The 72,089-nt window shown below is 37.5% G+C and overlaps 1 protein-coding gene and 1 pseudogene across 1 annotated transcript; both read left to right on the forward strand.

Moving 5' to 3' along the window:
• Positions 1 to 24,575: 24,575 nt before the first annotated feature.
• Positions 24,576 to 31,284, forward strand: LOC145122788 (uncharacterized; annotated as a pseudogene).
• A 3,954-nt stretch (positions 31,285 to 35,238) lies between these two features.
• On the forward strand, positions 35,239 to 35,634 carry LOC145122796 (uncharacterized). The gene has a single exon (XM_079058372.1). The coding sequence runs from the start codon at positions 35,239 to 35,241 to the stop codon at positions 35,632 to 35,634; it is 396 nt and encodes a 131-aa protein (XP_078914498.1).
• Positions 35,635 to 72,089: the final 36,455 nt, after the last annotated feature.

Below are 72,089 nucleotides of genomic sequence, written 5' to 3' on the forward strand. Positions count from 1 at the left end.
AAATTTGACTTGAATCACGTTGATTAGATGCTCGTCTCATCCCTCGTGTAAGCTCTCTCTCCTACTAGAAAATAAGTAAAACCGTAAATACACTCCAAAAAGGTCGAATCACCCTACACTTAGCCTTTGCCAATCATCTTTCAAAAAACTATTTGAGCAACCTAAGCATTGAACTGAATGACATCATAGTAACTATGCTTAAATTATCTATAAAGATATAAAATACTTAATAGAAAACTCATCCAAAAAACCAAATTCCATACACAATTTTAAAACATGATAACACAAATAGAAGCATAAAATGAATTTTTTAAAAGCAAACACAATCAAACAAGGGATAAAAGAAAAATAAACCAATCACTTATCATCCGATATCTCATGAACTCCGGATGGTCCTTCTCCTATGTCATCATCTAGTTTTGGGGGGAATGGATATTGTCTTGTGAACCACTCTCGATTCATTAATGCTTCAAGAGAATTACCATCCCTTTACCTCTTTGTAAGCTCTTTCATGTTAACCTCCTCTCTCTCACAATTCTCATTCTCAAATTTCTTTATCTCATTCGTCTTTGGTTTAACCGACCTTCAAATAATACAAATAGGGTCTTCAACATAAATTTGTACCACCTTATCTTTTCTTCCTAAACCTTCATACCAACCAAAAATCCTAGATCCATTTTCTTGGTTCCAAACTCACCAATGTTTGTATCACCCCACCTTTTAGTATACCATAAGAACGGGTTAAATTCATGATCAAGTGTCTATCACACATTGGGATTTCAGGCTTTGCTTCCATTTTTCTTTGTCCAAAGATAAAGTGTCAATTGGTATGGAAGATTCAAATATGAGATTGGTTTTAGTAGTGGCACATCAAAAACAAATCATTGGTGCAGACTCTCAACCCATCTCGTCAATGAGCAAGAGAAGATGTGATCAAACAATGGAGTAAGCAATGTATATGTGATCAAATAGAAGTCTCAGTAGTTGAATATGCATCATATGGTCCATTAGAAATTGCATTTCATGTTGCTGAAAATAGTGTCATAGTCATAACAGTTGGTAATATTACTATTAATAGCAGGTTCCTTTTGGTTTACACACAAGGACATATTTAAGCACTAATTGATATGAGAGTTTATAGGGGATCAAGTTTTTTAATTTATTAGTGTTTAATAATTTAATAGAAACTTTTATAACTTAAAGGGTTTAAGTGTAAAGATTTGAAAGTCAAATACGATAGATAACTACTAGTGACCAAGTAACTATCCCATAAGGATTATAGACCCTCCCTTGTAAATATGGGTGCATAGAACTAGATTTGACACTCTTCCAAAACCCTAAATTTGACTATCCTCTCCCCACTCTCATAACCCCAACGTTTCTCGGCGTTCGTGGTGCGTCTTCATAGAGCTTGTGTGTAACATCCCAAAAATACAGTCTGAAAATTTCGTTTTAAATTAGTAATAAAACCATATTCATCAAACGTCATATAAGAATCATAAACAATGAATCTGAAAATATCTTAACAACTGTCAAATATATCAGAGTATAAACATCCCAGGCTGAACAAATGGTGTGTGCACTGCAATCCTCCCGAGCTCCTCTTTTAAAAACTGAGTACCTGAAACCAAAACTGAAAACTATAAGCACGAAGCTTAGTGAGTTTCCCCAAACTACCACATACCATACAATAACATATAAAGCATCTACTGGGCCTTGCCCACTGCATCGGACCGAAGTCCAGAAACTGCATCGGACCGAAGTCCGGAAATAACCAGGGCCTTGCCCTCTGCATCGGACCGAAGTCCGGAAACTGCATCGGACCGAAGTCCGGAACTAACCAGGGCCTTGCCCTCTGCATCGGACCGAAGTCCGGAACTAACCAGGGCCTTGCCCTCTGCATCGAACCAATATCCGGAAACTACATCGGAGCAAAGTCCGGAACTAACCAGGGCCTTGCCCTCTGCATCGGACCGAAGTCCGGAAACTGCATCGGACCGAAGTCCGGAACTAACTGAACATAGCATAGCATAATCACAACTACTGGCATAAATACATATACTACATACTGCATCGGACCGAAGTCTGGAACACATAACACAAAATCATGCTTGAATCACAAAGACATCAAGCACACTGAACTATTGCATCAGACCGAAGTCTGGAACTACTGCTAACTAAACGGGTCGGCATTGTGGCCGTAGACTCGTTCCTACTGGAAGGAAACTCACCTCACACTGATGAAGTCCCGTAGACACAATCTCATACTGCTGAAGTCCCGCAGACTCAACCCTAGTTGCTGGATGACAGATTCCCGAACTGTCAACACCAAAATAACACCCAATTAATAATTGGGTTCTAACACATAACTATAAATACATACTTTGGATAATTACTACATTACCCCTAGCTTGGCTTACCCAAGCCCAAGGCCTAATCCATAGGCCCAAAGTCAACTAGGGATCAAAGCCCAATCATATGGCCCAACTTTCCAAATTGGGCCCAAACCTCTACATAGACTTCCCTTAAGGCCCAATTGTTCTGTCCAGTCCAACATGTCTCATTCTAAGGGCCTAATATCATACAACCATCTAGGCCCAAACTATGGCCTATCTATGGCCCAATTTTCCAAATTGGGCCCAATCCTTCATATGGGCCTTACCCTAAAGCCCAACTAATTATTCTAGTCCATTTGATTATTCTTGGATGGCCTAACACAAAGCCCTAGTTTCCTTACCCTAAAGCCTAACTAATTATTCTAGTCCATTTGATTATTCTTGGATGGCCTAACACAAAGCCCAAGTGAAACTAGGGTTTCACATAAAATGACGATTAGGGTTAAGTGTTTCTTACTTAACCCATTAAGGACTTAATCCATTAAGTCCTTTACTCTACTAGATAAGTGATATGGAGAAATTAGGCCTAATACACAATCCAATCTTAATGGCCCAAAAGTGGGTCTAAATAAGTCCAAGGCCCAAATACTCACACAATTAGGGTTTTCCACCCAAACATGGCCCAATAGGCCCAAAACCAATCTCTAAGCCCATTAGGGTTTTGCTTGTGGGGCACCACCCACTACCACCTCGGGTAGTGGTGGTCAACGGCGGTTCACGGCGGCGGCCACCACCTTACGGTGGTGGTTAAGGTTCTTTTCATTATTCTTTGATAATTACAATTACAATGCTTAAACCAAAACTAAACACACACACTACTAACACAAACACACACACACACAACCACCCTAGTGGTGGCCGGCGGTGGTTGTTCTTGATCTTCCGGCTAGACAAAACACACACCATAAAATACGTCTCTTGCACAGGAATTCACACGACCACCCACTATACAGTAGCCTACGGAGGTCCGATAGCAACAGCAGCGGCACAGCGGCATCAGCCACCATTTCCAATGGTGGTGGTGGTTCCTGTTCATAAATCACACATACCACATCACAATTAATAAACACACACACACACACACACACAGCCACCTCCTACGGTGGCTGGTGGCGGCAAAGGGGCAGAAAACGGTGGCAGGGGGAGGCAGCCACCATGGTTGGCTGCCATGGTGGTTGCTTGCGATTTCCGGCGGCCTAAACACACCCCCACTCGACTGGACATGCGATCCTTCGTTACTCTAAGCTGAGCATGCGCCGAACACACCTGACACACATACTACGCCTCCATCCTTACGGCGGCAGATGGCAACCGAAGGATTCAACGGAAGGGAAACTGTCCGGAGCAACAATGGAGACGGGGCTCCAGAAAATGACGAGGGAGAAGAGGAGAATGGATTACCGGCGGAAGAGATGCAGCAGCGACACGAGCTCGCCGGTCTTCTTAGCCCCCGATGGCGGCAGCACGCGAGGTTTGGCTCCGAGTTCTGGCTTCTCCCTACGCCTCCGACAGCAAAGCATGCGATGGCGGTGCTCAACAGCGTGGCAGCCGGCGACCCTATCTGATCGGAATAGTGAACAATGGAGAGGTAGTGGCGGCTGGAGTATAGAGATTAGGGTTTCACGTCTCCAAACTCACGGGAGGAAATAAAGTGACGGGTTTATCCCGTATCCATTTCAAACTTATGTGCCATAATCCCATTCTGGTCCCTCCCCCATCAATTCTTTTTCAAAATAAATCCCATATTTACTCATTAAACCCCAGCCTTAAAAACCCATTACAACTTAAGTACAAAAAGTTACCAAACAATCCCCAATATCTTAGTTATGACATATTCTGCCCTTCAACCTCATTTCCTTTTAAATTAAATCCAAATAATTACCACGGAGCCCCTGACTTCATAAATATTTATAAAATAAGTCTCGAATTTATACTTTAACCTGCGAATAATCCCAATAATAAATTTTGGCTCCCAAGACCAACACCTGGCTATACAATTATTGAATTTAGGGCTACGATTCATTCGTTAATTAATTTATTTATTTATTTAATAAACGGGGTGTTACATTGTGACGCATATGAATAACAAAACCATAATCGTTTAGGGTTTTTTGTCTGCTCGATTTAGAAGGTTTTCAAGTTTGCTGATATGCTTCTTTGGGTGCACTATGAGAGATGAATCCTTCTTTGAATTATACATATTTATTCAATTGGCGAAATGAAGGACAAAAACTCAAATTGTTATCTTTATATGGTTGTTCTTAGTTGCATTAGATCTTATTATAATTGTGATCCTTTTATGGTTTGTGGGATTTTATTTACTTGTTTCCGATGTGCCTTTATGGCTTGGTTGTATCCCATTGCTCATCAATGGTATCATAGCCTCTACCTCAAGTCTTGTGCGTTTCTTGTTTCCAATCTGATTTTTTTAATCTTGTTTGCATGACGTGGAATCATTGAATCAACATTGTACTTTAGAAGTTTTAAGTTAAGTATTTTAATCATTGAAAATCAAACTAGGTTTGGAAGGAGAAATTGTTTCTATCTTGGGATCGCCACGCATCTCCTATGTGTTCATGACACGTCAATGGGGAAAACCTCGTAACCCTAATTGATGGTTTTGACGTGAACCTTCATGGCTCACGATGCGTCTGGAACTCTTTACATAATCCAAAAACAAGTTTCATAACTGAGTATGTTGGTCACTAAATGCATTGCCTCAAAAATATTAATCATGCAAATATGAAGTTTTTACAAATATTGATTATCTTGATATTTTTTAGTTTGAGTTCTCTAAATCTAATTGTTGAGATAAACATAGGATATTATTTCTTAGATGGTATCTTGCATGTGAGATCACATAAACAATTGTATATCAAACTTGCTTTCAACTCTATGGTTATTAGTTTAATCTAAAAGTTATACTCCAAGTTCAAAATGATTGTTTGTTTTGAATTATATGGATCTGATACACTAAGCTTTGACTTAACATACGTATTGATTGTGTGTTTTCATTTGTTTTTATGACATGTATGTCATATTGTTTTATTATGTAATATTTAACTTTCTTTTTAAAGTGTAATAGTTTAGTTAGGAAAATTGTTCTAGAATAGAAGTAATGTAATATAATGAAGAACGACGATACAAGTTGAGAATCTAGGAGTTTAGAGTCTCATGGACTTCGAACAAACATCAAGAGTTGGTAGCTAAACGAGTGAGAGCTGTGAAGTGTCCTTTTGTCCTTAGCATAACCATGTCTTCCATTTGATGACTCACTAGGGAGACGCATAGGATCGTGGCCAATGGTATTAATATTTATTTGTTATATTTGAAAGTTTATTTTAATAGTGATTTAAAATTAGAAACTAAATATTGTTAAAAGTTAACAATTAAAATAAGCTTTTATAAAATTATAAAATGAGCTTAAAAATTGAATAATTTAAAGAGAAAGTTAAAATGTTTTAACTAAACAAGAAACTAAATACTTGTTTTATAAAAAAAAACGTAAAATACATGCTAACCATAAAAAACACACACCTCTTTATAATCTGTTGGCATGGGGGAGTTTATGTAGATAACACGTCAATTGGATTGTTGTTGAGGTGATGTGATACTCGCGATAAATAAGGCATAACTTTGGTCAGGGATCATGTGGTTTTTGCATGGTTGATTTACCATCTGAGTTCATGATCCACGGAAACCCTGTCATGAATTTAGATGAGCATGAAAGAGATTAAACATGCTATAAACCGAAGTCAATAAATCTTGATAAATGTAAGAGTTTCATAGAGATCAAAACCGACAAACAATTTGTTTGCCTAAGTATCTCATTGGTGTGATTACAGCAACCCTCTTAACACCATGGAGTGAAATATGGATCCTAGCCTTATTTAAATAATTTTTGTATTGGGTAATTATTTTTCTAAGAAATTTATCAAACTAACTAAAACCTTGTTTGTTTAGATTGCTAAAAACACGATCACACGTCCTCCTCCTACAATCACACCCACCTCAAACTTCTCGATGCTCCAGGTTCTTTCAAGGGACAAACTGACAAGACCCAACTACCTTGATTGAATCTGTACACTGAGAATCACTCGTAGGTATAAGAAAACCAGTATGTTGTGGACGAGGATGTCCCTAATACACTTTAATATGATCATACCAGGGAAGAGATATATGGCTTTGAGAAACATCTCAACCACTCAAATGAGGTTACTTGCCTCATGTTGGCGACCATGATTCTGGGGCTCCAAAAGGAACTTCGACAACCTTAGGGCACTTGACATGAATACACAACTCAAGGAAATGTTCCAATAGAAATCTAGGCAAGAACGATTCAACATTGTAAAGTATCCATTAGGATGCAAGGTTCAAGAAGGAACTTATGTCAGTATTGTAGAGTCGAAATATCTTGTAATATGTCGAAGTTTGTGTATTTGTCAATTTTGTATGTTTTCTATGTATTTGCTAAGGCTTCTTTTTAACGAAGCGTAATGTCTAGCCTTAGTATTTTTTGTACTTTCAGCCTCCTATAAAAGGAGCTGAACATAGAGTTGATGGTAGAGTTTTCCATGTTTTACTATCAGTTTTGTACTCTTGTTCTCTGAAAGTAATATGAGCTAAACCAGACCTTATTTACTTCTTGTGTTCATCTTTTACTCTGATTTGATTCTCATACTCGATTAAACTCAACAACAATTGGTATCAGAGCAGGAATCAATACTGCGAAGATCTGATTTTCAATTGAATCTCTAGTTTTTGAGTCGCGAGTTTGTCTCAAAAGTTTCCGCACTGTTTGATTCCGAAAATCATCTCTGATCTACAGCTTTGATTTGATTATGCGTTTGAACTGTGTAATCGAGTAATCATTTTTGAGTTTCTGATCAATTCATTCATTCAATTTCAAATTTCTTCTAGTTCTTTTGAAAAATCTCATCCGTACGTTAATGGCGAATTTCAACATGAACACGATGACTTCATTTTCTCATCTGTTAGGATCTTCTACGGAGATTCCTATGTTGATTCCAGAGTACTATGATCAGTGGGCTGATCGAATGGAGGATTACTTGAACGGATTGGACGAGGAACTCTGGAGCTGCATTACAAGAATCGGTCAACCTCCATTGAATGTTCAAAATATTGGATCATCTGGATTAACTGCTGCAGTTACTGATCAATCCACCAGGCTGAAGAACAACGAAAAGCATTGTTTGAGAGAATTGCGAGGTGCCTTGCCACCTGTTGTTTACAATTACATCCGTGGTTGTAAAACTGCAAAGGAAATTTGGAATACTCTTAAGGAAAAGTATCAGGGAAGCACGAAAACAAAGATAAATTCTGTTAAGCAGTGTCTTGTGGAGCTGAAAGAGTTCAGACAAAAAGAGAATGAAACGATTGAAGTTTACTATGATCATCTTAATGAATTGATCTATAGATGCAATCGTTATGGAATCACAAGGTCATCAATGCAGTTCAATCTCACCTTTGTGATGGGACTTCGTAAGGAGTGGAGAAGTGTCAGCATGATGGTGAAAAATCAACAAAGCTTCGATACTTCATCTCTGAATGATTTGTATAATCAGTTGAAAACTCACGAAAGTGAAGTGAATGAGATGGATGAAGAGTCGAAACTTAGTTTGGGAGGTCCTTTAGCTCTTGTTTCGAAAGTGTCTGAGAAAGAAGCTGTTAAGAAAGATGATTCTTATGAAGAAGGCTTTCTAATGAATTATCACGATGAAGCGATTGCTTTTTACTCGAATAATCGAGTTAAAGAGTTTTTCAAGAAACCTTTCAATCCCAAGGTGAAGCAGAGTGATGTGAAAGGAAGTTTCATTAATAAGTCTGTGGGTGAGGAGAAGAAGAAATTCGAGAAGAATGATCTGAAGGCAACTGAAGCCAAAATTGAGAAGAAACTTAAGGGAGATTCAGGCATTGACTGTCATTACTGCAACGGAGCAAATCATTTGGCAAATGATTGTCTACTTTGTAAGAAAGAAGAGAAAAAGAATAGGGTCAAGGACGAAGCCTATTATGTTGAAAGATTGGAAGAAGTTCGTGCAAAGACGAAGGGGATGTCTTTGGTTGCACGAGGCGAAGGTGAGGAAGATGGCACGTATCAGATCTGGTCTTCAGGGTCTGATGACGAAGAGATGCGTAATCCGAAGCATGGGGCTATGTTAGCACAATTTAAAGAGGATGAGGACGAAATGGTGATTTGTCATTGTTTCATGACCAAATCAGGAGACAAATCACCGATGACAACGAAGGTACGTTCTATTCTTTAGTCTTTTAACATTCCTTTACAAGCTTATGATTCTAAAATAATTGCATTTGATGATACTGTTGCTTACTTTGATACAATTGTGGTGTCTGCTAGTAATGAAGCTAAGAAACTAAACATCCAGTTGCTAGAGACCCAAAAATTGCTAGATTCGAAACGAAGCAGGGTAGAGTATCTGGAATTGCAATTGAATAATGTGAATAATGATAGGGAATGTCTAGATAATGAAGTTCGAATGTTACTTGCTCAGAGAAACATTTACTGTAATTCAGCAAAAAGACTTTATGCTAAATTGACTTCATTGCATCATTCATCTGATATAAGCAAAGAACAACATAGGAAATTGTTGCCTTTTCTTGTTTTCGAAGGAGAGAAAGTTCATAGTTTGTCCTATGATTGTGAGAAAACCATAGCAGAATTCGATAAAGTGCCTGATAATCGATTTGCTTATGGTATTGGTAAGATAGACGAATATTTGAATGCTGATGAACTTGTTGAGATAGTGAATGATACTTTGACCAAAAGTGAACAAATCAAAATTTTGAAAAGAACTGAGAATTCGAAACTTGACTCTAAATCTAATTTTGCTGATATCGATGATAATTATGATAGTTTTAGCGAATTCAGTGAAATTGAGGAGGAGGAAAGTATCGATTGTTCTCAGTTATCTATCATTAATGTCACATCTAAGTCAAAAGGTAAAGAAATTTGTGATGATTCGATGGTTGAGGATGAAACTGATAGACCATCTACTTCGAATGTTTGTGACCATGATCATGTGAGTGTAAGAGACAGTCAAACGGATAGTAGTGATGATGAGAATGAAGAAGAAATGTCGAACAATTCTGACACAGAAAAGAATGTTTCGAATGAAACATCCATTCCACGAGTTGTTGTTGATCAAGTGTTTGGAGACACTGAAAATTTCGACAAAGTCTTATCTGAAAAAGGTGCTCATTATTTAGAAACAAATACTGTTGTGTATCCAAATATTACGTGTTCAGATGATGTTGTATTTCCGAATCAAGTGTTTGTCACTACTGGAAATGTTGAAAACATCAAACTAGAGTTCAAGAAAATGGTCGAAGAAGATAACAAGAAAACATCAGACGAAGGATTCTTTTCAAATAAAAGCACTGTCGAAAATAATCTAACAAAGAATTTGTGTGTTTTTCAAAGACAAAAACCACAACGAAAATGGGATGAAAAACAAGAAAATACAAAAGAAATTTTGAAACAAGAATCTAATGAAACAAATGAGAATGTGAAACTTAATTCACAATAATTTAAGGATCTTGTTGAAAAATTTTCGAATGAAAAATGAATTTCGAAAAGACAAGCACGAAAGAATTTTTTTTGGCAAATAGTGTCAAATAAAAAGCAATCAAAAATACCAACCAAGAAAATGTCTGAAAATGGGTTGTCTAAATCAGTACAAACAAAGTTTTCAACTCGTTCGGATAAAAAAGAAAATCCCACTCAACCATCTTGGTCTGATTATCAAAATAATTCAACGAAGTTTTCAAAATCAACATTTTCAAAGATTTTTCAAACAAATGTGCAACAAAAGAATTTTCCTTCAAAAAGCCAACAAAAGTTTTCAACTTCAAATTCATCTTTTCCAAAACCAGCAAACGATCAAAACATATTTTCTTCAAATAGATCAAATCGATATTTTGCTAATGTTCGTTAATTTGAAAATGTTAAAAAATTTGAGAATATTCGAAAATTTGACAATGTTCGAAAATTTGAGAATGTTCGAAAATTTGACAATGTTCGAAAATCTGAGAATATTCGAAAATTTGATAATGTTCGAAAATTTGACAATGTTCGAAAATTTGAGAATGTTCGAAAATTTGAAAACGTTCGAAAGTTTGCAGACAATCAAACATTTGTGAATGATAAATCTAAAACATCTGCAAAGTTTATTCCACAAAAACCAAATTTTCCGAATCCATCCGCACACAAAGCCACTAAAGTTTCGTACACAAAAGGTTCATCTGGTGTGGAAACAGTCAATCATTGGCTTGAGGAAAAAGGGAAAAAGTATCAATCGGGAAAGTTTTCTCAACATCAAATCGAGAAGGCCTATGAACAGTATTTGAATGATACTTCATCTGGAAGTTCATCTTCGAAAGAATCAAATACTCCAGTTCAAAAATGGCAACCAATCTCAAAGGACAAACACACTGAGAAGCATAAGCAGAAAGTCAGTGAAAGTCCAAGACTATCGAAAAATTATGTTTCGATATCTTTAACTGATGATGTCGACTTAATTGATACTTTCAAAACCAAAGTTCGAAATTGGGCTTTAGGTTCTAAATTTCATTAAATTTTTCAAACTAATGACCAAGGACCCAAACAGCCTTGAGTACCTAAATTCTTTTAATGTTTGCAGGTACTGCATGACGAGCAATATGATGAGAAATGGTACATTGATAGTGATTGCTCATGTCACATGACTGGAAGGAAGGAGAATTTGCGTGATTTTAGAAGTTTGGAAAATGCAGGAGTAGTGAAGTTTGGAAATAATCACAAGTGTCAAGTTAAAGGTTATGGCAAAGTAACAAATGGACAATTTACAGTGAATCGTGTTGCTTATGTTGAAGGTCTTAAACATAATTTGATAAGTGTTTCACAACTTGTTGTGGGCACTGGCAATCAAGTTGTGTTTAACGAAGAAGGAAGTATCATTTCTAAAGTTGAGACGAATGAAGTTTTGCTGAAATCAAAAAGATTTGGCGATATGTTCACTCTTGACATCAAACCTATTGTTGGGAAACCCTCAGTTTGTTTACTTTCGAAAGCTTCATCTGATGTTAGTTGGTTGTGGCATCGACGTTTCTCTCATTTAAACTTTCAAAATCTGAATAAGTTAGTAGTAGAAGATCTTGTTCGAGGTTTACCTGTTCTAAAGTTTGACAATGAGACTTTATGTGCAGCTTGCGAACAAGGAAAACAGCATCGTAAAGGACATCCAATTGTCATAGATTTCAAAAATTGTTGAACCGCTGGAACTTCTTCATATTGACCTTTGTGGACCATCAACTGTTGAAACTATCAACAAGAAACGGTACATTTTGGTTATTGTTGATGATTTTTCACGATTTACTTGGGTGTATTTTCTCAGGTTAAAATCTGAAGTCGCTCAAACAATGATTGAATTTATCAATAAAATTGAGACAAGTCTGAAAAAAGAATGTTCGTAAAATCAAAAATGATAATGGTTCCGAGTTTAAAAACAACGTGCTTGATTCGTTCTTAACTGAGAAAGGAATTTCGCATAATTTCTCATCGCCATATACACCACAACAAAATGGTGTGGTTAAAAGGAGGAATAGGTCTCTTTGCGAAGCAGCAAGAACAATGTTGACATATGCAAATCTTCCTCAATATCTATGGGCAGAAGCAGTTTCGACAGCATATTTTACTCAGAATCGATCCTTTATTCATCGTCGTTTTAATATAACTCCGTATGAAATCATAAATAACCGAAAACCAAATGTTAAATTCTTTCATGTGTCTGGTTGCAGGTGTTTTATCATGAATCTCAAAGATAATCTTTCGAAATTTCAAGCTAAGGCTGATGAAGGAATATTTTTGGGATATTCAAATAATTCGGTTGCATACAGAGTGTTGAATAAGCGAACAAGAAAAGTTGAAGAAACGTTTAACCTCACTTTTGATGATTATTATGTGAAACAAGTTGAACAACATTTCGAACAAAAACCAATTCTTATTGAATCAAATAATGAGTCTGAAAGTTATAATTCACCTGATTTTGATTATGATTTAATTTTTGGTGTTCCAGATAGGGCTGCAGATGCTGAAGTCCATGCTGCAGATAATCAAACTCTTGAATCTTCGAAACATACTGATGATTCGACAATCACATCAGATACAACTTCTAATGGCGAAAGTATGCTAGACGCACAAGTAGAGGGGGAGCACTTGCATATACTCTCAAATGTTGAGGGGGAGCATCCTTTCGAGGGGGAGAATAGCAGTGTAAATGAAAGTTTCGAGGGGGGGGGGGGCGCATCAGAATGACAATTATGTTGAGGGGGAGCATAATGATACTGAAACCATAAATCTTGATGAAAACGATGAATTTCATGAACTAAATGATAATAATTCTGTTGCAGGATCCGAAAATGAAGAAATGTATGAAGATGCACCATTGGAATTTGATCCAGCATATCCACCATTGGAAAAATGGACAAGAAATCATCCAAAAGAACAAGTCATTGGGAATCCACAATAGGGAGTTTTGACTAGAGCTCAAATTCGTGCAAAGAATGAGGTACTGAATGCTCGTCAAGAATTTTGCATGTTTAATGTTTTCATTTCGAAAATAGAACCAAAGACAGTTAAGGTTGCAATGGAACACTCAGATTGGGTTGTAGCTATGCAATCTGGACTTGCTGAGTTCGATAGAAACAAGGTTTGGAAGTTAATTCCTAAACCTGAAAATGTTTCAATTGTCGGATTAAAATGGATTTTCAAAAACAAAACCGACAATGATGGAAATATTGTTCGAAATACAGCACGATTAATTGTTAAAGGATATTCGCAACAAGAATGTATCGATTATGAAGAAACTTTTGCCCCTGTCGCAAGACTCGAGGCTGTTCGAATATTTTTGGCTTATGCAACTCACAAAGATTTTGATGTTTATCAAATAGATGTGAAGTGTGCTTTTCTCAATGGTGAACTCGAAGAAACAGTTTATGTTGAACAACCTCCAGGTTTCATAAATGAAAATTATCCTGATCATGTTTATATTTTAGATAAAGCAGTATATGGGTTAAAACAAGCACCAAGAGCCTGGTATGCAACTCTTACCAATTTCTTAAAACAATCGAAATTTAATCAATGATCAGTTGACCCCACATTATTTAGAAAGAAAGTTGAGAATCATCTAATGCTTGTCCAAATTTATATCGATGATATTATTTTTGGCTCTACTGACCCTGCTTTGTCTAGTGAATTCGAATGTTTGATGAAAAGCCAATTTGAAATGAGCATGATGGGAAAAATCAATAATTTTCTTGGTTTAAACATTCATCAAAGCAGAGAAGGAATTTTCATCAATCAAGAAAAATATACCAGGAATTTGCTCGAAAAATTTGGAATGACGAATAGCATGAAGTTAAGAGTACCAATGGCGGTTGGAACAATGCTAACACCTTCGTTAGACACACATGCTATTGATATTACTTTATACAGGAGTATGATAGGTTCATTGCTTTATCTTACAGCAAGTCGACCTGATATCATGTTTTCTGTATGTAATTGTGATAGGTATCAAGCAAATCCTAGAGAACCACACATGACTGCGGTGAAAAATATTTTTCGTTATCTTAAGGGAACAATTTCGTTAGGATTGTGGTATCCTTCGAAATCAGGATTTTTCATTCAAGTGTTTTCGGATGCAGATAGGTTCATTGCTTTATCTTACAGCAAGTCGACCTGATATCATGTTTTCTGTATGTAATTGTGATAGGTATCAAGCAAATCCAAGAGAACCACACATGACTGTGGTGAAAAATATTTTTCGTTATCTTAAGGGAACAATTTCATTAGGATTGTGGTATCCTTCGAAATCAGGATTTTTCATTCAAGTGTTTTCGGATGCAGATCTGGGAGGATGTACACTTGATCGAAAAAGTACAAGTGGAGGATGTCAATTGTTAGATGGGAAGCTTGTAAGCTGGCAATCGAAAAAGCAAACTTGTGTTGCAATTTCTACTGCTAAAGCTGAGTATGTTGCAGTTGTTGCTTGCACTTCGCAAATCATATGGATCCAGAGTCAATTGCGTGGCTATGCAATTAATATGAAAAAGATTCCATTGTATTGTGATTCACAAAGTGTTATACGCATTTGTCATAATCCAGTACAACATTCGAAAACCAAACATATTGCACTTCGTTATCATTTCATTAAAGACCATGTGGAAGATGACAATATTGAAGTTCATTTTGTAAAAACAACTGATCAGCTTGCTGATATTTTTACAAAACCATTGGACGATAAATCATTTGTTAGAATTTTGATAGGATTGGGAATGATTGAAGCAAGTTCGGTTCCAGGACTACTTTCGAAAGAATAACAAAGAAAGAAAAGTGTCGATTCAGAGGTATTATTGAATGGTTCAGAGGCATATAGTATTAACCATTCAGAAGTTACTGTTCATATTCAGTGCTTCGATACGCTTCGGTTTCGACATTTGGGAAAGAAAAGTTTCATTAGTTTGGTACACTCTTAAATTTTCGTTTGTATTTCATTTTGAAAAATTGGAAAAACCAAAAATATTTTCGTTAATTTGTATTCTTTTCGAAAAATCAAAAATAACAAAAAGATTTTCTTTTGTTATTTGTTTTAATTTTCGAAAAACTTAAAAACACAAAAATATTTTCTTTCTTTTCAAAAACATAAAAGACCAAAAAGATTTTTGTTATTTTGTACTTTGTTAGTGCAGATTCAAAGGAAGTTTTACAAGGGTCATGCTTGCGTTTCTAGGGTAAGGTAAATTTTCGAAACTTTGTACTAGTTACGATGTCGCTAGAAGCATGCTCGAGCATGTCGACCCAAGCCTCCATTGACTCAATGTGTGATTTCGAAAGCCTTAATGAAATTTTTCATTACGGAAATTTCTTCCCAATCAGGCTTGCATTCACATTAGTCTACTGAGCTACCTAACTCTTCTCAAATGAGTTAAGAGTTTTCTGTTTGGTCCAAGCATAACAGAGGTACAATTGAATTTGTGAAACAACGTTTTTCATCTCAAACTTCTAACACATTTCACATACAATGACATATGTACAAGAGGTCATTGATCAAACCAATCATGACTTAGACATATCAAAACTCTGTGTTTATGATCTGAATTCATGAGGCCGTGATGAAAGTGAAACCCAATTTTCTAAATTTTTTAGGAATTGACGGGGAACTATGTTCCAGATTTAACGAAACATTTGTTTCAGTACCAACTTTCGAAACTCCAAATCATATTCAATTCTTTTGCGTGATCTTGATCAAATAGTCGAAACCCACGATATTTGTTACCTAACAGGATCCAGCTCAAAATTTTTCTTGAATATGATTTCCGGGTGAGTTTCATTTGAAATTCGAAGTCACTTCATACATTTTATTCAAAGCATACTTGTCACTGACTACACTGGTCAAACAAGTAATTTTTGTTACAATTACTCACCTTATGCTTAGGTTGATATGTAACAAAAATTTTAAGCCACCCACGAAGCCTTGAAAAAGAAGCCCTTCGATACTTCTTTATAAGTATTCGATTGTAATTCACGGGAAACCACACAAGCTGTTGATTATCTCTCTTGATAATTAACGGAGTAACCTTTACCCGGGGTTTAACTGCCTTTGTGTTGAAATTTTATTTTTCGACATCACAGATCCCAAATTTTCGTTAGTTTGCTTCTTATATTTTTCTATTGGCATACTGCACTCACAAAATCCTTGAGGTTCTGAGTATTACCAACTCAGGCTGATGATTTCGACAGTCTGGCATATGACTTCGTCTCTAATCCCAAAGACGAAAGAGCCTAACCTCCATGCCGAAGGTTTTCGATCTTATCCACTTGGTACTCACGAACAGTTTGATGTGACGGTTTGGTAACGTGGTCCGACTTTCAAGGTACTTTATCTGACATGGTACACATTATAGCTAATGATGCGAGTTTCAAGGATAGACGTGGCTTACTCTTTAAAGAAAACGTTTGGCATTCTATTGGGGATACATATAAAAGGAAGTTATTATCTCCTTTTATAATTACGAGTTCAAATTCTCAGACAATCAAAAAGCCCTAAATTTCTCTGTTCTTCAAGAACTTCTCAAAACCCTAATCAATGGCTGCTGCTCCAACCGACACTACTGACGAAATTGCATCTCAACAAATTATGAAGATTCAAAGCACCAATTATCAGGTTGAAGGAGATGTGTCAATGTATCCTGAAGAACTCAAGATGCTGATTGTTGCTCTTCAACATTCAGGTCTCGCAACTGCGATGTTCAACGCTTTTTATGTTCCGTTGTCATGGTTATCAATGGCTGGTTCCACTGCTTCTTACATCAAAGCCACTGATGTTATCACATTTAATCTAGTAAATGAAAAGAGAATTTGTCTCACGAAGAGGATGTTTACTCAAATCTTGGTGATTCCGAATTCACCACCATTCTTTAAACCTACTTGTGCTCAGATTATGTTCATGTTTAACGAGATGGGTCATCAGCCACCACTCGTCAAGATCAGTGATTTCAAGAAGTCTGGTCTTCCTTGCATATGGGATTTCTTGTTCGGGATATATCTTCGTTGTTTAACTATGCGAAGTGTAGGGCTTGACAAGGGGAGAATGGAAGTCTATGCTATGGTAGTAGGGTTGTACAATGATCTCAATGTTGATTATGCCACTCAGATTTGGAAAGAGTTTATAAAGAGCCTGGAAAACACGAATGTAGTAAAAGGAATTTCATGTGCACGCTACTAGAGTTTGATTCTTCAGTCTGTATATGAGAAAGAAGGTATTCCCATTCCTACTTATGAGGCTAAGGCAGAATTCATGAAGTATCATTTTCCAAAGTCTGTTGAAAATGATTCAGAAATATTCCCAAATGTTGCTCGAATTCCTGATGGGATGCTGAAGAAAGTTGATCCAACAAATTCAGTATTGGTGGCATACTTGCAACATGTTAATCCTTCAGTCGAAACTGGGATTTCGCTGAAAATAAGTGATGAAGGATCATCTAAGAAAGTTAAGAAATCAAAGAAGGGAGCTGATGATGTTGTTCACGAAAGCCCCAAGAAACAAGCTAAGTCTAAGTTTCCTAAGAAGATTGCAAACGAACCTGAGAAGCCTAAGAAGAAAGTTGTTCCTAAATCTTCGAAGGAATTGATCCCTTCGAAATCTAGTGTGTTCAAAAGATTAAGGAATTTCTCTTATAAGAAACGAACTTCATCAGAAGATCAATCTCCTACTACTCGCAAACCTCAGCTTAACCGACAAGGAGTGAAAGTTCGTGAGATTCCTGCACTAGCTTCACCATCATCCAAGAAGCGAAGAGCTGAGGATATGGCGAAGCACATCAACAAGAAGAGAAAGAAACGAAAGCTGGTGGTTCGTGAAGAGTCATCAGATAGTGAGATCGTCCCAGAAACACCTTTGGGTTCAAATTCCCCAAAACTCTCACAACCACTAGTCCTCACAAATGTTTCGTTGCCAACAACAACAGTTCCACTCGAAATTGTTGTAACCAAATCAGTTCCTGAGGAGGTTCCAATTTCTACCATTGTTGCAAACGTATCTGATACGGGTACACATGTTATGGTGAGTGTTGATCCATCATCTCAAGGTATTCCTACTAAATCTTCTTCTAAACCTATTTCAAGTACTTTTGTTTCACTTCCACCTTTTATTCAACACATTTCCACTACCACTACTTCACCAACTTTCGATCAAGTATTACAACAACCCTTCACTACACTTTTCCCATCACAATCCACCGATCCACCAAAACCAAATTCCGATGATGAAACAGATGGAGGAGGTTTCGGAGGAACATTTGCTGATTTGGAATTTGATTCGGAAGAAGAGGATATACCAGATCACATGTTGATGTCTGGTAAGCAGTTTAAAATTTTGAACAGGAAGCTTAACTCTATTCTTCAATCACAAGCTGATTCTGGTACAAAGAATTCGGTTTCGGGAATAGAGGTTGATGTTATGTTGAAGGCAATGGAGCTTCGAATGCAGCAGCAATTGGATGTTATGGATAAAAGTAACGAGTTGAGGGTCAAGGCTCAGACTGATTTGTTTAATTCTAAAATCAAAGATCTTCGTTTGACAGCAAAAGAGCGACATGTTCTTTTTGTTAAAGATGTCAAGACTGTACGAGAAGATGTCAATCGAAAACTTGACGAGCTGAAGGTTGAAGTCCCAAAAGAGATAAATGAGCTGAATTCCAACTATTCGATAATCAAGTCGAATGTTAACACCATTACGGCTGCGGTCACAAAGATTGCCGAATGGTATCAAGGATTAACTCCCAAGTTTGATGCAAAGGGTACAACAGATGCTCAAAATTTCGACAAGATGGGTGTTTTACTTGGTGAACTGAAAGAGTTAGTGTCAAAACCGGCTCCAACTTCGTTTTTAACTCCTGAGTTTTTAACTCAGAAGTTACATAGTTTGGATCAAGCCATTCAGAAGGCTGTTGCTCCAATTTCGAAATTTGCTAACATATTGCCTGCTGGTGCCCTTCCTGTTGTTACAGTGGTGCAAGGGGGAGAAAAGAAAATTCAAGAAGGCAAATCTTCGAAAATTACAAAAGGGGTTGGAAAATCGAAAAAGGTTGAGAAGATTTTTACTATTGGTGAATTAACGAAAGCTGTATCTACTCAAGTCCCAACACCTATAGTATCAAAGGTAAATACAACAGAAGCCATCAAGACAACAACAAAACCTATTCTGAAGGGAATTTTTATTAGCTCTTCTACTGAAGGAGGAAGTTCAAGCTCATCTAAACCAAATCCTTCTGAAGATGATGGAAAAGGGAAGGGGATTTTGGTTGAAAAATCGAAAGAAGAGAAGAAGGCCAAAATTAAAACCGAAATGGAGAAACAAAGGCATATACAGAGCATACTAAGACTTCGTGAAAGTGATCCACCTGGTATGGATAAGGGAGATCCAAAGAAGTTGTATAGCTATGAGAATATTGAAGCAAGAGTTGCTTTCAATCACATGTATCTGTTTGATAAAATCCTAAGAAAAGCTATTCTATCACTAACACTGATATGAATCAGCTTGATTTTCCGGTGAATGAAATGATGTTTATCATGGCTCAGTACAATATAGTTTAGAAGTTCGACAATGAGGATGATTTTATTCATATGAAACTTAGGTTTCATGCGGTTGTTGGAAAAGAACCAGAAGAAATATGGTCATTAGTGAAGATCAAGAAGGTTATCAGTATAACAAAAGATGTAATGTTTGAGAATATGATACAGAATTTTCGGTATCATGTTGTAAGAGCGAACAATCAAGTATGTGATTTCTCGGTTGCTTATTTTCCTCTAATGAACTTGAATGACCATATTCAAGTTGCATTAATTTTGAAAGACATGGAGGCTTCGCAACTTCAAGGGACTAACAAAGATGTATTGAGGTTTGGTCTTGCCCATATCAAAATCTTCATAGACAATTACTATGATGTCTAGCATTGACTGATGTGGAGTTAGCATCAGCAATGGGAAAGGAAGTGAAAGTTTCTATGGAATTGTCGAAGACTCAAGCTGAACTGAAGAAATATGATGATGGGGAGATATGCTTAAAGCCTTTTGGATTGGTCTTTATAGGAAAAGATAAGAATGGCAAAGCTAAGAGGTTTTTATTCCAATCTTCAGAGATAGAAAGATATACTACTTCGCAATATACGAACTTCATTGTTCGTATGAATAATTGCAAGAAGAATAATGATGAAGATAAAGTTGAGTTAAGGAAGATAATGACATGGTACTCGGAGATACGAAGGATGATGCACTTTGTTGCACAGATTCTCACGAATTGAGAAGTTCGACATGATTACAAAGGGGGAGATTGTAGAGTCGAAATATCTTGTAATATGTCGAAGTCTGTGTATTTGTCAATTTCGTATGTTTTCTATGTATTTGCTAAGGCTTCTGTTGGGTATTTTGTGTTGCATCATGGGCTTTGTTTTTGTATATCCGGATTGGGCCTGTCCATCCGTGATTATTGATTAGGGTTAAGTTATTTATAGTGCATGCATGTATGCCTTAGATACGATCGTCATTATTATTATTATTGCTTTGTAACCCTAAACACCTCTACAGTCGAAGTTTTTAATAGAGCTCTTCTGAGGTGTTAAAGCTTAATCATTCGACATCAGTTAAACCATTCTTGTGTTCTTTATTACATTGTTTATTGCTTTTCTACTTAGAATCAATCGATCCTACTAGAACTTTGTTCTAACAATTGGTATCAGAGCAGGAGACTGTGTAATCAATACACATTCCTTCTGTTTGAAGAATTATTTAGGGTTTCCGCTTTTATCGAATATAAAGAAGCCATCTTCTTCCTGTCGACGGTAACTCTTGTGTTTGATAAAACCCTAATCTCAAGTTTACAGGTCTGATTCTAGCAGTTCCAAGGAAAGGCTCATCATGTCTCACGACGATTCTCAAACTAATCCCATCAACATCTCCAACAACATTGGATCCACTACAAGGGTTCCCATTCTTTACACTCAAGACTATGAAGTGTGGGCGCATCACTTTGAAGATTACGTAGTTGGATCTGAAGATAATGGTTATCTCATCTGGGAAGCTATCACGATTGGGTCGTTTGTTCATTCTGGAACGAACAGGACAGTGAAGACTCAAAAAGAATATAATCAGCTTTTGGTGGACGTAGAGAACATTCCACAAGATGAAAAGGATAAGCTGCTATGTAACGTGAAAGCCATGAGAATGATCAGATTCGCATTGCAATCTGACACTTTTCGTTTAGTCGGTTCATGCACGACGGCTAAAGAAATCTGGGATAGATTAAAAGAACTGTACTCAACTGATGAGGATCTAGAACACTCGATCCAAACCTTGTTGCTCTCAGAATTTGGAGCTTTCGAACAGAAACCTGAAGAGAAACTGATACAGACCTTCGATCGCTTCAATCATCTCCTCAGCAAGATGATCAAGCATGGAATTGAAAGAAAATTGATTGAGCAAAAGGTGACCTTCATGAATGGTTTAAGACCAGAATGGATGGCAGTGGTTTCAACGGTGAAAGCTCATGAACAGTTTAAATCATACTCGCTAGCGAAACTGATGGGTATTCTTAAATCCCATGAAAGCATGGTAACCAAGGAGGCAAAGGTAGTTCGGGTGTGGGATCGTTGGCCCTTGTCTCAAAAGGAAAAAGTGTAGCAGAAGAAGAGGAGGATTCAGATATGTCTGAGTGTGACCTTACTGGCGAAGAATATGCAATGATGGTCACCAACCCAAAGAAGTTTGCACGAAAGAAGTTCCCTGTCAATAAGAACCGAAACTGGAAAGGAAGTTACAGCTCTGAGAAGGTGAAAGAAGAAACGAAGAACACCTCTCAAAAGTATAACGACAAGAAAGAAAGCAAGCTTGTAGGAGACTCTGGATTCGACTGCAAATATTGTCATGGCAAGAACCACTTTGCCAAAGATTGCATGTTGAGGAAGATGGCTGAGAAAAGGGACGGTGAAGATGATGAGGCTTATTACATGCAAAAGTTGGAAGAAATAAAGAAAAAGAAGGCAACTAATAGTTCAATGAATGCCTTGATTATGCAGGAAAATGTGGATGAAGATGACTTCGGTGGCGTTGAAGTCTGGTCAACCGATTCTGAGGATGAAGAAGTGAGAAAACCTACACATGGAAGAGCTTACGTGGCGAGAGAGGAAGCTACTAGTTCGGCTGGGACATGTTTGATGGTTACTGCTGGAAGACCAACCGAAGGTGAGCATAAGGAGTCGAACCTGACTGAGGACAAGTGTTTTGCAGAAAAGTCCGTGAGTGAGAGGATCAACGACTATTATCGGCTGATCAAAAAGGTACAATCCATCCTTGAATCACTTAAAGTTCCTGTAACAAAATATGAAGAAGAATTAAATGAACTAAAATTTAAATTTTCTAACTTAAGTGGTAGTCTCATGCAAACTCGCTTAGCGAACTCTAACCTAACTGACCAACTCAGCAGGGTGTCTTCGAAGAGTGAGGAGAGAAGGATGTGGATTGAGCTGAAGGAGACGGAGTTAACTAGGGCTAGGGATGAGATTATTTATTTGCAACGAGACAATTTAAGGTTTTTGAAACAACGAAATGTTTTTTTGCTTGATTGCTAAACGCTTATATACGAATATTACTCAGTTACACTTAAATTGTGAAATAGGGAAAAAGATTCATAAGATGATCTTACCCTTCCTTGAATTTAAGGAGGATGAGGTCATCGCTGAGTGTGAATCCATAATGTCCTCAGAAGAGACTTCCATCACTTATAAAATCGGACTAGACAAGATAGAGACCTTTATTGATTCTAAGGAACATAAATGTATGCTCAAAAATCATTTAGATGAAAATGATAGGTTGAAAATCAAGTCCGAGACCATTCAAACATTTGACTCGTCTAACGCCAAATTAATTTCAGAACATAAAATGAATATAGAAAACACGTCTGAATTTGATGAGGAAAGTGAGATGAGCGAAATCTTGATGGAAGATGTGGTTGATTGCTCTGAATTTTTGAAGAGCGAAACCGAGAATGAAAAACCACTCATATCTGAGAACTCGGTTGAATATGCTCGCCTGTCAAAGGATAAGTCGAAGAAACTCAAAGAGAAAGCAATGGTCTATCAGAAAGTTCAAACAGTGCCAAATCAAGTATATGTTGTTAAAGGGGTCACTGAAAAACAAACAACAGAATTGAAAATCTTAGTCGAAACAGACAATGCTGAAGGGTGTGACGATTACTTCTGGTCCGCCCCTATCGATAATGCAGACGAAACCGTCGGCTTATCGGAGCGAACCTCGTGGAGGGTAAGGGGTAGATACGTGGCTGAACCCATCAACAAACCCTCAAGTTTTGATAAACCAAGCTCGAGTGGAACAAAAGAGATACCAGAAGAACCAAAGAAGGCATCCAATGTATCTTCCAAGACAACCGAAGCTCAAAAGGAGAAGCCAAAATCAAGCTTCAATATTCATAAATCTCAAAAGCAGCTGGCTGAACAGAAACGCCAAAGAAATCAGAGATACATGAAGAATCTGAATGAGCGAAAACGGTTTTGGCAGTCTCAAAATCCTAACCACGTTCCTTCCAAGAAAGAGTCAAATGTCAAAGAAAATGACAAGCCAAACCGAAAGGAAAGTTTTCGTCCAAGCTCCTATTATTCCAAAGCTCAGAACCGAACATCCAGTTTCGGTTCCAACACCAGAGCTCAGAACCGAACATCCAGTTTCGGTCACAACGTCAAGGCTAAAAACTGAAAGTCCAGCTTTGGTCCTTCTTGCTGCCAACGAAAGCCGTATTCAGTGAAGGACATCAAAGGAAATGGAAAGCTTGATTCGAATTTTGACATCAATAATAAGAAAAAGTCAGCTAACCCTTGGACTCAAAAGAATACTCCAAAACCATCTAACGACAAACCATCTGATACACCACAATTTAAACAAGATAAAAACAAAATCAAGGTGTATACCATCAAAAAAAAGACGAAACCACTCTAATAAAAAGAACTTATTTGGTTAATCTTTCTGTTGCTATTCCTTTTTCTGTAAAAGACTCACCAGCGCCCAAGAGACTTTGGGTTCCTAAATCTGCTTGAATTTGCAGGTTATAAGTGACGAGCAGTTCGATGACGAATGGTACATAGACAGTGGCTTCTCACGTCACATGACACGAAGGAGGGAAGAGCTGAGGGAGTTTCGGTCCCTTAAGGATGGTGGATGTGTGAAGTATGGAAACAATTCTTATGGCACAATCAAAGGATATGGAATGATAACCAATGGAGAATTCACAATTTGAAAAGTGGCTTACGTGGAAGGATTGCAGCACAACCTCATCAGTGTATCTCAATTGGTTGTGGGAACCGGTTTGAAAGTTTCATTCGATGATGAGGGATCAGAAATTATTGAAAAGAAATCCAAAAGAGTTCTGTTGAAGTCTAAACGCAAGGGAGAGATGTATCCTTTAAATCTCAACCCGATTCGAGGAAAACCACCAATATGTCTGCTGTCAAAGGCGAACTCTGATGAAAGCTGGTTATGGCATCGACGCCTATCGCACCTGAACTTCAAAGACATTAATAAGTTGGTGCTTGGTGATCATGTACGAGGCCTTCCTCTTCTCAAGTTTGATAAGGAACACCTGTGTTCAGCGTGTGAGATGGGCAAACAAAGCAGAAAGAGCCATCCTACACGTATCAATACAAAGATTGTTGAAGCTCTTGAACTTCTGCATATTGACTTATGTGGACCTTCGGCTATCGAAAGCATCGGTGGTAGTAAGTTCATTCTTGTCATAGTAGATGATTTTTCACGCTTCTCCTGAGTTTTCTTTCTTAAACAGAAATCAGACGCGACTCCCAAGTTGAAGGCGTTTATCAAGCAAGTGGAACTGCAGCTGCGAAAGATGGTGAGGAATATTAGAAGCGTCAATGGGCTTGAATTCAAGAATAAAGATTTTGAATATTTTCTGGCTGAAAAGGGGATATCTCACAACTTCTCGGCTCCCTATACACCACAACAGAATGGAATTGTTGAAAGACGAAACTGTTCCTTATGTAAGGCAGCCCGAACCATGCTGAGCTTCGCTTTTCTTCCGCTATACTTCTGGGCTGATGCAGTTGCAACTGCATGCTACACTCATAACCGATCCTTACTTAACAAACGATTCTCCATCACTCCGTATGAGATTCTGAACAATCGGAAGCCCAATGTTAAGTTTTTACACGTGTTCGGTTCAAGATGCTTCATTTTCAACTCCAAAGAGAACCGAAACAAGTTCGACGACAAAGCCGATGAGGGAATATTTCTTGGTTATTCACTCACTTCAAAGGCATATAGGGTTTTCAATAAACACTCCAAGCGTATTGAAGAAACCTACTATGTAACCTTTGATGACAACTACATGAAGAAAGTTCAAACAAGCAAAAGTACCATGGGGGAAATATTTCCAGAATCAGGACAAGTCTCGGTTCCCATTTCTAACTTGTTTGAAGAGTACATAAGGCTATTTAATGAACCAGAAAAGGCTATACACTCAGAGGCGAAAGCAGCAGACAACAAAATCGACAATCTGAAAAAGATCATCGATGAAGCTGCAAAAGATATAGAAAATAAACCTCCTAAACCGACTGGTGGTCAACCCTCAACTGACCCTCCAAACAACAGCTCAATGTTCAAGGGGGAGGGTTTATCTGTACCAAAAACAATCGATTTGCCTTTCGATGGGGAGAATCCAACTCCCACCCCAACCCATGATAGTCCAATCGAGGGAGAGAATCCAACTCCCACCCCAACCCATGATCGTCCAACCGAGGGGGAGAATCCTGAACCTAACATGGGATACGCTTCGCCATTTGAGGGGGAGAATGAGAATACAAATGAAGAAGGTGATCAATCGGAATTTGAAGAAGAGGTAAATGCAGAGTTGGATCCTGTCTATGACCCTAATTACCCTCCTCTAACGAAATGGACTAAGGATCATCCCAAAACACAAATAATTGGTGAATCATCTTAGCGAGTTCTCACACGTTCTCAATTGAAAGCGAAACAAACTGCCTTATTCTCTCATGCTGAATTCTGCATGTTTAATTCGTTTGTCTCGAAAATCGAACCGAAGACGGTTAATTCTGCACTTGATCATGCTGATTGGGTACAAGCAATGCAAGATGAACTCCATGAGTTTGAACATAATTGAGTTTGGAGGCTGATTCCCACTCCAAAGGATGCTTCTGTGGTCGGCTTAAAATGGGTCTTCAGGAATAAGTTGGATAAATAGGGCAACGTCATTCACAATAAGGCTCGGTTGGTGGTGAAGGGATATTGCCAAGAAGAAGGGATAGACTATGAGGAGACCTTCGCTCCTGTAGCAAGGTTGGAATCAGTTAGAATCTTTATGGCATATGCTGCACATAAAAATTTCGAAGTTTTCCAGATGGATGTGAAATGTGCTTTCTTAAATAGAGAACTAGAAGAAACGGTGTATGTTGAGCAACCACCTGGGTTTGTGAACGAGAAATACCCTGATCATTGCTATGTGTTGGATAAAGTTGTATATGGTCTGAAGCAAGCACCAAGGCCCTGGTATGAAACATTAACTCGCTTTCTTAAAATGTCGAAATTCAAGCAAGGTTCGGTTGGCTCAACCTTCTTTCGAAAGAAAGAAGGTGAACATCTAATGATAATTCAGATTTATGTCGATGACATCATCTTCGGCTCCACGAATCCTAGCTTAACGGCTGAATTCAGGAAGTTGATGGAGACTAAATTTGAAATGAGTGCAATGGGTCCAATTAACTTTTTCCTTGGATTGAATATAAGATAGGGACCAGAAGGCATTCTTATCAACCAGGAGGCCTACACGAAGAACTTACTGGCGAATTTTGGTATGACGGGAGATTCGAAGGTGAAGGTTTCCATGGCGTTTGGCACAAAGTTAACACCATCTCTGGAAAAACCTGCTGTTGACGTAACACTCTATCGTCAAATGATAGGGTCTCTTATGTATCTAACACCTAGTAGACCAGACATTATGTTATCTGTTTGTTATTGTGCCAGGTTTCAAGCAAATCCAAGAGAACCTCACATGGTGACAGTGAAAAATATTTTCCGTTATCTGAAGCGAACCTCTTCTCTCGGTCTTTGGTACCCTGCTAGCTCCGGATTCTTTGTTCAAGCCTTTTCTAACGCTGATATTGGAGGATGCGGTCTGGACCGAAAGAGCACAACTGGAGGATGCCAATTCCTTTATGGTAAACTTGTTAGCTAGCAGTCCAAGAAGCAAACTTGTGTGTCTCTTTCAACAGCTGAAGCTGAGTACATAGCTGCAGCATCTTGTACCTCACAAGTGATCTGGATACAAAGCAAACTAAGAGACTACGGACTGAGTATGAAGAAAATACCTCTCAATTGTGATTCTGAAAGCGCGATAAGAATATGTCACAATCCAGTGCAACACTCAAAGATAAAGCATATTGCACTAAGATACCATTTCATCAAGGACCATGTTGAAGATGGAAACGTACAAGTTCATTTCGTTCGGTCCTCTGATCAACTAGTTGACATCTTCACTAAAGCCTTACCAGAAGCAAGCTTCAATAAAATTTTACAAGGTTTGGGAATGATGGAAGCAGAGTCGGTACCGAACCCTCAAACCTCTCTCTAAAAATTAGACAAGCGAAATAGAGCGAACGCTCGGTCTATTTCGGTTCCGGATTTTTCGGGAACTGAAATGAACCGAACGCTCGGTCTATTTCGGCTGCATAATTTTCGGGAACCGAAATGAACCGAACGCTCAGTCTATTTCGGCTCCGGAATTTTAGGGAACCGAAATGAACCGATCGCTCGGCTTATTTCGCTTCATTCCTTTAAGGTTTGATTTCGGCTGTATACTTTGTTAACTCTCTTTTAAATCTTTTTCTTGCTATGTTTTCTCTTTTATCTTTATTCCTAGAGTTTTTAACATTAATTTCGTTTATTTTTGTTTCTTTTTCTGTTTTTATTATTTTTCAAAAAACTTCAAAATCCAAAAATATTTTTTTTCTGTTTTCATTATTTTTCAGAAACTTCAAAAATCCAAAAATATTTTGTTTTTATTATTTTTCAGAAAATACAAAATTCCAAAAGGTTTTATCTTTTATTTATCTCTTTATTATCTTTTTTTTTTGTGTGGTTTGTTTGTCTTTGTTTATTCTCTTTACTAGGTACCAAGTACATCGTTGCTACATAAATTGGAGCTAGGGCAGGTACGACCATTTTAATTTGAACTAGTTAAATGTCCCTAGAAGCATGTTGCTGCATGTACACTGAAGCCTCTAAGACTATGAGTAAGGCCTTAATGATTCGATCTATACGTATCGTTTCTTCCCAATCAGGCTGCTAAATTCACTCAAGTCATGAGCTACCTTACTCTTCTCAAATGAGTTAAGAGTTTTCTGGTTTTTCACTTTTATATAGCATGGGTACTTTCGGTTCCTTAACCACCTCCTCTACATTCTCCATCAACTTTCGTTTCACCAAGGCAACCCTTGAGACTCTCAGATATTACCACTGAGGTTTATGGTTACACAAAATCTGTGTTTATGATCTTAGATGCGTACACCACGTGCTAAGTGAGACCCAAAATGCAACTCCAATATTGAATTGACGGTGAATATTTATATTCAAGATCTCACTTGTTACCTAACGAAATCTCATTTTATTTTTTGAGTGGTCTTTATGAAATTGTCTAACACCAAGGCATTTCTTCCCAAAAAGATCCAGTTTGGTTTTTGTTTTTGAGATTTTTATAACATCATTAGACAACAAATTCTATCCAACCTATTTGTTCAACAGACCGCATCGGTCTCACAAGTACTTCATCCAACTTTCGGTCTTATGTTAAGTATCGATGTTTGGTTGAAGATAAGCCACCCTTTAGACCCATTATTTGAAAAGAAGCCTTTCGGTGTTTCTTTACAAACACTCGACCGTATTTTCTCGGGGAACCACACAAGCACTTCAAGTCTCTCTTGACTTTGAAGGAAGAGATTCTTGCCCGGAATCATCTGCTTCATGTCTTATTAAAGACATCACTCACATCCTATACACATTTTGCTTTATTTCTTTATTTTTGGCACACTCTTACACGAAAATTCTTTGTGATTTTCCAAAATTCTGGTTAATGTTCCTTATGGCCCGTTTAAAGTTTTTTTTTTGGAGCGAAAGTGGTTATTTTGACATATGGAGCGAAAGTGAATTTTAAAAGACGATATGTGGATAAGATTTTGAATCGCGTCATCGGATAACCATTCATATTGGACGCTTGAATTTGAAACGGTTCCTAAACCCACGCTTGATGACGTCTATCTGGGGAAACCAAGCTGTCAAATCACGCTTTTTCAGGCGACGTTTCAGTGACTGTATGATCATCACGGATATTCTTTCTCTCTCCTGGCAACGGTATATAAAGGGTTTCTCGCACCTATTGTACCTTCTTACCTTCTTCAAACTCTCTCAAATACAACAGGCAATCTTCAACTGTTCATCTTCTTCCTTACATCAACAATGGCGGAATCATCATCTCTTCAAGATCAAACTGTTTCATCGTCATTGCTTGTGATCAAACCTAATCAGAACCCGATCATTCAACTAAACCCCTTTTTGTATGATTCATACATGCTCCACGTTGTCGAATGTCTCAAGTACTCCCCACTGGTTATCGCTCTTACGCAAGTGGAATCTGTTCCCATGTCTCTGCTATCACAAGTGTACTCTACTGCGTCTTACGACAAGAACAAGGAGAGGATCTATTTTCAAATCTTCAATCACAAGGAATCTATTTCGAAAGCCCGATTCTGCTCCCTGTTAGGGCTTGCCGTCGATGCTTCTGTCATCTCTCCTGATTTCATCACCACAACCCAGTTGTTTATAATGTTTTATGAGATGGGATATACCGATGTCGTTACAACAGTGACAAAGTTTAAGAAGTCCTATTTGCCGCCGCAATGGAATGGGTTACTTACTCTTATCAACAAGGGTTTGGCGGAATGGGTAGCTGGGTCAGATGGTACGAGTAAGGGTTTTATGACCATTCTCTATGGTCTCTACAATGGTATTAACCTGGATTATGGCTCTATTATTTGGTCGCAATAGGTGCAAAGTCTCAACTCCGCAACGAGACATTCAGAGATTTCATGTGGTCGTTTCTGGACCATCATCACCCAACGGGCCATTGAGAACTTACAGATTCTAGTTATGAAAGATGCAATTCTCTCCTCTGTGGCTACTTTTCATATAAAGAATATTATCTTCTCAGATGCCACCAAGTTTTCTCACAATGCTTCGATACCTGAAACAATGTACAGGTGTGTGTCGAGCGAAAGTCATGTGATGGCTAACTACCGAAAGCTTACTCCCAAGGGCCCAAGAGAACTGAATCCTGAATAGCAGGCTGCCTTAGATGCTGTGGAAAAGCCAGCAAAGCGAGGGAAGAGGGCAGATAACAAGAAGGTGGAAACCGAAGGTCCTTCTTCTAAGCCTGTCAAGTCCAAAAAGTGAAAAGCTGAAAAGGCTGATTCTTCAGCTCCAAAGAAAGTCAAGAAAATGGCAAGGAAACCAAAGAGTCCTACCCCTTCAAGCTCAGAACATGATGAGAAGCAATCGGCTGATGAGGAAGAAGAAGTTCAGCATGACGGTTCACCAAGAGGTAATACACCTCCTCGTTCTCCAACTCCTACTGAACAACTCAATGACAAAATTCCAACTCCTCCTCCATCTCCACCAAAGACTATTGTTCCACCACCACCACCAGTTAGTACAGTACCTATCTCTACAACTCCTTTACCACCTCCCATTTTTTCACAAGCAACTACCACAACTACCCCTATCTCCACCATTACAACCGAACCTCCAGTAAACGTCAACGTATCTGATACAGGGGCTAATACTGAAACCGAAACCCCTGTTACATCCAAACCTCTTTCACCCTCACTCTCAACTGATTCTGGTCCTACTCTCGGTGGTGACAATTTTGAGTTTGACTCAACCTATTACAGTCCTTATCGACTTCCCACTGCTGAAGATGAAGAGGCTCCGGTCACCAAACAACAAGTGCAGAGTATCGATGATAAGCTTGATCGATTGATCGCCTCTTCTTCGAAGTACAATGATGTTGTAGTGAAGGCTTTCATGGACACTGATTTTGAACAGTACACAGAAGCAATTGATAAATCAACGAAGGAGGTTGAAGCATCCACATCTTCATGCCAGAAGGCTACAACCAATGTTGCGGAACTCATTCACAATTCCCAGATCTTTCTTGAATCCCTTTAGGGTCATGCTGATGCGAATGCAGCTAAGGTGAATGCATCGGTTGACTCTCTCTCAAAGTCACTTCAAGGGGAGCAAGCCAAATTCGAGACTGTTCATTCTGAGATTCACGCTGAGAACACTTCTCTTCTTAGCTCAGTGAATTCTCGTCTTGAAAAGCTCCATGCTGATTTAGCAAAGGAGAGCAAATTGATGGATGATCTTGCACGTCAAACTACTACCGTTGAAGTCCATAAGGCTCAACTGGCTCAAGCCGATCGAGAAATTTATTTGTTGAAAACTGAGTGTGCCGTTTTTCGAAGTTGTGCTGGTGACGTTCTTAATATGCTACACAATGTTCTTCATGCTCATGATCCAATTCTTACACTGACAATCCAGAATCACCTGACCTCCAAGCTTCTTCCTGCAATTGAACTTCTACGTGAAATGAAGGGTGTTACAGAGCGATTGGTTACTCCGCAACAAGGGGGAGAAGGTGCTCAGAAAACTACTCCTATTAAACCGAAGGTCATTTTCAAAACAGAACCGAAGGGTAATGTAGCTTCAGGTTCTGGTAATCAAGAAAAGAAGAAAGATCTTGCTAATGAACATGATGATAGTGATGAAGATCAAGAAACTATTGCTAGTGCCCTAAAATGGAAGAAAAGGGATCAGGAGTTAGATGAAAACCGTCGGGTTGCAAAGGAAGAAGAAGAGAGGGAGCGAAAGAAAAAGGAAGAGCATGATGCCCTAATTTGCAAAAAGGCTTTGTTTCCTCCTTCGACTAGGGAAACGCTGATCAAAGAAGTGATAGAGTTTCCAAGCACGTACTAGCTGGAACCTGTAGCTTCGTTTGATTGTGAGAATACGAGGGACTCATAGTTTGATATGCCTATAACACGAAAGGCATTTACTTTTCACTGTTTTGATTCAACAGTCCAAGTTCCCTCACCTCACCCTCAAGTTGATCGTGAACTTATTGATTATTATCTCAAGTTCGGTCAGCCGCAGTATCTGACTTGGAGTGCACAGAAGATTACAACAGTCAAGGTGCTGAAACCTTCGCCTGCAGGGAAATTTGTTAATGTTCATATCAAGATAACCCGAGGTTCAGACAACTCGGTTTCTATGATTTCCCTGGCAGATCTTCCTAACTTAAATCCTCATGATTGGATCTTATTGTACACCATTCTGCTCACTAATGCGAAGGAGTATGAGCCGATCCTAGATCATCTGAAGAGGATGTTGGCTTCCTATGTCCATGAAGTTGCTACAATGGATCAGGAGATTGCTAGTGTTTTGAAGAAGAAACCAACTGTGAAGCCAACTGTAAAGCCTGGAGATGTGAACAAGATGCAGCTGGGTCAAATTGATTCTACACATCTCACAGTGATGTTCACAAGAGGCGAAGCTAATAGATTTCTTTTCTCTCTTGTTGATAAGCATCTGTTCTCAACGGACTGCTTGGAGCACATAATCAATATTATACATCGATGCAAGCACAACAATGAGTCAGACAAGAAGAACTTCACTGACATACTTCGGTGGTATATTACTTTTCGTCATACTCTACTGGCCATTATACCGAAGGTGTTCAAGACCATCAAGAAGTCTTCTATAGCTCAACCAAATTGAGCTCTCGGCTCCATTGACGCAAAGGGGGAGATTGTTGGGTATTTTGTGTTGCGTCATGGGCTTTGTTTTTGTATATCCGGATTGGGCCTGTCCATCCGTGATTATTGATTAGCGTTAAGCTATTTATAGTGCATGCATGTATGCCTTAGATACGATCGTCATTATTATTATTAATGCTTTGTAACCCTAAACACCTCTACAGTCGAAGTTCTTAATCGAGCTCTTCTGAGGTGTTAAAGCTTAATCATTCGACATCAGTTAAACCATTCATGTGTTCTTTATTACGTTATTTATTGCTTTTCTGCTTAGAATCAATCGATCCTACTAGAACTTTGTTCTAACAGCTTCTTTTTAACGAAGCGTAATGTCTAGCCTTAGTATTTTTTGTACTTTCAGCCTCCTATAAATAGAAGCTGAACATAGAGTTGATGGTAGAGTTTTCCATGTTTTACTATCAATTTTGTACTCTTGTTCTCTGAAAGTAATATGAGCTAAACCAGACCTTATTTACTTCTTGTGTTCATCTTTTACTCTGATTTGATTCTCATACTCGATTAAACTCAACAACAAGTATGCACATTCTGAAAATTAATTCATACATTGATAGACTAGAGCGTCTTTGTGTTTCATTACTCAGGTCTTGGCTACCGATATAGTACCCAAATTGATGGCCAGTTCGTATCATCAATTCATCATGAACTATAATATGAACAGTTTGGAAAAGATCTAGATAGAGATACATTTCATGTTGAAAATAACAAAGGCTAGTATGGTTAAGCCTCATAGAAATAGCTCTATAGCTTTCATTATGGCTATTAGGGAGGGTGGTATCAAAATAAAGAAGACTTTTTATCGCAAAAGGTAAGGTAAAGGGTAAATTTGTACAGTCCAACTCGATCCCTAAAAAGAAGTTTAATTCTGATATAGCACCTACAAGCGACCCTAATGAGGCCATCTACTTCTACTTCCAACAAAAGGGACATTGGATATGTAGTTGTCCAAAGTCCATGGATGATGTTAATAAGAACAAATCTAATAAGTCTGGCACCTCAAGTAATTTTATGATTGAACTCCATAGTACTTCAACTTCTAGTTCTTGTATCCTTAACATAGGATGTGGTACTTATATTTCTCTGACGTGCAAGGACTAAAGAAAAGTAGGAAATTGGGGAATGGGGATATCAACCTAATCATGGGAAAAAAGAACAAATTTACCATTACAAGGATTGAAGATTTTGAGCCCGTGCTTTGTAATGGGTTTTCAATTAGTTTGTTAGATTGTTGTTATTCGCCTGATATGGCAAGAAATATTATATCCTTTCTTGCATTGTATTGAAATGGTTTTCAGTTTGGTTTTGATAATGGATGTATTTTAGTTTTCAGAAATAATGATCTTTACTTTAAAGCTAATCCATACAATTGCATTTATGAAAGCATCAAATGTCAACTATCATAGCATTTTTATTCCTAATCATGTAGTATATGAACAATTTACAATGTTAACGGATGATGGCATCGATTTTAAATTCCTAAAAATTGAAGATTTCACATATTTTCTTAAAAAATGACAAGGGATAGGTGTGATAAGATGTACCTTTGTATGCCTGGTGATAGTTTACCAAAGTGTTCAGAAAATTCGAAAGATGGTGTGGATGCAACTCGTTTTGTTGATTATGGTTATACATACATATATGTAGAATAGAAATATATGTAAATCATTACAAGAACCATCTAATGCGATGGTATCATTATAGTATAGCCCTAGAGAATTAATTAAATTAATGACTGGGATTATAGAATATCATTGTATGACATGTTGAATAATAAGGAAGAAGATAAGGTAAACCCCTTTTTAAGAACACTTAGAATAATGAGGTATTAAGTCAATTATGTCTCAAAACTCAAGAAGACGATGATGTAGATGAATTAGATTGTGGTGGTGAATATGGAAGTACTCATTGTTAATGTATATTTGTATTAGATTGTATTTGTCAGACCTGTATTCTTTGTAATCGGCCCATGTATTTATATTCTCTTATATATATTGTTTTAATAAGAAGGGTAATTTCATGGGAAATAATAAATTCAACTTGGTATCAGATCTCTCCTAATTTCTCTCACCCTAGTCGCCGCTTCCTCCTTCTTGGCGCAAAAAACCTTCTCAGTTCATTCTTCTTTTTCTGTCTTCTGTGTCGATCTCCCTTCTCCTCTTCTTGTTTGTTAAACCATGGTGCAACCATCGACTTCCAATACCAATTTCACCTCAAAAAAACCTTATCGAATATCTAACATCAAAGCCTCCATACCCATCATTCTTGATCTAGAAAAACTTAACTATGATGCATGGAGAAAGCTTTTTCAGACTCACTACATCAGTTTTGGGTTGCGGATCATCTAAAAGCCCCAACTGAAAAATCTAATGTTTTCATGGATGAATGGGAGACGATTGATAAAATCATGCAAATGTGGATGTTCTGTACCATCTCCGAATCATTACTTCAGATGGTCCTCAAGAAACAAAGCTCAACTCATGATATGTGGCAAGACCTTGAAGACATGTTTCGCATCAACAAAGACACAAAAATCATCCAACTTGATAATGAACTTCGCACGATCAATCAAGGTGAATCTGATGGTTCTTCTTACTGCACTCATCTGAAGTCTGTTGCTGATATGCTTAATAATATCAACTCTCCTGTGCCTAAAAAAATCTTTTTATGTATGCTATCAATGGGTTAAACCCAAAGTTTGAGAGTGTTGCTACTATCATCTGCCACAACAAGCCCCTTCCGAGTTTTCTGGAAACTCGATCCATGCTTATGGCTCAAGAACACCGAATCAAACAACTTGATGACTCGCTCACTCCATCTGCCACTCCTTCATCGCCTACTGTCTTGGTTGTTGAGAAACATAACTCATCTTGAAATACCACAAATGGAGGATTTAATCATTGTGGTGGTCGCAACGATGGCAGGGGAGAGGTCGCAACAATCATGGTGGTGGTCCCTCAACAACCTTTGTGGGCTGGTAATCAAGTGCAACAACGACAACCTAATATGCAAGCTTCACCCCAACAACTCCCTCCAACCCATTAGGCATTCACAACCCATTAGTCCAACAGCACTCCTCCGCCCTTGGCTTGGTTTCAGCAAAATTCTTCAGGTGCAAATCAGCCAACTAACCTTCCAGAGAGGTTTAATTCGATATCTCTCAATGATCCATCCAATGACGGATGGGTAACGAACACCGGGGCCACTACGCACCTTCACTCTAATGCAGGTATACTTAATTATATTAGCGATAAGAGCATTAATTTACCTTATGTTTTAGTTGGTAATGGGTCTAAAATTCATGTCTACAATTCTGGACACTCGTATCTACCTAACTTTAATCCTTATCGTCCCCTTATTCTCAAAAATATCCTTATCACACCCCAAATCATTGAAAATTTGATATTTGTTCAGAAGTTTACTCGTGATAATCTTTGTTCTATTGAATTTGATGCTTATGGTTTTTTTGTGAAGTATTTTCAAACCAAGCAAATCCTCCTTCGATGTGATAGCTCTGGCGACTTGTACCATGTCACGTTACCTCCACATCAAGCTTTGGTCTCTCCTAACTCCACCATTTGGCACCAACGGCTTGGACACCCCGGTCAAGAAGTTTTTAATCAACTTTCTTCGCAAAATTTAATTCCTTGCAAAAACATTAAAAATTCCACTTTATGTCAGTCTTGTCAGTTGAGAAAACATGTTAGGCTTCCTTTTACATTATCGAATATTGTTGCTTCTTATGCTTTTGAAATTGTTCACTCTGATGTTTGGACATCTCCGGTTCTTAGCAACTCTGGTTTAAGTATTATGTTCTATTTCTTGACCAATTTTCTCATTATATGTGGGTGTTTCCTATCAAACATAAATCTGATGTTTTTGAAAAGTTTTTTCCATTTACACTCATGTCAGAAATCATTTTCGATGTGATATCAAATATTTTCAATGTGACAATGGGGGTGAGTATAATAATACTCAATTTCATAATTTTTATATCACCAATGGCATCCCAATGCGCTTTTCTTGTCCATACACTTCCCAACAAAACGGGAAGTCTGAACATATGATTTGTACAATCAACAACTCTATCCGCACTCTTCTCTTTCAAGCTCACATCCCTCCTACATATTGGGCCGAGGCTCTTTTCATTGATGTTCACGTTCTCAACATCACTCCCTCCATCGACATTAATCATATGTCTCCCTATCAAAAACTCTATAATAAAACCCCATCATATTCTCACCTTCGAGTCTTCGGTTGCCTGTGCTACCCTCATATTCCAACTCCTCATAAATTATCTCCTCGTTCCACCCTATGTATTTTTCTTGGATATACTACTCATCACAAAGGGTATATATGTCTTAACCTTCATACAAATTCCATTATAATTTCCCATCATGTCACTTTTACCGAGACTATTTTCCCTTTTGGTTCTTTCACTCCCAATGCCGCTCCAAACTATTATTTCTTAGACTCATCTGATACTCCTAACATTACTTCTACTAAACTCTTATTCTCTCCTTTTTCTCAACCTACTCCATCTTCCACTACCCAGGTCTCTGACCATTCTTCACCACCTATAGATGCTCCCGCATCGTCTTCCTCCATTCCTAACATGAGCAGCCTTCCTCCTTCTAGTTTCGTGTCTACTCATCCTATGTTCACACGGAGTCGTGCGGGTATTATCAAACCAATCCATAAATTAAATTTTCACACTCAAGACATCTCGCCTACTCCTCGTTCTTACTTATAATCCTTCAATGACCCTAACTGGCTTAACGCTATGCAAGATGAATTTAATGCTCTTATTTATAATAAAACTTGGGTGCTTGTACCTAAACCTGCTGGTGATAATATTATTAATTGCATTTGGTTATTTAAAAAGAAAGAGCATACTGATGGGTCCTTAGAACGATACAAAGCTCGACTTGTAGCTAATGGTCGTAGGTAGCGACCTGGAACAGACTGCGATGAGACCTTCAGTCCTGTGGTTAAGCCAACCACCATACACACAATTCTATCTCTTGTTGTCTCAAAAAATTAGCCCATACACCAACTTGATGTCAAAAATTCCTTCCTTCATGGGCATTTGTAGGAAACTGTATACATGTCTCAGCCACCTAGGTTTCATGACTCTAGATTTCTACACCATGTATGTCTCCTTCAGAAATATTTATACGGCCTCAAACAGGCCCCGAGAGCATCGTTTCAACGTTTTGCTCAATTTCTTTTGTAGTATGGTTTCACTAACAGCCGTTGTGATAGTTTATTATTCATTTATAATCAGGGTAGTCATATTGCATATCTCCTTTTCTATGTCGATGACATCCATCTCACAGCTTCCTCACTGGAGTTATTTCACACGATTACCAAGGTTCTTGGTTCTGAATTTGCTATGACAGATCTTGGAGATTTAAACTACTTTCTTGGTATATAGGTTAAGCGAGATTCTTACAGGATGTTTCTGTCTCATCGCAAATATGCACTCAACATTCTTACCAGATCGAACATGCTAAACAGTAAACCAGCTCACACTCCTGCTGACACGTTAGCCAAGCTTGATGATTCCGGTCAGCCAGTTTCTGACCCTACCCTGCATCGTAGTCTTGCAGGGGCTCTCCAGTATCTCACTTTCACAAGACCAGATTTAACCTATGTTGTTCAACATATATGTCTCTATATGCATGACCCTCGTGAACCCCATTTTACAGCTCTTAAACGCATCTTAAGATACGTTCGTGGCCCCATTGATTATGGATTACAATTATATTCTACCCCTGACAAAGGTCTCATTGCTTACTCTAATGCTGATTGGGTTGGCTGCACTACAACGAGACGGTCTACGTCCGGCTATTGTGTTTTTCTTGGACAAAATTTATTATCTTTGTCTTCTAAATGACAAGGCATTGTGTCTCGCTCAAGCGACGAGGCTGATTACCGGGGTGTTGCTAATGTGGTTGCTGAGATTTCATGGATTCGGAACTTATTATTGGAGTTACACTTTCCTACTACTAGTGCGACCATTGTGTATTGTGATAATGTCAGTGCAGTCTATTTGTCAAATAATCCGGTTCAACGTCAACGCACGAAACACATTGAGATCGACATTCATTTTGTTCGAGATAAAGTTGCTCTGGATCAGATTCGCGTGTTACATGTTTTCTCATATCATCATATCATACGATACATATATATATATATATATATATATATATATATATATATATATATATATATATATATATATATATATATATATCATAATCATCATCATCATCATATCATATCATCATACTATACTATAAAGGAAGCATTTTTCCTCTTACCACATCAATTTGAAACTCACAACTCTTCATATTTCCATATATGTTACTTAATTTATTAACTTAAATATGTTGTTAGTTATAAACATTATCATAAACGAAAGACTTCCTGAATTATCAATATGATATACTAAATTTGTTGACTTCAATATAGTGTTAAATACATAACTTAAATTAATATATTAAATAAACTTAAAAATATAGTGTAAAAATTAAAACCTAAACTAAAATATCAAATAAATTTTAAAAATTCAACGTATATTTTTTAAAATAGTTGAAAGGAAAATATTAAATACGATAAATATAAAAAATCTTAAATCTAAAAGTCGAATTAACTAAAAGATTTCCAAAAACTATTTTTTATAATAACTAAAACTCAATTAAGTTGTTTTTAAATTAATTTATAATAATAATTAAAAATAACATAAAGTTGTAAATTAAATATTGTTACATTACAAACAGTGGTTGATAATTTAAATAATTCAGGAAATATTTTTTCTTTTACCACATCATTTAGAAAGTCCTAACTCTTTATATTTCCACATAATATATTTAATTTATTAACTTAAATATGTTGTTAATTATAAACATTATCATACACTGAAGACTTATTGAATTATCAATATGATATACTAAATTTGTTGACTTCAATATAGTGTTAAATACATAACCTAAATTAATATATCAAACAAACTTAAAAATATAGTGTAAAGTTTCAAAACTAAAATAATAAAAATCCAACATATGTTTTTTAAAATAAATGAAAAGAAATTACTAAATACGATAAATATAATAACTAAACTTCAATTAAGTTGTTTTTAATAAGGGTTATATTATTTATTGTGCAAATTAATTATAATTTTGCATCAACTAAATGTAATTATTATTATTTTATAGTTAATAAAAATGATATAAATATTTTCAATAACGTATGATTACAAAAAATTTAACAGTATAATTTTATTCTGCGCAATGTGCGGATATTCGTCTACTATATATATATATATATATATATATATATATATATATATATATATATATATATATATATATATATAATCCAGATGAGTAAAAAGGGGCCTTCCTAGTCCTTGAAGTTGTTAGAGTTCGGACTTATCGACTTGTGTAGTAATAGAAGCGATCTTCTTTACAGGCGCCTACCACCCCTAATTGATTAAAGAGATATACGACTCAGAGTCATATATTCAATTAAACAATTTTTTAATAAACTAATTATTAATAAATAATAATAAATCATAAAAGAAATAAGGGCAACATAGTCTTTTTATGTCCGTAGGGATGGAGCGTGTAAGGTTTAAAATAACGAGGGACGATCCGAGTTAATTTTTAAAAATATTGACTAAACACGTATTTTGGCACTTGTACCAGTGACGATTCGTATAATTTACTCTTTCTTTTACTTCCATCTATACAATCCTAATAAACTCAATTTTTACATTCATTAGAAATTCAATCCAAACCAATATTTTATTAAAAAAATATCAAAAATATGTCTATTTTGGTATCATTTGGTAGAAAAATAGAACTTACATATTTTTATATACTTTATTTGTTTATTTATTAAGTTAATACAACATCTAATTTATTTGTTTGGTTATACATGACAATTTTTGTTTTAATATAATAATAAATTTTTACAAACATTTATCTTAGTAAACTAACAATACACAAAAGATTTAAAGTAATATAAAGCTAAATGGCTTACCAATTACATTTTTTCAAATACATTTCTTGATTAGAGGTCATGCATATTTGAATATAGTAAACAAGATATGATGGTTAATTATTTAATGGATACCATAATTTTAGTGATTATTGACGTTTTCCACAAGGATTTTTTTTTTTTTTTTCAAAAGTAAACATTATGGAAGCTATGAACAGGTGTAGAGATTTTTGACGATGATAATAACGTATCAATGATGTGAAAAAAAAAATGTTGTGTTAATTTAAATATAGGGTTAATACAGTAATTTAGTTTTTACTATAGGGTGAATATTGTAATTAGCTTTTAATGTAGGGTGAATATTGTAATTTAATTTTCCCAACTCCCAAGTAATAAGCTTTTTAAGATGCGTTACAGACTTAAGACTAATGCTTTTTTTTTCATTTTACTTTGAAAATTAAAAGCCCAAAGCCCCAAAGTATCTAAACAGTTAAAAGCCCAAGTTTTGTAGAAAATAGGGGGCACCACCCTTGAAAAGATCCTAACACCGAAAGCGGTTTTTAAAGAAAATTGGATGGTTTTTTTAAATCGGTTTCGGTTTTAAGCCCAAGTAATAAACTGATTTTGGATTTTTTTTTTCCGCATTAAAAGGTATAACCAAAGTTCTAAAAAGTTCGTCATGGCTCCGCCATGGCTCCAAGGCTTGCACCTGCCGCCAAGCTTTACCAAAACGCCGCCTTAACTCATATATGCGTATAAAAATAAAGAATAGTTGAAAATACATATAAAAATATTAATTATATAGAAAATTGTCGCCTTAAGTCACGCCTTACGTTATTTAGAACCTTGGGTATAACTAGTGGAACCGGTCCGGCAGAGTGGATGATAGGGGCCGATCACCCATAGCTTATTTTTAAAAGGGTTCAAAATTTTTATGGACTTTATATATATATATATATATATATATATATATATATATATATATATATATATATATATATATATATATATATATATATATATATATATAGGAAGGGTTATTTGGAAAACAAAAAAATCCTAAAAATTATAAAAATGCATAAAAAAATACCAAGACATCACAAAACTTTTTTTTGAATTTTTTTATCAAAAAATCGCAGCATTTTTTACAATTTCGCTGAAAAAAAATAAAAAATCAAATTTTTTTTTTTATCAAAAAAAAAAAATTTCAATTTTTTTTTCAGCGATTCTAACCTAAAAGTTGCGATTTTTTGATAAAAAAATTAAAAAAAAAATTTTGTGATCTCTAAGTATTTTTTTTATGCATTTTAATGATTTTTAGGGTTTTTTGTTTTCCATAGAACCTATATATATATATATATATATATATATATATATATATATATATATATATATATATATATATATATATATATATCGAAAATGTTATATTTAGAAGGTACTATAAGTAATTTTCTTTAAATTATTGAATTATTATGAAGAACTAGATGAAATTTGTGTAGTTAAGAACCCTATTTTTCCCTTTCGCCCCTGGGCCCAAAATATGTTTGAAACGGACTTGGAATCGGTTTCGATTTTAGTTTTGGATAATATAACATCAGTGACAAAACTGCAAATTTGGTCCCTGTGGTTTGTCAGAAATTAAAACTTTGGTCCAAAATATTTTAGAGTTGCATGACTTGTCTAAAAACTTTATTTTGTTGTGATTTTGGTTTATCACAAACTTGGAAGTTGTTAAAATGATTTTTTTGCCCTTTTTATTATTTTTTTCATTTTCTTTCTATTTATTTCACTATTTTTTAAATAAAAAAATAAAAAAATACACCCACCCCATCCCCCTCATCCCCCCTCCCTCCCTCTCTCTCTCTCTCTCTCTCTCTGTCTCTCTCTCTCTCTCTCACAGGAAGAAGATTTTTTGGGTTTGTTCGACATACATGCACACACTCAAGAACGCAAAATTTTAATCATATACTTGATTTTCTGGGTTTGCCCTTCAACGCGCACACACATACTAAAGACTATTTTATGGGTTTATTCAAGAACTATTGATTTCTGAAAATCACCGGATGGAGGAGATGAACTCAAACAAATGTGTTTGCTTTCTGAAAAATCCGCGTACTAATCTTATTTTTTTTTCTTTTAAGACCACACCTTCAAATCAGAAACGAAGGAGATATATATATATATATATATATATATATATATATATATATATATATATATATATATATATATATATATATATATATATATATATATATATATATATATATATCAAAAAATCCAACCATTACTCTTGCTTTTGTTTCCCGATTTCAGTCCACCATCAAAATCTCATGGAGGAAAGGGATTTCCCATTTTTCTTCGCAACCACCTGATGAACATCAAGTCATATTTGATGACCTGAAACCATGATCCAGTAAACCAAAAAATTAATTTTTCTACCTGATACATGTAATCAAAATAAACATGAAACCAAAACTTGTTAACTTAAATCCCCTAAATCGAACCCTTAGACATGCGTCATCACATCTAGAAGGGATGAACATAAACAGAAAATAAAAACCTCGAAAAGCCCTCCACCTACAACTCAGTCCCGATCTCCTCAGCACCGTCTCAAGTGAGAAAGAATTGATCGAAGTTTGGAAGACCATTAGTGACGACATTTCTAGTGAGAAAGATTCGATTGAGCTTTCAAATTGGGTTTTTTGTATATTTCTTACCGATGGTAGATGAGAAAGATTGATGGTAGATAAGAAAGATGGATGATCGGAGTTTGGAACAATGGGTGAGGGGTGACGGTGTCAGACATAGAGGAGGCGACGGTGATAGACTCCGATGACAACGGGGGTGGACTTGCAGGGTGTGGATGGACGAGGTGTAGTGGAGGCGGATAAGTGATTGAGTCATAAGCAATGATGTCTGTTACTTCCTCCCACTCCTCCAAGATGAATACTTGAGCCTCATCAGCTAATTTTTTCGGTGATAAATTGATCGCCATTAACGTTGCTTTTTCTTTCTCTTTGTGTGTGTATATGGTTTATATATATATACAGAATAGAGAGATAGGGAGGGGCGTATTTTCTTTTTTTAATTGTTAGTAAAAAATGAAAAAACTAAATGAAAAAGGGTAAATTCATCATTTTAAATGTTTTCAAATAACTTTGGACCAAACTTGCAACAAAATAAACTTTTTGGGCCATTGGTGCAACTCAAAAACATTTTGAACAAAAGTCCCAATTTTTGACAAACAACAAGGACCAAATTTGCAATTTTTTCTAAAACATTACTATGATGATTTGATTGATATTTAATAAAATTTAAACGTCTAACTAAGATCTAAATAACATTTATAAGGTTTGTATGACATCTAATGTGACTTATGGATGTTAAGTGTCATAAGATAAATCCACAATGAAAGTAAATCAAACAAGAAATTAATAAAATCTAAAGGAGTAAATATATAACATCCAAAATCTTTCATGAAAAGGTAATTGGTGATTAGGGTATAGTATCCATAATGGGATAAATATAAGGGGCCATTGTGCCTCGTTTCCGAGTTCTACTTAAGGAGATAAATGGATAGATATGGAGGGAAAATGAGGGATATCGAAGGAAAATCGTGTTCCCGAGATTCATTAATGGAAAGAAAGTGAGGGAAAGGAACGTATTTTAGAGCCATATTTTCCTTCCAAAATTTTCTCTAAAATTAGAAGGATTTGGTAAGAAAGTGAGGGGAAGGAAAAATTTTAAGTTTTATTTTCTTTTTCCTCCTAACTCGGGAACACAAAAACTTAAAATTTTCCTTTCATTTCCTTCGAACTCAGGAACACAGAATAAAGAAAATTTTCCTTCCCATCACTTTATTTTTTTCAATAGTTTCCTTCCTTTCCTTTATTGAATTTACTAAAAAAAATCAGGAACAAGACTTGTAGTACGTCTTCACAACGCATCAGAGGTGTCGTTTTTCTCAAAACGGACTTGTGGATTGAGATACGAATTAAAGATGATTGATTTACCTTTTTTAGTTTAAATTTATCACTGAGAGAGAGAGAGAGAGAGAGAGTGTGTGTGTGTAGCACCCGTCACTTGAGGTAATATTTATTTTAAAATATTTATAAATTATTTGTTTGGACTAAGGAATGATTAATGGATTATTGAGTGGGCTTAGCAAGTGGACCGATAAGAATGGGCTACCCGAAGACGTACGCTGGGCATAAGTCTGGCGTACGCGGGGCGTAGAGTCACATTGGATGCGGGGGCGGAGGTGCGTACGCGTAGGGTACGCAAGCAGACTCCAAACCCTAATTTTTAGGATTTAAGCCATATAAATACAACATTATGACTGTTGAGAGAAAAACTTTGAGACACACTTGAACAAACGTTAGAACAAGTATATTGCAGAATAGTTAATCTCGAAGGATCTAAAAGCTGAACAATAATATTAATAAGTTAGTGTTAGATAGTTAGAGAGTTAGTTGTGGAAAAGTAAAGAAATGGAAATGACAACAATTTTTATATCAAGAATACACATAAGTTGATTCATAACGAGGAATGCATTCAAGCCAAGTTAATAAGTGAGATCAAACTTAGTGATTAAGTCACAAGAGACTTGATCCGAAGAGAGATTGTAATCAGTTATATTCTAGTAAGGTTTGAGAGTAAGAAGAGATGCGTAATCAGATAGAGAGATAGAAAAGATAGCTTCAGAGATGTTAGCTATTAATAAGTGAGAATGAGCTCTATTTATAGAGACTCAAAGAATTTCATTTGATTCACTCTCTAAGAGTAGTCATGCAAGGCATACCGGACAATAGAGAGTATTACAGTAAAATAAACTAAGTAAAGTAAGATGACTGCGGTTGGCTAGATGACTTCGGATGAGGTTGCTAATGAGGAAGCTTGACTGCGGTAGCTTGTGGGCTGCGGTAGCTGAAGTTCAAGAGGGTCACTTTTCATGATTCAACAATTTCCCCCTAAGTGACCTCTTTAACTTTTCTTCAGCTATCAAGTTTAAGAAACTTGATCAGGATCCACCAAAACTTCCTGATGTTTTCCAACCAAGTGATCCTCCTTAAAATCTCGAACTTGACTTCGGCAGTTGTGTGCTTTGATCTTTCAACTGCGGTTCGACAGATTTCAAGTTGCTTCCTGGTGAGGCGATTCATGGTAGTCATAGGAATGAAGTATTTGACTTTATCGGCCTTCTTTTTTAAAATGACTCCGAGTTCAGGGAAGTTAGTTGCACCTAGGGATCTTTCTTGATAACCTTCGGTAGGCATCGGTGCAGGATCGAGTGGTGGTAGATCGAACTTTTTGGCAATTGTGGGGTAGATGTCTGCGTGGATTTTAGCAAAGTCACAGACAGTTTCCTTCAAAAACGTACTAGCCCTTTCAAGCGCTATCTTCATCTTCGGGTGCTTCTCCGACTTGTTCTGGAACACCTTTGCTATCAGAAAGATTTCTTCAGGATTCATGCAGGGGAAGTCAGCTTGGGTGCGGACATAGTCGTGTTCCCTTCTTGTGAGAGTGTATTGGATGAAGTCAGCCTTCATGAACTTCCGGGGCTTGTAGTTTTTGACTGCGGATGGTCTATCGTTAGACCAAATTTTCTCTATGGAAGATGCATGTTTGGCATAGAACCGATTCAGTCTTTCGAATTCCATAGGTAGCCTCTTGTGGTCGGGCAAGTTGCGGTCAAAGGGCTCAAATACAGTAAAGTACTTGGCATTGGGAGAGATTGGAATATCCCAATAACCATCAGAGGGAGGTTTCGCATAGGTAAGATATGGTTTGTAGTCGTCATCCAGCAGTCTGCGGTGGGGATTGATCCAAGAGTTTATCAAGGATTCATCCAAAACAGTGTCGAAACCGTATTCTCTCCATATGAGCTCAGCAATTTTAGCTGCTTTCCAGTCTTTTTTCTTCTGTGTGGTGACAGGGGAGTCATTTGAGCTTGGAGAGGACATGTGATCCACCAGGTTCTTGAAGTGAGGGGGGGTTTCTGGTTTCTCAGGAGTGATCTCCTTTTGCGGTGGAGATTGATGAGATGGTTGTGGTGGAGTCTGATGAGATGGTTGCGGTGAAGGAATTCTTTCTGTAATGATGGGGGGACTTTGATGGTGGGAGATGCTTTTGGAATGATTGGAGTGATGGTCTTCTTCTTCACTTCCCCCTCTTGAGGAATGCAACGCAGGAGCATCCTCAAGCCATTGTCTGAGACCATCAACTTTGGCATAAACTTCCTGAAACTGGGCTTTAAGAGCATTCGCCAGTTGTTGATTGTGGGGGACGGTGGTGTTGAAGAGCAGCCTGTGAATTTCCTTGGTGAGTTGAAGAATTTCGGGACCATGGAAGTTGGTTGACAAAGATCGTTGCAGTCGGTTGATAGTAGCTTGAAGGACTGAGATAGTGGACTCATATTCAGTGTGAGTCTCAGCTATCAGCTTTTGAGATTGGGTGGATTGGTCCGCAATGGCTGCTTGTAAGTCTTTCTTGATTGCGGTCACCTCAGAGATGAGGTGTTCCGCAGCAGCCAGGAATTGCTTGTGATCTGCTTGGTGACTGATGTCCATGGACCGGATTCCCATTTCAACTTTGAGGGAGATTCACTCAGCAGCCAATCTCTCACGAGTTTCCAATCTTTCGATCCTTTCGATCAGGGACTGCGGTCCGGGAATGTCTTCTGGTTGCGCTTGTGTTGGCTTGACCGCAGCGAGAATCTGATCGACCTTTGCTTGCAGGCTTAAGAATTCTTTTCTGGTCACCACATTCTTCTTCTTCTTTTTCTTCTCTTTGGGCTTAGAGGTTGAATGGTGAGAGCCACTAGATTCTTCTTCTTCATCAAACATCATGAGATCATCATCAGAGGGAGAGGGTTGATTTACCTCATGAAGATCAACATCATCAAAACCGAAGGTGGGAGCAGAGCTGACTTCGATTGCGGTTCCTTCGTCTTGTGATTCTTGAACAGTTGGAGTTGGGATTGGATTTGGAGTTGGAGTTGCAGTTGGAGTGACTTTGGAGGGACTTGCACCTTCATGAGTGGACTGAGCCTTGCGGATCATTTCTGCCATCTCAGAAATCCAATCTTGAACTTTCAGTATGGTGGCTACGATATTGGCATTATTAATTGCGTCTGCCCAATACTTAGCCACAAAATGGATTTCATGATCCTTCTTCTACTGTTGCTTGATTTGATGATCTTTTCTTGCTTGGAATGCCCTACGGAAAGCGACATACTTCTTGATATCGGCCTCAGATACCGGAGTGTAGCGTAACCATGAGTCGTTTGATTCTTCTCCGTCAAATCCTTGGTGTCGCACCGAAGTGTCCTTCGGGTTCACGGATCCTTGCACATTTGTGCTCACCGTGCCTAAACCACCTGTTACTGATGTAAGCAGAGTAGGATTTCCTGAGCTTCCTCGGTCTCCTTGACCCGTAGTCAAGTCTAGCCTCGGCTCAGTTCCGGCAAGGGCGGAAGAAGTGCCCTGCGGTTGGGAAGGTGTTTCAAGTGTTTGGGTTACATTCAAGAGGATGGAGTTCAACTCCTCGGGAGAAAAGAAATGCAGTCGGGAAGCCCTGGAGACCTTAGGGCAAGAACCAGTGTTATCCTCTTGGGATTGAACTGGGGGGAGTCTCCACAATGTGGTGAAACAGACTCACTTTCTGAGTCTGAGTGGTATTCGATTGTGGTGTTGAATGGGTCTACGGCCACCCCAAGGACTACCGGAGCCTTTTGAGAGGCTGAGGTATCAGTCTGGTCACGCATTTGGCCAGTAGGATTGGTTTTCCTCTTCTTAAGGATGGAAATGGGTTGCGCATCCTCATCAGAATCACTATCATTTGTGGGTGCGGTTTGGGTGATTTTGCGTTTCTTTGAGGGTTTGGTTGGTTTGGAAGCATCTTTCGTTGGGGTTCTTTGTTTCTTGGAGACGTTGCGGGGGCCTTGATGGGTTGAGGCTAATTTCTTTCTTCTTTGAGAAAGATTGGAGAGAGTAGTGGAAGATAGGACTGCGGTACTTCCAGGAGCAATGATTGCGGATGGGGTTTGAAGAGGCGGGGTAGGAAGATATGGGGCAATACCTTCCGTAGCCTCAATATGATCTGAGACATCAGCAGTCTCAAGACCAAGAGAGGAGAGAATATGGGTTGGTAGTCTTCTAATGGGTCCAAAAACAGACTGATCAGATGAGGGGTTGTACCTTTTGAGATCCTTGGTGATAAAGAAGTTGATGTCGCTGCCCATGCTAATTCTTGCATCCGCATGGAGGTCTGAAATGCAGAGGGACCAGAACCTTGCAAATGTAAGTTCGGTAGGGTTCTCCCTTGGGCTCTCCTTGGGAATGTATTGCAGAAAATCGTCCCATAGTATCTGACCGTAGTTGACATCATGGCCAGTGAAAATGCTCCAAAGTAACTCTAGGAGTTTGAGTCCCATGTTATCCGTGCCTCCGGTTCTGCCGGATAGACCGCGGATGACAAAATGGCAAACGAATTGCCAAACCGCAGGCAGTTGGTTTTTCTTGAATTCCCCAATGCCTTTGATTATCTTCTGATATCCCATCTGGTAAAGTGCAGAAGTGATGTCCGCCATGGATGGAGTAAAAACCTTGATTGAGGGATGAACAAGAAGATTAATGGCAAAGAGAAACTTTTCTTTAGACAGAATGACCAAAGAACCGTTAACAAGGTTAAGATGCACTTCTTGTGGATTATCGAGTGGTCGATACGCTGAAAAGGCACATTTGAATAGGGTTGAAAGAGGGGCAACGTCTGTGAACGAATCGAAGGGGCCAAACAGGGGGTGATTGTTCAAGAACTTGATCATCAGCTTGATCGGAGCATTGTAGGATGAATGTTCTTCGAACACGGCTCTGAAATTACTTGAGGCAATCGTAGGCGTAGGATGCCTTGAGGCAGAGTCTGAACCAGTAGGGTTCACTGATCCAGATGATTTGGAGTGTTTCTTGGAGACACCTGATTTCACCATTGTAGGAGTTTGAGGGAAAGTGTAGAAGAAGAGTGCGAAAATGGAGAAAAGATTCAAAGTTCAGAGAGCGTAAACTGTTCTTGGAAAAGAAGAAAGGTTTTTATAGGGATGGATTTGAACAGTAAACGATTTTACCCTTGGTAAAAAGGGTAAGGTAAAAAAAAATTGGGGGTTCTTTTGATTTGGGAGGTGAAATTTCAGCCACATATTATGAAACGGTTTAAATTATTTTTGAGATTTACCAAAAAAGGGTTTTCATTTAATGAAATGTCAGACGTACAACATCACGTCTGGTGATCGTGTGGTGAGGGTTGGTTTAATCCGTTGTGGAAAGAGAAGTTGTAACGGATTGGACGTGCTGGGTAAGAGGAAAAGACAGATTAAGGATTTGTTTATGGAAAAACGTTCCTTTTGTCATCATACCTAAAATAGGTCTGACACAAGGTTTATTCAAAAAGGAGATGGGACAGTTTCTCAAGGAATGTTTTTATTTAATGTTTTCTTGTTTAATGAAGGATCATTAAATAGCACACCATGATTCTGAGATTAATGAAACAGTTGAGAAGCTATCAATGTGGTTGCGGATGGAAACATCATTGCGGATGGATCCTTTGTCATTGCGGATGGACAGATGTATGACTGCAGTAGAAGAACTAAGGAGAGCACTTGTACAAAAAAAATTAGTAACAACAAACAATAAGGACCAGTGAAGGATAAATATGATATATGGTTGCGGTACATAGACTGCGGTACACAGGATATACCAAAACCATCTATCATAAGTAACTTCAGTTAGGACCGCAATAAAGACCAAGGATGGTTTGCGGTACCTATCAATTCAGTAAGAATTGTGGGTCCGGATTCATCATTCCTAACATTTGTAAGAAACTGTTGAGAATTTTAGAGTCAAGTGCCTTTGTGAACACATCAGCAATCTCTTCATGAGTACGGACAAAGATGAGTTCAATGTTACCTTTCAGGATGTGGTCTTTGATGAAGTGATACCGTAGTTCAATATGCTTGGTCTTAGAGTCCTGAATAGGATTGTGAGAAATCGTTATAGCACTTTCAGAGTCATAATAAATTGGTATCCGCAACATTCTGTATCCGTATTCCATAAGTTGTGTCTTCATCCATAGTACTTGTGAACAACAGCTGGCTGCGACCACATATTCAGCTTCCGCGGTAGACAGAGATACACAACTTTGTTTCCTTGATGACCAGCTGACGAGTCTTCCACCCAGAAATTGACATCCACATGAGGTGCTTTTTCGATCTAGTCTGCATCCGGCGTGATCCGCATCTGTGAATGCTTGAAGGCTGAAGTCATTTCCTGCGGGGTACCATAGTCCAAGAGACTTGCTTCCTTTCAGGTACCGTAGAATTTGTTTGGCTGCGGTCATGTGTGATACCTTTGGGTTAGCCTGATACCTTGCGCATACACCTGTTGCAAAGACAATGTCTGGTCGGCTTGCGGTGAGGTACATTAATGAACCAATGATACCTCTATAAGTCTTGTGATCCACTGATTCGCCTGAGGGATCAGCAGAGATCTTATATCCGAAGGCCATGGGGACCTTAGCCGAAGAACAGTTGTCCATAGAATATTTCTTTAACAATTCAGTGGTGTATTTCTCCTGATGAATGAATATCCCTTGTGGAACTTGTTTCACTTGAAGTCCTAGAAAGAAGTTGATCTCTCTATTCATGCTCATTTGGAACTTGTTGGTCATGAGCTTAGCAAATTCATTCACCATTCCTTGATCAGTTGATCCGAAGATGATATCATCCACATATATTTGTACAAGCATAAGGTGATCACCATTTGCTTTTCTAAATAAAGTGGGATCAATCACTCCTCTTTTGTATCCAGATGAGACAAGAAATTCAGAGAGAGTCTCGTACCACGCTCTTGGGGCTTGCTTCAGACCGTAGACTGCTTTTTCAAGTTTGTAGCAGTGGTCTGGAAATTCAATACTTTCAAAGCCTAGAGGTTGCTGAAGATAAACCTCTTCTTTTAATTCCCCATTGAGAAAGGCACTCTTTACATCCATTTGGCGTACCTTGATGTTTTTGTGGGCTGCGTATGCTAAGAAGATTCGGATGGCTTCCATTCGTGCCACCGGGGCATACGTTTCATCATAGTCAATACCTTCGAGTTGACTATAGCCCTTTGCAACTAGCCTTGCCTTGTTTCTGACTACCGCACTAGATTCATCCAGTTTGTTTTTGAATACCCATCTAGTACCAACAATTGTATGACCTTGCGGCTTCGGGATGAGCTGCCATACCTTGTTTCTTTTAAATTCTTCTAGCTCTTCTTGCATTGCGGATATCCAGTCGGGTTCTAGTAATGCTTCTTTGATCGTTCGGGGCTCAACCGAGGACATAAATGCTGCGTAGTGACAGTGATCAGATAAGTCCTTGGAAGATCGAGTCTGGATACCTGCGGATGGGTTGCCAATTATTTGACCTGGTGGGTGGTCCTTCGTCCATACATGTAGACGGGGTTGCAGATGATCAGCAGCTGCGGTAGAGGGAATGTCTTCGATATCAGAAGACTCTGTGGTTGGAGATGGCAGTTCCTCCTGGATTTGAGAACATCCTGCGGAATCATCTTGGATTGTTGGAGCGAGAATGGGATTTTCTTGAGCAGTTGGAAGAGGTTCCCCCTGGATTGCTGATGGGAGTTCCTCTGGAACCTGAGAAGGTTCCCCCTGGATTGCGGATGGCAGTGTGATAATCCTTGAGTCTATTCTTGTGTCAATATTCTCTATGTTTTCATCATCCGAATCCGAAGATACGTTTGATGGTAATGATTCTCTGCGGATAGAAACTTGAGCTACATCAAGTACTGGAACCTCGATGGTTGTTGCTTGATCCGGAGTAGAGCTTTCCCCCTCAACCGGCGAGGTAGAAGTATTGAGAGATGCTACTTCGGATAGTGATGGCCCAGATACATCTGCGTGCTGCTGTTGAGCTTCCGGAGACACAAGAACTTCGGATAGTTTCGCTGTTTCAACAGGGTCAAAGAGATCGCCATAGTTTACTTCAACTAGATTTAATGGACCTGAAGAGGCAGGAATATCACTTTCCAGGATTGCTGTGGTTTCAGTGGACGGAGGGGTGGTGCGGATGTGAAAGTCATCAAATTTCACATCGAAGCTTTCAATGATTAGTCTTGTGCGTCTAATGAGAACCCTGTAAGCAACTTTGTTTGTGGAATAGCCAAGGAAGATGCATTCATCAGACTTCGGTGCAAACTTGTTAAGATGATCTCTGTTGTTGATCACAAAACATCTACACCCAAAGATATGAAAGAAGTGGACATTTGGCTTGCGGTTGTTAAGGCCCTCATACGGTGTTTTATTGAGACGTTTGCACACAATGCTTCGGTTCTGTACAAAGCATGCGGTGGCTACTGCTTCAGCCAAGAAGTAGAGAGGAAGGTGTGCGAAGTTGAGCATGGATCTGGTTGCTTCTACTAGAGCGCGGTTTCTTCTCTCTACTACCCCATTTTGTTGCGATGTGTAGGGTGCTGAGAAGTTGTGAGTGATGCCCTTGGACACCAAGAAACTATTGAGGAGATGATTAGTAAACTCGGTTCCATTATCACTGCGGATACGCCGTACTGGCAGCTTCAACTGAAGTTTTATTTCCTTGATGAAATTGATGAGAATCTGCGGTGTTTCTGACTTGAGTCTAAGGAAGAAAACCCATGTGAAGCGTGTGAAGTCATCTACTATAACCAGTATGTATTTCTTGTGATGGAGACTGGCTACGGTGGATGGACCGCAGAGATCAATGTGCAAGAGCTCCAGTGGTTCAGAAATTGAAGAGTCAATCACCATGGGGTGACTTGCTTTGGATTGCTTTCCACATTCACATGCAGGACAGAGAGTATCATTGCTGAACTTGAGAATAGGGAGTCCTCTGACTAGTTCTCCAGTGACCAAATTGTTGATGTACCTGAAGTTGAGATGAGCTAGCTTGCGGTGCCATAGCCAGCTGACTTCGGATACGGCTTTGGATAGGAAGCATAACTGCGGTTTGCCTATGATTAGAGAGACATCCAGAGGATACATAGTACCTTCGGATCTGGATTTTATCAGACAAGTGCTCCTATCGCTTGTCATTACATAACAAAATTGGTCACCAAATTCAACATGATGGCCTGCCTTACATAGTTGGCCAACACTGATGAGATTGTGTGTAAGGCTTTCTACATACGCAACCTTTTGAATAGAGAAGTTTTCCGTAGTGAGAACACCATAACCTCAGATGACCCCATTCGCATTGTTGCCGAATGTGACATTTCCACCGTTGCAAATTGGCCTAAAATCCCGAAGGTATTCTAACCTTCCGGTCATGTGCAAGGAGCAGGCACTGTCGATTAACCATTCTTCTTCTTGTTCCTCCTTGCACAAAGCCTGAGAATTACACGGTTAGTTTAGGCATCCAAACTAGTTTGGAGCCTGGGACAACAGATGAGTTTCTGAATGATGCATGGACCGAGGTTGCAGGGACGGGTTTCTTGTCAACTGTTAATCCTAGTCCTGGGTGTTTGTGCAGTTTTGGAGTGTTGTGTCTTTTTGAAAAATTACGAGGTTTCTGACTCCAACTAGATTTGTGGTGGGATTTCAAGTCCACCAAGCAAATTACACCCTTTGTTTGCAAATAAAACATAATATAATGGTAAAAAGGGGTATCGATCCTCGGGGAAATGGTTGTATTCAATCACCAATGCAATCTAAAAGAACTATTGTAAATAAACTAACTAACTACAATTAAACTAAAAGGGGGGGGGGGTGTTATGATTGCTTGAAAACTAATAGACTTAAATAACTAAAAACTTGCAATTAAGCAAGATAGTGAGATGCTCAAACGTTGGGAACAATTGGTTAACCAAGGCAATTCAACACAATGAACATTTGTGTGCTTATCATTAGGATCCAACATGAAGCTTATCATTCATCCCAAATTGGTTATAGCAATCATGAAGCATGATATGCCAAGATTCCTCTTAGGTAGTATGGAGGTTGGGGAAGCCCACACCACACCTTCTTAATCAATATCAAGGGTTTAATTGAAGCAATTGGACCCAAGAAGTTAATTAGCCTTAAGAAAGAAGGAATCCCCAATTCCTAGAGGATGTCAATGCTTACACATCCATAAAGGAGCTATGATTCATAAACTAGAGATGATTTTTACCATCATAAAACCCCTTTTCTAAGTTAATTCAATGATTCAATGCAAAACCAAAGAAATAAACTAACAATAGCTCATTCAAGTGCCAAGCTCATGATCAAAGCATTAAACAAGCATAAGAAATATGATCTAGAACCATAAACATAAGATAATTGATAATCTAGCATGAATCCTTCAAAACCCCACAAACATTCAAAGGTTTTAACCAAAGTTAACCAATATAAAGAGTTTAGCCACTCATGGCAATAGAACAACAATCACAAAAGTCTAATTGCATAAAGAAACTACCAAAAATCTTGGAAAGATGAAGAGAAATGAGTCTTGAGCTTCAAAAATCGCCTCCTTCAGCTCTCCAATGGTGTCAAATCGAAGTTATGGCTGCTAGATCTGATCCCCCAAGGTAATGGCAAGCCAAATGACCAAAATGCCCAAACTGGGTAGTTGCGCGGGTACCCGCGCGACGAAAATTCCACCTGCGCAAATGTTGCTGTAATGCTATTGGTCCTTCATTCCACCACTCCACCCTTCCACTACCAAAGATTCCTTTGGTCCCCTCCATATCCATGTGATTCAAATCAACTAATCATCTTTTAACTTCAAATGTGGATGCTCCAAACCCAAATTAATTATCCATGATCCATCTTCACAAGCCCACTTCATCCAAGCCTTTATCTTTTTAAGCCCAAATCTCATTTGGTGGATCCGCCAAGCCCAATAGCGCCTCGAGAGCCCACAAGTCCGTCTTCACTCTAATCCACAATCGCGATAAGCTCCAAAACCCTGCAAAATTCCTCATGCAACATAAAAAGCACCCGGTATGATCCATACTAAAGAAAAATAAATAAAATACAATGCAATAATGATAAAAATATCTAAAAATCTAAAATAAACTAATAAAAATAAGGAAATAAAATAAGCTATCAATTTGACATAGGATGAATCTTGTTGATAACTACACTGACATTTACAGGTTGAGATTTTGTCTTTTGTTCTGACACCATGTTTGGTCAGCGGTCTAAAGGATGAGGTAGGCTTGTGACTGGTACGAGGTTGGTAAGATCTGACATTGGTGCTGTTGGATTTTGAAAAAGTTTGTTTTGGAAAAGAGTGAGCACGTGTAGATCTTTTGGACCTTTTTGTTGGATTTGGTAAAATACCCTTTCCCTTGTTTAAATTTTGATGTGACTTTAAAAGTGTTGGGGTGGGCAAGATACCCTTCCATTTCGGATCATCTAAGGAATATATTTGAAAACCATTGCTACGAAAAGACCTTTCTTTCTTTTGAGTTGTGTCAGAAGACTTTGGAATGACTGATGAAACTATACATTCCTTTTTGTATGTTTTCTTGATTGGATAGTTTTTAGAAAAGTAGTGTGAGAAAAAAAAATTTGGACTCTTGGACTTTGGGAATCTGATATGCTTCTTGTTTTTCGAAAAAGTTTGTCTATATGTGCCTCGGGAGCGAATTTCCTCTTTGAAAGCCTTTTTTGCTAAGGTTTTTGGGGAACCGCAGTCTTTGATGTTCAACTGCGGTTTCCTGGAATTCATAGAAATTTTTCGAGGGCTTGACTCATCCGAACTTGAAGATTCAGGGGTTTAAGAGCATTGACCTACTTCAAAGTTCTCTATGGGTAATTCATGATGAATTGGTTGGAGAGTCACAAAGCTTTTTATTGAGGACTGCGGTAAAGATGATTTGACTACCGCAGAGTAAGTCTGAGTTGGGACTTTAGTGGGACTTTTGTGGGACTTCTGACTACAGTGTGAGACACTGCGGTCTGAGGGCAGAGATGGGAAGTCATTCGACACTTCGGGGCCCTCAATGACAATTTATTCATCAACTACGGATGAGGTTTGAGAATTTAGGTAAATGGTGCCACAGATAGGAATTTGATCACATGTGTGACCCGAAACCTCAGGCACAATTTCCTCAATGACACAATTATTGCTTAGATTATGAAGTCTACCGAAGTGAGTTTTGATGTCTTCGGGAAAGGTCTTGTCATTGACTGGAAAATGAAATTCTCGGTCTGGAGGGACATACAGTCTGTCTTTGTTGAACCGGGGTGAGGAATCCATTGCGGTAGGATATCCATTTGACCAACCCCAATTGTATGTATTGTCCACGGTTCCATTATTTACCAAATTTTCAATAGCTTCACTTTCATTGAACAATTTTTCGATTAAAAGATTTAAGCGTACAATTTCACTCTGTGCTAAATCTCTCTGGTTCAAAGCTATCTCTAATTGTGTTTCACTCAACATTCTTGCATCTTTTTCTAACTCTAAGTCTTTTTCTAACATAGCCATTTTGAGTCTTTTGTTATCCAGTCGTCCTCTCACATGGAACATCTCTTGGGATGCAATGTTCTTCTCATCTAAGGCTTTGTTATAGTCTGTAAGGACGGAAGCACAAGTGTCATTAAGATCATCTATGAAGGGTTGACAGTCATGCATGCTATAGTTTAGAGTTTGGATCATGAGTTTTACCTGTTCGACGATGCTTAGAGTTCCATCCTTTGCCATGTAGCAGTAGTTCTTTCCCAGCTTTGAGAACCCATCGTCATCCACAGTTGCCAGCATGCAGATTTTCCCTTTTCCTTTGACACTGCTGATGGCTTCATCTTCATCTCCATCTCCGGATGACCAAACTTGATGGTCTCTTTTAACATGGGCTACGTATGCCCTTGCCTTTTCCTTATCTTCCAACTCTTGAGCCATTCTAAGGCAGAATGCCCTGTCTTTTACTACATTGGCCTTACCATCTCTTGCAAAGTGATTCTCTTTGTTGCATTTGTGACAAATCACAACATCAGTTTTGTCTTCTGAGGGAGTACCAGAGTCAGTGGTTTGAGTAGACTGTGGTGCCTCCTTTGGTTGAGTATTTTGAGATTGCGGTGGTGGAAGAGAACTTTTGGGGTAACGAGAATGATTATTCTGTGGGTTGAAGTTACGGTTGAATGGAGGTTTATTGAACTGTTGATTCTTGCGGAAGGATGAAGGTGGTAGACGGTTGAACTATTGGGTAACCAGGGCAATAGCCTTCTGAAATTCTTCTTCATCATCATACTCTGAGTCAGCTTTGTATGACTGCGGTGGAGTGTCATACGAGGGAGAGTAAGATTGATTATGTAGAGCTTGTGCTATGAGAGCAAGTGGTCCTCGGAAGTCAGCACAGTCTTTGAGTACGGTGGATTCTTGTTCTTGCAATTCTCCATAGAGCTTGTAGAGAGACAAAGAGTGAATCTTTCTATCGCCTTGGACTATCATCTTGGCCGTAGTCCAATGTCTTCCCAAACCATTAATAAACTGAAGATTTGTTTCATGGTTACTGCGGATGGTGCCCACATTGGATAACTTGGTGACTATTAGGTTGAACCTTTTGAAGGAGTCTTCTAAGCTTTCTCCAGTGTGAGCTTTGATAACTTATTGAGTGCGGTCGTAAGCTTCTTGTCTTGTGCTTGTTCTGAGCCTTCGTACAAATTCTTGAGAACTTCCCAGATCTCTTTTGCTGATTTGCAATTTATGATAATATCGAAGTTGTCAGGAGCAACTCCACAAGAGATTTCATAAAAAGCAACAACATCATTTTCCATTTTATCGAGATCATCCTTGGTGGGACGGTTCATGACTGGTTGACCTCCTCCTAGTCTGGTTGTAGCGCCGTCAGTTTGGACTGGTGTAAGAACTGGGACATGTGGTCCTTCTTCTACGGATCGCCATACATCTCTACCAAGTCTCCTTAAGTATCTTTCCATTCTTTGAGACCAGTGATGATATTCATTTGCCACTAATATTGGGGCTCGATTAGAACCACCAACACTGTTGGAAACATTCAGAGATAACGATTGTGCCATATTTCCTTGTTTTTGAAAGGTTTTTTTTTTAAGAAATGAGCTTCAGTGTTATAGAAGGCCCTTTGAAAATCAGAGTTCCGTTTTTCAAAAAGCAACCACTATGGCTCTGATACCAATTGTTGAGAGAAAAACTTTGAGACACACTTGAACAAACGTTAGAACAAGTATATTGCGGAATAGTTAATCTCGAAGGATCTAAAAGCTCAACAATAATATTAATAATTTAGTGTTAGATAGTTAGAGAGTTAGTTGCGGAAAAGTAAAGAAATGGAAATGACAACAATTTTTATATCAAGAATACACATAAGTTGATTCATAACGAGGAATGCATTCAAGCCAAGTTAATAAGAGAGATCAAACTTAGTGATTAAGTCACAAGAGACTTGATCCGAAGAGAGATTGTAATCAGTTATATTCTAGTAAGGTTTGAGAGTAAGAAGAGATGCGTAATCAGATAGAGAGATAGAAAAGATAGCTTCAGAGATGTTAGCTATTAATAAGTGAGAATGAGCTCTATTTATAGAGACTCAAAGAATTTCATTTGATTCACTCTCTAAGAGTAGTCATGCAAGGCATACCGGACAATAGAGAGTATTACAGTAAAATAAACTAAGTAAAGTAAGATGACTGCGGTTGGCTAGATGACTTCGGATGAGGTTGCTGATGAGGAAGCTTGACTGCGGTAGCTTGTGGGCTGCGGTAGCTGAAGTTCAAGAGGGTCACTTTTCATGATTCAACAATGACTCAAACCCTAGCCTCCTTACCAGCCCCTCAACCTCATAAACCCTAGATAGCCTCCCTTTTCTCATTCTTGTGTGTGTTTGGCCTTGTGAAGCTTGTTTTAGAGCTTAGAAGCTTGAAAGAAGAAAGGAGAAGCTAGTGAAGAGGAACTTGAGTATCTTCAGCTCATAAATCCGAGATAGCATCATCATTTGGGACTCTTTGGAGGTATAAAGTTCACAACTTTCTTCAAGTATGCTTAGATCTAGAGTAGTGATGTTTTGGACCCTTTTTGGTAGCAAGAATGGATCTTTATGATTCAAATTCGTTTCTAGTCCTAGGGTTGCCACCCTTAGTGATATATGAGTCTGATAAGCAGTAAAGTTTCGATCTTTAAGGTCCTTTTGTGACCATGCATGAGTTTTGGTCATTTCCATGGAAGTTAGATGCTATAATGCAAGTTTGGGTTCATTTGGTGGGTTGCAAGCCACCGAGTAACCGACTTTATGAGTTAAGACATGCTAATGGACTCGGATCTGTAATTTGGACTTAATGTCTTAAGGGATTAAGCAGTTTTGAAGAATATGGCTTAACAGGGTAGTACGCTGGGCGTACACGCCAGTACGCGTAGCGTACAAGCCATGCAAGCTGTACGCGTAGCGTACAGAGCAGTACGCTCAGCGTACGCTCAGGATTTGGGCTTCACGTTATTTGGGCCTCGGATTGGGCCAAATATGTGGACATAACATCTATTGGGCCTTAATGGGCCATAAGGAGTTAATTATTGGGTCAAGGACATATTTGGGCTTTGGGAAAGGCCCATTTGAGGAATTGGGCCTAATTTATAAAATTGGGCCATTAGTGGCCCTTTAGTGGGCCATTAGTGGGCTTGGAAAGATTAGAAGGGATTGGGCCTAGGTTATGGTCCAAATTAGACTAAGGGGTAAAATGGTCATTTTACCCTAAGAAGTGTTATGGATATTGACTAAGTTTTATTTTGATAATTATAGTCGGGGAGTCGTTGGAGCAGCCGTTGGAGATTTCTTACCGTGAGATTCGACATTCAGCTTTGCGAGGTGAGTTAACTTCCAATGGAAGTGGGTCTAAGGCACCAATGTCGGCCCACTAGTAGGAGATTATAGTAGAGATGATTTTCTTTGTGATAATTGTATGGTATGCCACTATCTGTTATGCTTTATGTGCTAGTATTCTATGATATTATGTGATAGTGGTAGGAGGGGTAGGACAGACCCCATTATCGGTCACAAGGACCGAAGGGGTAGGCCAGCACCCTTATATGCTAGGAAGTATGTGACTTATGTGTTTATGTACTAGAATGATATATGGTAGTAGTAGGGGGTGATATAGTCCCCGTTACCGGTCGAAAGGACCGAAGGGGTAGGCCAGCACCCTGATATGCTAGGCAGTTACCGGTTGAAAGAGACCGAAATGGTAGGCTAGCACCATGATATGCTAGGCAGTTACCGGTTGAAAGAGACCGAAGGGGTAGGCTTGTTGGGTTTTAAGCATTCTAACACTCCTATGGTGTACATGCAACCCTATAAACCTTGGATCTATGTTTTCTCTATTATACATGCAAATATTAACTATTCCAAGGTTTCATCCTAACTAGCATATTATGAAGCACCTATACTACAAAGTTCTAGTTAGATGACATACCTTTTGATGTAGCTTGATGTCTTCAAGCTTTAAGAGCTTAGCCCCAATAGTGTGGAAGCCTCAAATGGAATCACAAATCACCAAAACACCTTGGAAGAACTTGAGAGAATATGTATGCACACTAAAATCGGCCCACTCTTATTTTCACATACTTGTGCCAATTTTGTGAGCCAAGGACCCCTTTATATATTATGGAGGATTAGGGTTACATCCATGTAAACCCTAATACCCATGACCTTTCATTTACATAGGATCCATGGGTTAAAAGCTCCATGGACCATCCATGAAAGCTTAGCCAAACCTAAATGAACTTGGCCCATTCCATATATATATAAGAGTCCATATTTAATTAGTTCTTTTTGATCACTTAATTAATTCTAAATTAATTCTTGATCAATACTAATTAAATAATATGATTCCATATTAATATATTAGAACTTATAATATATTAATATAAATCATAAATATACTATTCTCAAAAGACTATCCATATAAATTGTGCCGGTGAAGTGCAACCCAAATGGACCATGCCGGGTCGGGTCAAGTACATACCAAATATAGTTATGGACTTAGACATTAATCCAACAGTATCCCACTTGGATAAGTCTAAAACTATTATTGAGTATGACTTCAAAACCTAACTGGCAATCGTAGCTCTTAAAGCCGCTGTTGAACTCTGACCTTGTCAATGACTTGTCCATTAGATAAGGGATCATATATTCCTCCATTCGAGATATCATATGGACTGAGACATGGATTATAATCATTCTCTCTGTCCATTTGTTGTTTCCCGATTTTCGATTTATGATGACTGACTGATTGAACAAATCAAATCAGTCCTGGCTAGGCCAAGCACTCACATGTGTCATCGCTAAATCATCGAGGGGCCCACATATATCGCTTTTATCCCGAAGGTAAAAGGAATGGATAAACTTCGACTCATATGGCTTGTTCTACTACTTGTTGAATCATACACAAAGGCATGTTTTATAACATCGAGTTACCAAATGCGTTTGCGTGCAATCATTGTATAACCAACTCATAGTAACAACTCATATCTCTAGGTTTGAAGAATATAAGATATTATCGTCTCATGATCACTCGTGATAAAATCCATGAAGTGATTCAAATGAGCGTGGGTTGAATCCAATACTCAGAACTTATGAGCACTCATGAGTGTTGTAGCACCACTTTGTCCACCAACTTGGACCTCTACAAACCAACCCATGACAGTCTTGATTCATATCTACTTCCAACATATGACCGACTGTGGATGGTTTGAATAACTTAATCATTCAGGAAGAGCGACTTAGTTATTCTGGAAGTCAAAACATGCAAATTGAAACACAAGAATAAATGAATCAAATATGGTATCAAACCCTATGAATATAAATAAACTCTTTTATTTATCACCATACTGATTACTCATTATTCATTGTTTCGGTTTTATCAACTTTATACTTGAATTAAATACACTAGTTGTCCCATGCTCCAAGCATGTACACTATGTTTTTCTTAAACAATAGCTTTGCCATACACCAAGTATGCACTCTATGTTTGTCTATGATCCTTACTTTGTGAAATAAACCAATTAAACATAATTTCAATGATTCTAATTTCACACTCCCAAATCCTTATCGAAAAATGTGAGAATTTCAAATTCCTATCATTTATCGAAATCTGTTTAGATTTTAAACTTATATGCACTGACCCTCCTGTAATGAATATGTACAAAGTCACAAAGACTTGTCAACAGTCGTTATAAGGTATTCCAATGGAGATAAACTCCGTGGAAACTAAGTCTCATATTCAAAGTACATTGCTTTGGACATGCTTCTTGCATTAAGTTTTCTAATCTTACACAAATAACTTCCACCTATGGAGACAACTCCATATTCTCATTTTGACTATCACTTCTGAATAAGAGATGCCTCTTTTCAGAATATGTCAATATGGTCCTTCCAAAATTAGCACTATACTTTCAACTATCCCTGAGCAACCAATCTTTGGTAAAACCTCAGATTGTCCTCGACAATTGCTTAATCATTTTAGTCATATCCAATTCTAGACCTTTTCCCTTCTTAATGCCTCGGGGCACTTGGAAAAATTTAGAAATGACAAATATTATAGCACATGCAATCGATCATGTACCCAAAGCAAATGGTACACGATTCATGATGTCTCACATAAAGACATGATTCTAGACCAGTCTTTTGCTACAATATTTTTATTTGCCATGTTTTCAAAATTTGACTATGAAGAGGGATGCCGTAATCATAATCGAATTTTGAGAACGCAATATATAGAATTTCCTTAAGTTGAACCAATCCAACATGAAATTCATATATATATATTCTTGACTAAATATGATTAAGGTCTCAATCTAAGCCTTTAGAACTGAAATGAAGTATATCCTCTCCCTTAATTATAGCAAAACAACTTTTTCAATCCCTGCAGCCTCACGAATTGAAACTTTTGTTTTCTATAATTAACATTGCTAACTTGCAACACTAACACTAATTATCATGCTCCCACTAACATGATGATTATTAGCATAACACTTATGCTCCCACTATCTTTGACATGTACTCAGAAATCAGCTGGACTTCTAGAAATCAATACTTTATTGACTTTCTTACCAAAGTTCAGATTTCTGATACGAGATGCTTTGATAAAACTTTATCAAAATCATACACCTTTCCATAGATAGCATGCATGTGTGTCTAAACAATTTCAGAACTATGAAAAGGGATGCCGTAATCATAGTCTCAATTGTTTAGACCTTTTGCCATCTGCTTCAAATCTACTTGGTGGAAGTGTTTCCTCACCATCATTTTCATGAATCGGAGAGAAACCTTATGACCCTTAGATTTTATGGTGTATGTGTTCTTGTCCATGTGAATCGTCAAAACCATAGTCACAAGTCAAGGATAATGACAAATCCAAACTCATATGGACTGAACTTATGCAATCTTAACTTCTTGCCACCTGGCAGTACAGGGCCTGCCATTGCTTCCAAGTTGTTATGCAACCAATTGAGAACTTTCAGAACTCCTATGCAAAGCCAACTTTAACTGGAATGGGCACAGAATATGTCAACACGATAGGTTATAAACCTCAAGTCGTGTGCTAGTGAAGAACCTCAGGTTTTATTCTTGATCAGTTCTTGAAATTCTTTTTAGGATCTTTAAGACTCCCACTATCCTCTTGACATATAAGACTATCTTGCCAAATATTCAAGAGATAGTGCGGATTCTTTATCAAGACAAACACTTCACACAATTGGCCTTAGTTGGTCTTTGTTCTATCCAAAACATCACAACTTACCAATTTCAAATGTACAAGAGTAGGACACTTTTACTCTTACATTTGACAAGTGTTTTAAACCTTTCTTTAAGATATGTCACTCAAGTTACAATCTTGGAGTATGACTCTAAGAATTGTTTTGGAACGAAGTATGACTCATCTTCCTGATCTAACCATTTCAACAATTCATGACTCCTCTTATTAGTCATGAGAATGCACTAAGATGACCTTTAGAGGACTAATTGTGATATGATTTCTAAATCATTAAGATGATCACAAACATGATACTAAAGTACTCTCCCATCTTTTCAGATTTGAGAAACTTTTATCTTTCTGCCTAATTTGATTTTTCCCATTCGTTCTGCCATACATTGAGACTTTTCCAATGTTTCAGAATTATACTTAAACTTGTAAGTATAACCATATTTAGTAAACTTTAGTAAATCAAATAGTCTTAACGAGCTTTGTGGTGGACATGACCAGTGCACAAGAATGTGTACTCGATCCCTTTAGTCCTTCACTTGACTCACACATCCATGTGAACAAGTAATTAGTCTTGATTTTCCAATGCTTGAAAGTTCTCATTCATCATACTATTCAACTTGCATGATTCCAAGTTTCGGTCCAATTGAAACTTGGGTGATGAGGAACTTTCCTGATTTGGTAAATTTAGACACTACCACAAATGAAAGAATCAAATCCATTTTCCAATATTGCTGTCAGTGGAATCATATAAGCAACAATTTTCCACAAATGCCATTGTAAGGATACTTCAAATAAACAAAATTAAACAATTTTCTTTTATTTTAAAACTTTGCGGAAAAACTTATCCTTACAATCCATATGGAAAATTGTTGTTATCTATTCCTTAGCAATATATCATAACTTCTTAAGCAACTGCTCAAAATTCTGATGCGATCGAAATCGACCTTCGTGATCAGAATCAGCATATATTTCCTTTAAGATTTCTCTCTATTCTTTGATTCTTAAAACATCAACATGTGACCCAGTCACATCATGTAATGAGGATCTCAGAATAGAACTTAACAGAGTTAGATAATGAGCTCTACCTGATGTAGAGTCAAACTTATTGACTTTAACATCCTTAGGTAAATTTGGCAGCTTTGCAATCAACGCCCCTTCCTTTGGCAAAATAAACATATGGACCCTTTGGTAATGGAACTATCTCAGACTTAGCCTTTCTCTTTACCATTTTGTCAACCAGGTTGACTATGGCCAATCCCTTTCCATTGGGAAGAGAATGCTTTTTCTGGATTTCCAGTGTCACCATTGTCACTGTCCATAAAGTTTTTGGGAAGTTGATCTTCTAATCAAATTTGCTTCACTATCGTTCCAAATCATTGCTGATTCAGCAGCACCAAGCAAATAGATATGATCATTAAGGTTCATGTCATAGTCTGTATCATAGTAGTCCCAAAGGAACTCACTATGTGACTTAGAAAGTGATTGAATATCCAACTTTCTCAAGACTTTGAAACCCAACTCTCCCGGCTTGTCAATATGTGACTTCATCTCTAAGATGTGATCACACATAGACCTTGCTTGCCATTAGGGCTTGAGTGACCTTGAACTTGTGGGTTAGGGAGAATAATTGGAGGAGGTGGAGGAAGAGAAGTATGACTTCCATGATCCAAACTCGGGAAGTCATATTCATTAGGAAAGCTTGGTTTGGGAAGATCATTGTTGTCTAAACCAGACATCAACAATGGGAGAAATTCACGTAAAGTTGATTTAAGTCCTTAATATAACACCTAATATGATATATTAAGGCTAGGACCCAACAAACTATTTTATAACTTGGAAGAGGGATGTCGTAATCCAAGCTATAAAATATTTGAAGGTAGGTGAATGACGATTCACCAATTTCCACCAAGATAAACGAAATGTATTATTAGGTTTTAATTGGTTTTGAAACTCCTAGATTCTTTTGAGATTCATTGAACTTTTCAATGACATGTTTCAATCTCGAGTGTGCCCTTCAGGTTTTGTGACTGGGATGCCGAGGATCACAAAACAAGGTGTGAAGTAACCATGCAAATATACTTGGTACCCTTAATATTTACCCCTCAATCGATGTGTCGGTTAACCACACACGCTCCAACGATACTATGATAAACATTAAGTTACCCTTTGCCTACCTTGTTAAGTCCAGGCTACTGTGCCGGTTAACCACACACGCTCCACTAACAACTTAAACAAAGTGCAAAGTGTAATTTCATGGATTAGCACCTTATTCACATTTTCCTAAGTAACTAAGATTGAGAATTTATAAGTGTTTAGTTACTTAGTATTTATCATTATACTTATAATGAAGGGAGAATTATAGTCCTTGTCCTATCTGTTCGGCTAACGACCCTCCACCGGTCAAGGAAGCGGTGAGTGAGAGTGGACACCCATTAAACTGCCATTTTATAGGCAGTAACCTTATACCCCCCTTATAGACCGGCTTCGTGAATGAGGCCTACTAATGGTAAGACGACTTGCTCTTATACATATAATATATCAAACTTTTAATATTATAATAGTATAAGGGTGTATTTTAGACATTTAAAATACTTGGTGGTTTAATCTATTAATTAAACTAGACTTTTAATTTAATTAAACACAAACCATATATTTATGGATTAATAATACTCTTTTAATTAAACGCTTTAATTAACTATTAATAAAGTCCATAAGAGTTAATTTGAACTATTCAACAAAACATCATAATTCCAATTATTAAACTCAAAATTAAAACCATTTCATTAATTGTTTAAGTTATGAACCCAAGAGTTTTAGAATTCAATTCTTTTTTTCATAAAAAACTTTTCTCAAATTCCAAAACTTGAGGGCAAGTTTTGTAATTCTTGAAAACCTTTGGATTCCATAACTTATGGAATTAATGGTATTTTATGATGAAACTTTCCATGTTCCATAACTTAAGAACAAGTTATGGAATTCTTTAAAACATTAACACCAAATTTTGTAACTCCATAAAAACTTTGAATCAAAATTTTTTTTTTTAAAAAAAACTTTCATATCCATAACTTATGGAAGTTTCAAAAACCCTTAAGATCACAACTTTAAAAAAAACTTTTGAGCTCCAAAATTTTATGACAAAATATGTAACTCCTTAAAACATTTAGATCAAACTTTTAAAACTAACAAAATAATCATATCATTTTATCTTTTACTAAATTTGACCTAATTCAACTCATATAACAAATGATTCAAATTTTACAAATAATTCGTTTTTCACAAAACAAGTAATTATCTTAAAATTTGACAAACGACATTTTTTTTTCCTTTTTTTTCAACTTGAAAATAAAACATTTGCATCAATATAACAGAAAACAACCCATGGCTCTGATACCACTGTTGGGTTTTGAGCATTCTAACACTCCTATGGTGTACATGCAACCCTATAAACCTTGGATCTATGTTTTCTCTATTATACATGCAAATATTAACTATTCCAAGGTTTCATCCTAACTAACATATTATGAAGCACCTATACTACAAAGTTCTAGTTAGATGACATACCTTTTGATGTAGCTTGATGTCTTCAAGCTTTAAGAGTTTAGCCCCAATAGTGTGGAAGCCTCAAATGGAATCACAAATCACCAAAACACCTTGGAAGAACTTGAGAGAATATGTATGCACACTAAAATCGGCCCACTCTTATTTTCACACACTTGTGCCAATTTTGTGAGCCAAGGACCCCTTTATATATTATGGAGGATTAGGGTTACATCCATGTAAACCCTAATACCCATGACCTTTCATTTACATAGGATCCATGGGTTAAAAGCTCCATGGACCATCCATGAAAGCTTAGCCCAACCTAAATAAACTTGGCTCGTTCCATATATATAAGAGTCCATATTTAATTAGTTCTTTTTGATCACTTAATTAATTCTAAATTAATTCTTGATCAATACTAATTAAATAATATGATTCCATATTAATATATTAGAACTTATAATATATTAATATAAATCATAAATATTCTATTCTCAAAAGACTATCCATATAAATTGTGCCGGTGAAGTGCAACCCAAATGGACCATGCCGGGTCGGGTCAAGTACATACCAAATATAGTTATGGACTTAGACATTAATCCAACAAGGCTAGCACTCAGATATGCTAGGCAGTATGTGTATTGTATGGTATGTGGTATGACGGGGGAACTCACTAAGCTTTGTGCTTACGGTTTACAGTTTTGGTTTCAGGTACTTCCTCTTCGAAGGGAAAGGAGCCGACATGATTGCATCGCATCACACTACATTTTCTGCACATGAGATTCTTTAAAGTTAAACACTGAGGGTGTTTTATCGTGATATGATTTGATTATTGATACATTGGTTTTGGATATGAGTTGTTTCTATGATGTTTTCAGACAAATGGTTTTATGATTATTAAATTAAAAATGAAATTTTTGGTCTTGAATTTTGGGATGTTAGAGAGAGAGAGAGAGAGAGAGAGAGACGAGGAGTATGTCCTTGAAAATGGCTCTTCGCTTTCAGGACATGGAGTATGTCCTTGAAAAGGAACTCGTCGAGATCAACGAAGACAAAGCTACTTCTGAAGAACTAGAAGAGTACAAAAAGCATTGCAACGATGCGACAAAGGTTGTTTGCATCATGGTTGCAACAACGACTCCTGAATTGCATAGGTTTTATGAAGACTATTGGTCATACGATATGAACAAGGACCTCGTGGAAAACTACTACTTGCGAGCCCATCAAGAGCAGTATGAGGTAGTGAAGTCTATCATAACGAGCAAGGTGAAAGAAGGAGAATCTGTGAGCACCCACTTGCAGAGGATGCAGCGATATGTGGGTCGCCTGGTGAAGCTCAACGTGAATGTTAACGATAAGCTTGCTATTGACATTATCTTGCATTCTCTTCCTAGTTGTTATGATCAGATCATCTTGACCTATCACTTTAACAACAAGGAAACCATTTTGGCTCAATTTCAGAATCTCCTACGTACTGCTGAAGCAGGAACGAAGGGAAAATGTGTTGCCTCCACTCCAGCTGCTGCTCCAGTTCTAGTCATTGGGCAGGGAAAGGGCAAAAAGAGGAAAGCTCCTCCTAAACAAAATTGGAAGGGAAAGTCCCAAGCTAGATCATCTAGTGGATCCAAAGGAAAGTCTAATTCAGAGGCCCCTCTAGTGTCTGACCCCAAAGAGGCCACTTTCTTCCGCCCGCTTTTACATAAATACATTCTTTTATTTTCAGACGCCAACCAAATGAAGACGAACCAAAGCTTTCAGACCTTACATTTACTGAGAAAAAAGGCAGTACTGTCATGGTGAAGTACTAGGCTTCTACGGTTGCTGAAAAAGAATCCCGTCATCAGGCAAAGGTCAGATTCTTCCAATTTCCTTCCTGAGAACTTTTAATTATTTTCTTTGAAGATGGGTTACACAATTTTTTAAATTTTTAGGGATATCTTTAACAAAACGATTTTAGTTTTTGTTATTGAGTGTAAATAAATTTTTTTATGCATATAGATGTAGGCTTCTCGCTTAATGGATCGGATGGTTCATAGTTTATAATTCCTGATAGAGATTGTGAGGTAAAAGTAATTATACAAGTTTCACTTCCAAAGGATTTTAGTTTGTTCTTATTCAGGGAAAGACTTTTTAGTGCTTATGAAGGTTAAAATTTTGAAATTTTGGATGCATGTTTCTTAGTTATTTATATAGCCAGTTCATAGAAGCTCTGTCGCTAAGTTTCCAGTCTTGTATACGTGTGTATAAATAAGTAGATATTGTTTTTAAAGTGCCAATTTATACATCAAGATTTTAGTGCCTATGAAGCTTAAAAACCTGAAATTTTGGATGTCGGTTTCTCAGTTATATATAGAGCCAGTTTAGAGAACCCGTCTAGGTAAGTTTCCAATCTTTTATACATGTGTATAGATAAGTATATATTGTCGTTAAAGTGTAATTAATTTATACATCAAGATAGTCTTTTATTTTTCCTTCGGTATTGTCAACTGTTTTTTTGTTTTAAATTTACGTTCACTTTTATTCATACATAATGTGTATATAATTGTGACAAAATTTTTATTAAATTTTATGAAATTTCAATTTAGATTAAATATTTAACTTATTTTGTAATTTTCTTTTATTAAATTTTGAGCACTTGGATGGTTTGTTATGGGAAAAAAATTTGAAGGACACAAATTGAAGAATGGTACGGATATATGTCATTTTGGAGGAGTATCTGGATTACTATTAAGATAATTATATAAATGTTTATGATTTTGGATCGTTATTAAGATAATTATATAAATGTCTATAATTTGTCCGAACTTCCTAAAATTTCATAATTTACATCATTTACAAGATAGTGAAGAAATAAGTAAAACTATATACATTCCAGATTGACGCCAGATGGCTTGAATACAGATGTGTCCTGAAAAACTTTTCAAGAATTGTCGATAGCTAGGTAAAATTTATGTCCATCACATTAAAATCATAAATTAATTGAGGTCCCTCACAACATTGTATAATTAATTATTTTTGTATTGAAGCATTGTAATTTTAAACATTTACCGAATTATAAAGTTAATGAAAATTGATTTTCATATGTATGATGTTGGTTTAATAGGGTACACTTTTCAAAGTAAAGTGTTGTAATATGAAGCAACGAAAGTTGCATTGCATAGTAAAATAACTTGGGGTTCACTTTACTAATATGTTGGTTACTAATTTGTTTTCATTCAGCCAAAACAACATTTTATGGGATTGTACTTGTGTTTGGGTGTTGGTTTCGCAACTCCCAGGACTTGACTTCAATAATCCTCCACTTAAAGATGTTCCTGCTTCAAAAATAAGCTTGAGTTGCGAGTAATAATCATTTTCATTAATAATGTACTTGATCCTTATTGGTATATTCATTTATATGTTCATTTTATAAGTTGGAACAAAGGAAAAACAAGGACAAATCATTTTGTTTTGTGTAGATGCATTTCAGAGAAACATGAAATAATACTATCTAATATTGACGAGGTTGTTTCTATCAGAAATTCAGCCGCATGCAGCTTTTTATGACTGAGATCTTCCATAGGTACATGAAGATCAATATGAAGGATGGTTAAACACACATATATTGTAAGCGTTTTGTTAATCTATTTACATTTATAAACAATAAAATAAACAAAAACTTACTCTCATGGTTGCAAAAAGGGTTTTAAGCATTATGCTTTTACATGTTTTCAAGGATTTGGGGATAGAGTGAACTACTTATCACCTTTACTGAGCTCCATGACTTTGCAATGCAAGGATACGATTATGGTGGCATGAGGGTAGTTATGTCTTTTTTTGTTGAAAAATCAATCCAATCATAGCAATGTC

The sequence above is a fragment of the Lactuca virosa genome, chromosome 1 (assembly GCF_052849685.1).
Source record: "Lactuca virosa cultivar CGN04683 chromosome 1, Lactuca_virosa_CGN04683_v6, whole genome shotgun sequence".
In the NCBI taxonomy this organism is placed as follows: domain Eukaryota; kingdom Viridiplantae; phylum Streptophyta; class Magnoliopsida; order Asterales; family Asteraceae; genus Lactuca; species Lactuca virosa.

What these genes read in the sequence shown, in the direction of transcription:
- LOC145122796 (XM_079058372.1), top strand. Translation starts at nt 35,239, where the DNA reads ATGGAGAAAGCTTTTTCAGACTCACTACATCAGTTTTGGGTTGCGGAT.